This window comes from Oncorhynchus keta, chromosome 24, assembly GCF_023373465.1.
Source record: "Oncorhynchus keta strain PuntledgeMale-10-30-2019 chromosome 24, Oket_V2, whole genome shotgun sequence".
Lineage (NCBI taxonomy): Eukaryota > Metazoa > Chordata > Actinopteri > Salmoniformes > Salmonidae > Oncorhynchus > Oncorhynchus keta.
In genome coordinates, this window is record NC_068444.1 from 1,921,990 (window position 1) to 1,994,078 (window position 72,089).

At 46.5% G+C, this 72,089-nt stretch overlaps 1 protein-coding gene across 1 annotated transcript; it reads left to right on the forward strand.

The window, feature by feature from the left end:
• The first annotated feature begins 2,166 nt into the window (after positions 1-2,166).
• On the forward strand, positions 2,167-60,091 carry LOC118379281 (uncharacterized). Its single transcript, XM_052477451.1, has 21 exons — positions 2,167-2,214; positions 15,581-15,728; positions 16,490-16,539; positions 18,804-18,909; positions 42,665-42,823; positions 43,542-43,662; positions 44,258-44,304; positions 46,565-46,653; positions 46,887-47,060; positions 51,707-52,008; positions 52,077-52,212; positions 52,281-52,314; positions 52,415-53,681; positions 53,766-54,374; positions 54,950-55,117; positions 55,328-55,369; positions 55,446-55,487; positions 55,606-56,303; positions 56,602-57,191; positions 58,463-59,218; positions 59,255-60,091. Exons 3-10 carry the CDS (start codon positions 16,498-16,500, stop codon positions 51,905-51,907), a joined length of 939 nt encoding a protein of 312 aa, XP_052333411.1. The 5' UTR covers positions 2,167-2,214; positions 15,581-15,728; positions 16,490-16,497; the 3' UTR covers positions 51,908-52,008; positions 52,077-52,212; positions 52,281-52,314; positions 52,415-53,681; positions 53,766-54,374; positions 54,950-55,117; positions 55,328-55,369; positions 55,446-55,487; positions 55,606-56,303; positions 56,602-57,191; positions 58,463-59,218; positions 59,255-60,091.
• Positions 60,092-72,089: the final 11,998 nt, after the last annotated feature.

Sequence of the window (72,089 nt, forward strand, 5' to 3'; positions counted from 1 at the left end):
ATGTGGTAGGATGTTAGGGTTCATGACTGATGTTGTTGATGTGGTAGGATGTTAGGGTTCATGACTGATGTTGTCATGTTGTTGATGTGGTAGGATGTTAGGGTTCATGACTGATGTTGTTGATGTGGTAGGATGTTAGGGTTCATGGCTGATGTTGTCCTGTTGTTGATGTGGTAGGATGTTAGGGTTCATGACTGATGTTGTTGATGTGGTAGGATGTTAGGGTTCATGGATGATGTTGTCCTGTTGTTGATGTGGTAGGATGTTATGGTTCATGACTGATGTTGTTGATGTGGTAGGATGTTATGGTTCATGGTTGATGTTGTCATGTTGTTGATGTGGTAGGATGTTAGGGTTCATGGCTGATGTTGTTGATGTGGTAGGATGTTAGGGTTCATGGCTGATGTTGTTGTGGTAGGATTTTAGGGTTCATGACTGATGTTGTCATGTTGTTGATGAGGTAGGATGTTAGGGTTCATGGCTGATGTTGTCCTGTTGTTGATGTGGTAGGATGTTATGGTTCATGACTGATGTTGTCATGTTGTTGATGTGGTAGGATGTTAGGGTTCATGACTGATGTTGTTGATGTGGTAGGATGTTAGGGTTCATGACTGATGTTGTCATGTTGTTGATGTGGTAGGATGTTATGGTTCATGACTGATGTTGTCATGTTGTTGATGTGGTAGGATGTTATGGTTCATGACTGATGTTGTCATGTTGTTGATGTGGTAGGATGTTAGGGTTCATGACTGATGTTGTCATGTTGTTGATGTGGTAGGATGTTAGGGTTCATGGCTGATGTTGTCCTGTTGTTGATGTGGTTGTACGTTAGGGTTCATGAGTAGTATATCCTATAGGACACCATATTTGGTCAGAGAGTGACGCCTTTATGGTACACCGACGATGTGGGCGGTCTTCACTTGAACCAATCGGGGTCAAACAAAGCTAGCTAGATAGCCAATGAGCTGGGCTTTACGGGAGTATCTGGAAACCATGTGTCTGTCGTAAAATGTAGCTACTAACCTTGTACGACAGCATGCCTTTTCCTTTTGGACAAACATTATAAGGATATTCAGAGTTATGAAGTTATGAAAATGTTGATCTTATAATATGGCTACTACTTGGAAAGATAAATCAAAGTCCAAGTACACAGCTTTGATGATATTCTTGCAGAAAAAAATGGAATATGAATGCAAACGTGCTTCTACACCTGCATTGCTTGCTGTTTGGGGTTTTAGGCTGGGTTTCTGTACAGCACTTTGAGATATCAGCTGATGTACGAAGGGCTATATAAATACATGTGATTTGAAATGTCTCCTTCACGATTTGCCCAAATGTACTTGGGGACTTCACACTTAATGTCATGTAGTTTGCTCCTGTTTCAAGTTATCGATCTGAAACTTTGCACATACACTGCTGCCATCTTGTGGACACTCCCGGAATTACAACCAGAGTGATGCCTTTAACCGTGACCTTTCTCTTGTATTTCAAAGATGGTGGTAGAAAAAGACTGGTAGGTATTTTCTTCCACCAGATCTATTGTGTTATATTCTCCTACATTCAATTCACATTTCCACAAATTTCAAAGTGTTTTCTTTCAAATGGTATCAAGAATATGCATATCCATGCTTCAAGTCCTGAGCTACAGGCAGTTAGATTTGGGTATGTCATTTTGGTGAAAAATAAAAAATGGTGGCTATCCCTAAAAAGTTTTAATAACATGTCTCCCTGTTTCTCTCTATAGATGACTGGAGCAACGCGGACGCCAGTTGCCATGAGTTACTGAGAGCAGAACTGCGACTGCTTCCTCTCAGCACCAAGATGGAGGCCTCTATCTACCAAAGGGTAATGCCCATAGCGATAAATAAAGGACTAGATGGATATAACCCATTTTAGCATGGACATTACCATTTAGGTCTTCCACCATTTTAAAGTATACAACTGGGTGGGGATCCAGAGCATTGTCTTCTTCTTCTTCATGTTGGGTTGCCTGTGGCTGATTTAAGCTATATCACCGCCATCTAGTGGCCACAATATATAAATGAGACAAGATTTGGTTCAGTACTCCAGCACTGCAGGTGGTGTTAAATCACCAATATTTAGATTGGCGCTTGTTTCAAACACAAAAGAAGAAGAACAATAAGTTTAAAATGAAGCGAGCCTCAATGGTACTACCTGTGTTGTCACGGACACCACAAGGGTACAGAGACAAAGGTGAGTCCTATATCTATTTATATGGTCCCTACACTTCATCTGGTCTATTTTTCAAGACCACAGTCATATGGCCTGGATTTTTAACACTACCTAACCAGGCCAAGCTGTACTGGTCTAGCCTGGTTACTGATCAACTACCTAACCAGGCCAAGCTGTACTGGTCTGGCCTGGTTAATGATCAACTACTGAGCCAGGCCAAGCTATACTGGGCTGGCCTGGTTACTGATCCACTACTGAACCAAACCAAGCTGTACTGGGCTGGCCTGGTTACTGATCCACTACTGAACCAAACCAAGCTATACTGGGCTGGCCTGGCCTGGTTACTGATCCACTACTGAACCAAACCAAGCTGTACTGGGCTGGCCTGGTTACTGATCCACTACTGAACCAAACCAAGCTGTACTGGGCTGGCCTGGTTACTGATCCACTACTGAACCAAACCAAGCTATACTGGGCTGGCCTGGCTTGGTTACTGATCCACTACTGAACCAAACCAAGCTGTACTGGGCTGGCCTGGTTACTGATCCACTACTGAACCAAACCAAGCTATACTGGGCTGGCCTGGCCAGGTTACTGATCCACTATACTGGGCTGGCCTGGCTTGGTTACTGATCCACTACTGAACCAAACCAAGCTGTACTGGGCTGGCCTGGTTACTGATCCACTACTGAACCAAACCAAGCTATACTGGGCTGGCCTGGTTACTGATCAACTACTGAACCAAACCAAGCTGTACTGGGCTGGCCTGGTTACTGATCCACTACTGAACCAAACCAAGCTATACTGGGCTGGTCTGGTTACTGATCCACTACTGAACCAAACCAAGCTATACTGGGCTGGCCTGGTTACTGATCCACTACTGAACCAAACCAAGCTGTACTGGGCTGGCCTGGTTACTGATCCACTACTGAACCAAACCAAGCTATACTGGGCTGGTCTGGTTACTGATCCACTACTGAACCAAACCAAGCTATACTGGGCTGGCCTGGCCTGATTACTGATCCACTACTAAACCAAACCAAGCTGTACTGGGCTGGCCTGGTTACTGATCCACTACTGAACCAAACCAAGCTGTACTGGGCTGGCCTGGTTACTGATCCACTACTGAACCAAACCAAGCTATACTGGGCTGGTCTGGTTACTGATCCACTACTGAACCAAACCAAGCCGTACTGGGCTGGTCTGGTTACTGATCCACAACTGAACCAAACCAAGCTATACTGGGCTGGTCTGGTTACTGATCCACTACTGAACCAAACCAAGCCGTACTGGGCTGGTCTGGTTACTGATCCACTACTGAACCAAACCAAGCCGTTCTGGGCTGGTCTGGTTACTGATCCACTACTGAACCAAACCAAGCCGTACTGGGCTGGTCTGGTTACTGATCCACTACTGAACCAAACCAAGCCGTACTGGGCTGGTCTGGTTACTGATCCACTACTGAACCAAACCAAGCCGTACTGGGCTGGTGTGGTTACCGATCCACTACTGAACCAAACCAAGCCATACTGGGCTGGTCTGGTTACTGATCCACTACTGAACCAAACCAAGCTATACTGGGCTGGCCTGGTTACTGATCAACTACTGAACCAAACCAAGCCGTACTGGGCTGGTCTGGTTACTGATCCACTACTGAACCAAACCAAGCTATACTGGGCTGGTCTGGTTACTGATCCACTACTGAACCAAACCAAGCCGTACTGGGCTGGTCTGGTTACTGATCCACTACTGAACCAAACCAAGCCGTACTGGGCTTGGTCTGGTTACTGATCCACTACTGAACCAAACCAAGCCGTACTGGGCTGGCCTGGCCTGGTTACTGATCCACTGCTGAACCAAACCAAGCTATACTGGGCTGGTCTGGTTACTGATCCACTACTGAACCAAACGAAGCTATACTGGGCTGGCCTGGCCAGGTTACTGATCCACTACTGAACCAAACCAAGCTGTACTGGGCTGGCCTGGTTACTGATCCACTACTGAACCAAACCAAGCTATACTGGGCTGGTCTGGTTACTGATCCACTACTGAACCAAACCAAGCTATACTGGGCTGGCCTGGCCTGGTTACTGATCCACTACTGAACCAAACCAAGCTGTACTGGGCTGGCCTGGTTACTGATCCACTACTGAACCAAACCAAGCTATACTGGGCTGGCCTGGTTACTGATCCACTACTGAACCAAACCAAGCTATACTGGGCTGGCCTGGCCTGATTACTGATCCACTACTGAACCAAACCAAGCTGTACTGGGCTGGCCTGGTTACTGATCCACTACTGAACCAAACCAAGCTGTACTGGGCTGGCCTGGTTACTGATCCACTACTGAACCAAACCAAGCTATACTGGGCTGGTCTGGTTACTGATCCACTACTGAACCAAACCAAGCCGTACTGGGCTGGTCTGGTTACTGATCCACTACTGAACCAAACCAAGCTATACTGGGCTGGTCTGGTTACTGATCCACTACTGAACCAAACCAAGCCGTACTGGGCTGGTCTGGTTACTGATCCACTACTGAACCAAACCAAGCCGTACTGGGCTGGTCTGGTTACTGATCCACTACTGAACCAAACCAAGCCGTACTGGGCTGGTCTGGTTACTGATCCACTACTGAACCAAACCAAGCCGTACTGGGCTGGTCTGGTTACTGATCCACTACTGAACCAAACCAAGCCGTACTGGGCTGGTCTGGTTACTGATCCACTACTGAACCAAACCAAGCCGTACTGGGCTGGTCTGGTTACTGATCCACTACTGAACCAAACCAAGCTATACTGGGCTGGCCTGGTTACTGATCAACTACTGAACCAAACCAAGCCGTACTGGGCTGGTCTGGTTACTGATCCACTACTGAACCAAACCAAGCCGTACTGGGCTGGCCTGGTTACTGATCAACTACTGAACCAAACCAAGCCGTACTGGGCTGGTCTGGTTACTGATCCACTACTGAACCAAACCAAGCCGTACTGGGCTGGTCTGGTTACTGATCCACTACTGAACCAAACCAAGCTGTACTGGCCTGGCCTGGTTACTGATCCACTACTGAACCAAACCAAGCTATACTGGGCTGGCCTGGCCTGGTTACTGATCCACTACTGAACCAAACCAAGCTGTACTGGGCTGGCCTGGTTACTGATCCACTACTGAACCAAACCAAGCTATACTGGGCCTGTCTGGTTACTGATCCACTACTGAACCAAACCAAGCCGTACTGGGCTGGTCATGTTACTGATCCACTACTGAACCAAACCAAGCTATACTGGGCTGGTCTGGTTACTGATCCACTACTGAACCAAACCAAGCTATACTGGGCTGGTCTGGTTACTGATCCACTACTGAACCAAACCAAGCCGTACTGGGCTGGTCTGGTTACTGATCCACTACTGAACCAAACCAAGCCGTACTGGGCTTGGTCTGGTTACTGATCCACTACTGAACCAAACCAAGCCGTACTGGGCTGGTCTGGTTACTGATCCACTACTGAACCAAACCAAGCCGTACTGGGCTGGTCTGGTTACTGATCCACTACTGAACCAAACCAAGCCGTACTGGGCTGGTCTGGTTACTGAACCAAACCAAGCTTTACTGGGCTGGTCTGGTTACTGATCCACTACTGAACCAAACCAAGCTATACTGGGCTGGCCTGGTTACTGATCAACTACTGAACCAAACCAAGCCGTACTGGGCTGGTCTGGTTACTGAACCAAACCAAGCCGTACTGGGCTGGTCTGGTTACTGAACCAAACCAAGCTTTACTGGGCTGGTCTGGTTACTGATCCACTACTGAACCAAACCAAGCTATACTGGGCTGGCCTGGTTACTGATCAACTACTGAACCAAACCAAGCCGTACTGGCTGGCCTGGCCTGGTTACTGATCCACTACTGAACCAAACCAAGCTATACTGGGCTGGTCTGGTTACTGATCCACTACTGAACAAAACCAAGCTATACTGGGCTGGCCTGCTTACTGATCAACTACTGAACAAAACCAAGCCGTACTGGGCTGGTCTGGTTACTGATCCACTACTGAACCAAACCAAGCCGTACTGGGCTGGCCTGGTTACTGATCAACTACTGAACCAAACCAAGCCATACTGGGCTGGTCTGGTTACTGATCCACTACTGAACCAAACCAAGCCATACTGGGCTGGCCTGGTTACTGATCAACTACTGAACCAAACCAAGCTGTACTAGGCTGGTCTGGTTACTGATCCACTACTGAACCAAACCAAGCTATACTGGGCTGGTCTGGTTACTGATCCACTACTGAACCAAACCAAGCTGTACTGGGCTGGCCTGGCCTGGTTACTGATCCACTACTGAACCAAACCAAGCTATACTGGGCTGGGCTGGTTACTGATCCACTACTGAACCAAACCAAGCTATACTGGGCTGGTCTGGTTACTGATCCACTACTGAACCAAACCAAGCCGTACTGGGCTGGCCTGGTTACTGATCCACTACTGAACCAAACCAAGCTATACTGGGCTGGCCTGGTTACTGATCCACTACTGAACCAAACCAAGCTATACTGGGCTGGCCTGGTTACTGATCCACTACTGAACCAAACCAAGCCATACTGGGCTGGCCTGGTTACTGATCCACTACTGAACCAAACCAAGCCGTACTGGGCTGGTCTGGTTACTGGTCCAACATTGTTCCTGCAACTGTCCTGTGAAAACATCAGCCTGGTGTGGGTCAGCCCTGCAGCGTCTCAGCTGTTTTCTACCAATGGATGCGATCATTTGTAGAAATTCCATAGTTGCTCCCGTCCCGATCTTGAATGGTCATTTGACCTTTATGCATAATCAATCACAAGCAGAGTAAAGCAGAGCAGAGTAAAGCAGAGCAGAGTAAAGCAGAGCAGAGTACAGCAGAGCAGAGTACAGCAGAGCAGAGTACAGCAGAGCAGAGCACAGCAGAGCAGAGCACAGCAGAGCAGAGCACAGCAGAGCACAGCAGAGCAGAGTAAAGCACAGCAGAGTAAAGCACAGCAGGGTAGAGTAGATTAAAGCAGAGCAGAGTAAAGCACAGCAGGGTAGAGTAGATTAAAGCAGAGCAGAGCAGAGTAGAGCACAGTAGATTAAAGCAGAGCAGAGCAGAGCAGAGTAGAGCACAGTAGATTAAAGCAGAGCAGAGCAGAGTAGAGCACAGTAGATTAAAGCAGAGCAGAGTAAAGCAGAGTTTATTTACTTATTTTATTTATTTGACCTTTATTTAACCAGGTAGGCTAGTTGAGAACACCTTTATTTAACCAGGTAGGCAAGTTGAGAACACCTTTATTTAAACAGGTAGGCAAGTTGAGAACACCTTTAATTAACCAGGTAGGCAAGTTGAGAACACCTTTATTTAACCAGGTAGGCTAGTTGAGAACACCTTTAATTAACCAGGTAGGCTAGTTGAGAACACCTTTATTTAACCAGGTAGGCTAGTTGAGAACACCTTTAATTAACCAGGTTGTAATGAATTTCCTCTTCTTCCGAAGAGGAGAGGCGAAACGGATCAGAGGACCAATACGCGGCGTGGTAATTGTCCATGGTACTTTTTAATACATTAAGGTACACATGAACAAACTAACAAAAACAAGAAATGTGAAAACTCAAAACAGTCCTATCTGGTGCACACACAGAGACAGGAACAATCACCCACAAACACACAGTGAAACCCAGGCTACCTAAGTATGATTCTCAATCAGAGACAACTAATGACACCTGCCTCTGATTGAGAACCATACTAGGCCGAAACATAGAAATTCCCAAAACCTAGAAAAACAAACATAGACTGCCCACCCAACTCACGCCCTGACCATACTAACTAAATACAAAACACAGAAAATAAAGGTCAGAACGTGACAGTACCCCCCAAAGGTGCGGACTCCGGTCGCAAAACCTTGACCTATAGGGGAGGGTCTGGGTGGGCGTCTGTCCGCGGTGGCGGTTCTGGCGCGGGACGCGGACCCACTTCACCATTGTCTTAGTCCGCTTTATTGTCCGCCTCCGTGGCTTTCTCACCATGGCAACCCCTCTCAATGACCCCACTGGACAGAGGGGCAGCTCGGGACAGAGGGCAGAAGCTCTGGACAGAGGGGCAGGGGCTCTGGCGCCTCTGGGCTGAGGGGCTCTGGCGCCTCTGGGCTGAGGGGCTCTGGCGCCTCTGGGCTGAGGGGCTCTGGCGCCTCTGGGCTGAGGGGCTCCGGCAGCGGCGCCGGACAGGCGGGACGCTCCGGCAGCGGCGCCGGACAGGCGGGAGCACCTGCAGGGAGAGACAGAGAGACAGCCTGGTGCGTGGGGCTGCCACAGGAACCACCAGGCTGGGGAGACTTTCAGGAGGCTTGGTGTTAGGAGGAGCCTGAAAGACCGGGCTGTGGGGAGCACTGGAGCTCTGGTGCGCAACCTTGGCACCACTTCCCCAGGCTGGACAACTACTCGAGCCCGGACCCTCCAGAGTGCAGGCACAGGTTGAACCGGGCTGTGGGTAAGCACGGGAGATCTAGTGCTTACTACACGCACCTCTCCCCTAGGCTCCACTCCCACAGTTGCCCGGTACGAGCGGAGCGCAGGCAGAGGACGCACTGCACCCTCCCAGCGCCCCGGAGACACAGCACGCAGAGCCGGCGCAGGATAACCTGGACCAAGACTGCGTACCGGCGACCAGACCCGCTGAGCAGGCACCATACGCCCTGGCTCAATGCCCACACTCGCATGGCACTCTCGGGGGCTGCCCTATAGCGCACCGGGCTATGGACACGCACTGGCGACACCGTGCGCTCAACCGCATAACACGGTGCCTGACCAGTAATGCGCTGCTTATCATAAGCACGAGGAGTGAGCTCAGGTCTGCTACCTGGCTTAGTACCACACCTCGTGTGCCCCCCCCAAAAAAAAAAAAATTTGGGGCTGCCTCTCGTACCTGTCGCACTGCTGTGCTGGCTTCGCCAACCTCATTCTCCTGTAACCTTCCTTGCATTGCTCCATCGAATCCCAGGCGGGCTCCGGCACTCTCCTGGGTCGACCGCCCACCTATCTATCTCCTCCCAAGTTGTGTAGTCCAGATTCTGCTCTGATGCTGGCCGCTGTTGTTGCTGCTGCTGCTGCTGTCGTCGCTGTCCTTTACCACGCCGCTTGGTCCGATTTTGGTGGGTGATTCTGTAATGAATTTCCTCCTCTTCTTCCGAAGAGGAGAGGCGAAAACGGATCAGAGGACCAATACGCGGCGTGGTAATTGTCCATGGTACTTTTTAATACATTAAGGTACACATGAACAAACTAACAAAAACAAGAAATGTGAAAACTCAAAAACAGTCCTATCTGGTGCACACACAGAGACAGGAACAATCACCCACAAACACACAGTGAAACCCAGGCTACCTAAGTATGATTCTCAATCAGAGACAACTAATGACACCTGCCTCTGATTGAGAACCATACTAGGCCGAAACATAGAAATTCCTAAAACCTAGAAAAACAAACATAGACTGCCCACCCAACTCACGCCTGACCATACTAACTAAATACAAAACACAGAAAATAAAGGTCAGAACGTGACACAGGTAGGCTAGTTGAGAACACCTTTATTTAACCAGGTAGGCTAGTTGAGAACAAGTTCTCATTTACAATTGCGACCTGGCCAAGATAAAGCAAAGCAGTTTGACACATACAACGACACAGAGTTACACATGGAGTAAAACAAACATACAGTCAATAATACAGTATAAACAAGTCTATATACGATGTGAGCAAATGAGGTGAGATAAGGGAGGTAAAGGCAAAAAAGGCCATGGTGGCAAAGTAAATACAATATAGCAAGTAAAACACTGGAATGGTAGAATTGCAGTGGAAGAATGTGCAAAGTAGAAATAAAAATAATGGGGTGCAAAGGAGCAAAATAAATCAAATAAATACAGTAGGGAAAGAGGTAGTTGTTTGGGCTAAATTATAGGTGGGCTATGTACAGGTCAAATCAAATCAAATCAATTTTATTTGTCACATACACATGGTTAGCAGATGTTAATGCGAGTGTAGCGAAATGCTTGTGCTTCTAGTTCCGACAATGCAGTGATAACCAACAAGTAATCTAACTAACAATTCCAAAACTACTGTCTTATACACAGTGTAAGGGGATAAGGAATATGTACATAAGGATATATGAGTGAGTGATGGTACAGAGCGGCATAGGCAAGATACAGTAGATGGTATTGAGTGCAGTATATACATATGAGATGAGTATGTAAACAAAGTGGCATAGTTAAAGTGGCTAGTGATACATGTATTACATAAAGATGCAGTAGATGATATAGAGTACAGTATATACGTATGCATATGAGATGAATAATGTAGGGTATGTAACATTATATTAGGTAGCATTGTTTAAAGTGGCTAGTGATATGTTTTACATCATTTCCCATCAATTCCCATTATTAAAGTGGCTGGAGTTGAGTCAGTGTCAGTGTGTTGGCAGCAGCCACTCAATGTTAGAGGTGGCTGTTTAACAGTCTGATGGCCTTGAGATAGAAGCTGTTTTTCAGTCTCTCGGTCCCAGCTTTGATGCACCTGTACTGACCTCGCCTTCTGGATGATAGCGGGGTGAACAGGCAGTGGCTCGGGTGGTTGTTGTCCTTGATGATCTTTTTGGCCTTCCTGTGACATCGGGTGGTGTAGGTGTCCTGGAGGGCAGGTAGTTTGCCCCGGTGATGCGTTGTGCAGACCTCACTACCCTCTGGAGAGCCTTACGGATGTGGGAGGAGCAGTTGACGTACCAGGCGGTGATACAGCCCGCCAGGATGCTCTCGATTGTGCATCTGTAGAAGTTTGTGAGTGCTTTTAGTGACAAGCTGAATTTCTTCAGCCTCCTGAGTTTGAAGAGGCGTTGCTGCGCCTTCTTCACTATGCTGTCTGTGTGAGTGGACCAATTCAGTTTGTCTGTGATGTGTATGCTGAGAAACTTAAAACTTTACTACCCTCTCCACTACTGTTCCATCGATGTGGATAGGGGGTGTTCCCCTCTGCTGTTTCCTGAAGTCCACAATCATCTCCTTAGTTTTGTTGACGTTGAGTGTGAGGTTATTTTCCTGACACCACACTCCGAGGGCCCTCACCTCCTCCCCTGTAGGCCGTCTCGTCGTTGTTGGTAATCAAGCCTACCACTGTAGTGTCATCCGCAAACTTGATGATTGAGTTGGAGGCGTGTGTGGCCACGCAGTTGTGGGTGAACAGGGAGTACAGGAGAGGGCTCAGAACGCACCCTTGTGGGGCCCCAGTGTTGAGGATCAGCGGGGTGGAGATGTTGTTGCCTACCCTCACCACCTGGGGCCCCGTCAGGAAGTCCAGTACCCAGTTGCACAGGGCGGGGTCGAGACCCAGGGTCTCGACTGATGACGAGCTTGGAGGGTACTATGGTGTTGAATGCCGAGCTGTAGTCGATGAACAGCATTCTCACATAAGTAATCCTCTTGTCCAGGTGGGTTAGGGCAGTGTGCAGTGTGGTTGAGATTGCATCGTCTGTGGACCTATTTGGGCGGTAAGCAAGTTGGAGTGGGTCTAGGGTGTCAGGTAGGGTGGAGGTGATCTGGTCCTTGACTAGTCTCTCAAAGCACTTCAAATCAAATGTATTTATATAGCCCTTCGTACATCAGCTGATATCTCAAAGTGCTGTACAGAAACCCAGCCTAAAACTCCAAACAGCAAGCAATGCAGGTGTAGAAGCACGGTGGCTAGGAAAAACTCCTAGAAAGGCCAAAACCTAGGAAGAAACCTAGAGAGGAACCAGGCTATGTGGGGTGGCCAGTCCTCTTCTGGCTGTGCCGGGTGGAGATTATAACAGAACATTGTGTGTAGCAGAACAACTGATTGCCCACCTCAACAACAGCCCCTTCACATTACACTCCATGCAGTTTGGCTTCAGAGCGAAACACTCCACAGAAACGGCCAACTGCTTTCTTCTGGAAAATGTGAAGTCCAAGATGGACAAAGGGGGTGCTGTTGGGGCTGTGTTTCTGGACCTAAGGAAGGCTTTTGATACTGTTAACCATGAGATTCTCATCACAAAATTGTCCAAGTTCAACGTTTCCCTGATGCCTTGAGATGGATGAAATCATATGAAGGCAGAACTCAGTGTGTCAGAGTGAGCAATGAGCTGTCGCCCACTCGTAGCTATGATGTGGGCGTGCCCCAAGGGTCAATACTGGGGCCCCTCCTGTTCAGCCTGTACATTAATGATCTGCCTTCTGTATGTACTGGGTCTGAAGTTCAAATGTATGCAGATGATACAGTGATATATGTGCATGCAAAGAGCAAACAACAAGCTGCACAAGAACTCACTACTGTAATGGTCCAGGTTACAAAGTGGCTCTGTGACTCGTGTTTGCATCTCAATGTGAAAAAAACTGTTTGTATGTTCTTCACAAAGAGGGCAACAGATGCTACTGAGCCAGATGTCTATGTGTCAGGGGAGAAGCTCCAGGTGGTATCCGATTTTAAGTACCTTGGCATCATACTTGATTCCAACCTCTCTTTTAAAAAGCATGTGAAAAAGGTAACTAAATTCAATCTAGCTAATTTCCGATTTATACGAAATTGTTTGACTACAGAGGTAGCAAAACTGTACTTCAAATCTATGATACTCCCCCACTTAACATACTGCTTGACTAGTTGGGCCCAAGCTTGCTGTACAACATTAAAACCTATTCAGTCTGTCTACAAACAGGCTCTCAAAGTGCTTGATAGGAAGCCCAATAGCCATCATCATTGTCACATCCTTAGAAAACATGAGCTCGAGTTGGGAAAATCTTGTGCAATACACCGACGCATGTCTTGTATTCAAGATCCTTAATGGCCTGGCTCCCCCTCCACTCAATATTTTTGTTAAACAGAAAACTCAGACATATGGCAGCAGATCCACAAGGTCTGCCATGAGAGGTGACTGTATAGTTCCCCTAAGGAAAAGCACCTTTAGTAAATCTGCATTCTCTGTGAGAGCTTCCCATGTCTGGAATACACTGCCATCAGACACACATAACTGCACCACATATCACACTTTCACAAAATGCTTGAAGACATGGCTAAAGGTCAATCAGATTTGTGAACATGGTCCCTAGCTGTGTGTTGCCGCTTTCCATGTTGTCTGTAGCTTGTGAGGTATGGAAACACTTTGTTGCTTTTATGAATTTTGTCTTGCTGCTTTTTGTTCTATGTTGCTCTGTCTGTATGCTACGTCTTGCTTGTCCTATGTTGCTATGTTGCTATGTCTATGGTGCTATTGTCTATATTGTAATTGTTTTTAATAACCTGCCCAGGGACTACGGTTGAAAATTAGCCGGCTGGCTAAAACCGGCACTTTTACTGAAACGTTGATTAATGTGCACTGTCCCTGTAAAAATAAAATAAACTAAACTAAACTAAAAGCTTTGGAACATTTCCTGTAAACAATCACTGCCTTAATTTTACGGCTTGGGGTTCCGCGAACGTTTCGACAACAGCCGGTGAAATGACAGAGCGCGAAATTAAATTATTTTTTAAATAAATGTTTTACTTTCATACATTCACAAGTGCAATACATAAAAATGAAGCTTAACTTCTTGTTAATCTAGCCATCATGTCAGATTTCAAAAAGGGCTTTACGGCGAAAGCACACCATGCGATTATGTTAGGTCAGTGCCAAGTCACAAAAAACATACAGCCATTTTCCAGCCAAAGAGAGGAGTCACAAAATCAGAAATAGAGAGAAAATAAATCACTAACCTTTGATCTTCATCAGATGGCACTCATAGGATTTCATGTTACACAATACATGTATGTTTTGTTCAATAAAGTTCATATTTATCTCCAGAAATCTCTGTTTACATTTTCGCGTTATGTTCAGTAATGTTTTGCCTCCAAAACATCCGGTGAAATTGCAGAGAGCCACATCAATTTACAGAAATACTCATCATAAACGTTGATGAAAGATACAAGTGTTATACATAGGATTAAAGATAAACTTCTCCTTAACGCAACCGCTGTGTCAGATTTTCAAAAAAACTTTATGGTGAAAGCACACCATGCGATCATCTGAGTACAGGGCTCAGACACCAAAACAAGCCATACAGATACCCGCCAAGTTGTGGAGTCAACAAAAGTCAGAAATAGCGTTATAAATATTCACTTACCTTTGATGATCTTCATCGGGAATGCACTCCCAGGAATCCCAGTTCCACAATAAATGTTTGATAAAGTTACTCATTTATGTCCAAGTTCCTCCTTGTTGTTTAGTACTAATTCAAATGCACAAAGTATGGGCACTATTAATTAAAGTTCATAGAAAACGATGTATATAATCAATCTTTAGGATGTTTTTGGATAAATCTTCAATAATATTCCGTTGTCATTAGAAAGGAAAGGGAACGGAGCTCACTCTCGCGCTCACGGCCATCCGCGATAAACAACTCATGGCTTTCAGCTGAGCCACTTACTATGAGTGGTCTTATTCTCTCCCCTTTCACAGCAGAAGCCTGAAACAACTTTCTAAAGACTGTTGACATCTAGTGGAAGCCTTAGGAAGTGCAATCTGACCCCATTTACACTGGATATTGGATAGGCAATGACTTGAAAAACTACAAACCTCAGATTTCCCACTTCCTTTCCCACTACTCACAGACATCATTCAAACAGTTTTAGAAACTTCAGAGGGTTTTCTATCCAATAATAATAATAATAATAATATGCATATATTTTCTATCCAAATCTACTAAACATGCACATCTTAGTTTCTGGACCTGAGAAGCAGGTAGTTTACTCTGGGCACGCTTTTCATCCGGATGTGAAAATACTGCCCCCTGGCCCAAATGAGTTTTAATAAGCTAACCTTTCTTAGTAGTTCAGTATGTCTTCAGAGCAACATTTCTCCTTGATCCAATTTAGGTAGGTTATTTAGCTAGGTTATTTAGCTAGGTTATTTAGTTAGGTTATTTAACTAGGTTAGTTTAGCTAAATTATGAATGAAGAATGTAAGAGATGAAAATTGATTTGATTCCTTTCGTTTTTGAGATGATGATGAATATAGAGGTTTCTCTTTGTTGAGTTAGTTAATTCACCAAAAATAATGTGCTTGTTTTATGCTCCTGTGTGTCTCAGTTGGTACGAGGGTACGAGGTTGTCTAAGACCATGGGTTCGAAGTTTGCAGGGACAACATAGTGTCCTGATTACCCATTAACCTTCTTTCCAAGTGCACTTGGATTTATCAATGGTGGAATCTGCCTCCAGCTACTTTTTAAACCAATCCAATGCTTTAAAATCCAAGACAGGGAATGTGCAAGTGTCCTCTTTGTGTTTCCTGTTTGGACAGAGTGGTGTATGTATGTCATATGTCTGGTCGTCCATTTACTGTAGAAACCTGGAGCAGCTTGTTCCTGCAGTCTGGGCGGGGCCACCACTGTGACCGTTCCTAGAAGCCACACCTTCCACTCCTTATCCAATCAGAGCCCTGACCACACCCAGGAGGAGGAAGGGTCACCGCGGCAACGGCGCATCACAGTTGGTGAGGTCTCCAATCGTAAAACTGGTTTATTGTCGTGTTATTGACACTGTCAATACAACTAGTACTATTACTCCGATTTAATACCGATACTACTACTACTACTACTACTACAGATAATGTTGACCTCTTCATATCCTCTTATAACACGTTTGATGTTCTTTATGCACACTACATTATGTGTTATTGCGACTGATATCATCGATACATTTCCCTGTCTATCAATCAGAAGGTTTAGCACAATAAATATAAGACCTTCCTTTGATTCATCTTCCTTGGAAGTACAGAACATGAGCATTTCTGTCCTGTTACATGAGTTGAAAAATTAACAGAGCTCACTTCTCCTTTCCTCCCCTCTCTTTCCCACTCTCTCTTTCCTCTCCTCTTTCCCACTCTCTCTTTCCTCTCTTCTTTATCACTCTCTCTTTCCTCTCCTCTTTCCCACTCTCTCTTTCCTCTCCTCTTTCCCACTCTCTCTTTCCTCTCCTCTTTCCCACTCTCTCTTTCTCACTCTCTCTTTCCTCTCCTCTTTCTCACTCTCTTTCCTCTCCTCTTTCCCACTCTCTCTTTCCTCTCCTCTTTCCCACTCTCTCTTTCCTCTCCTCTTTCCCACTCTCTCTTTCCTCTCCTCTTTCCCACTCTCTCTTTCCTCTCCTCTTTCTCCCTCTCTTTCCCCCTCTCTCTTTCCCCCTCTCATTCCCCCTCTCATTCCCCCTCCATCTTTTCTCCTCTCTCTTTCCCACTCTCTCTCTCCCTTCTCACAGCATCATTCATGCCACAGTCTAATGACCAGAATGGAAGCTTCCCAGCGAAGGTACAGTAACACAGTCAATCCCCATAAAAATACCTTCAGGGTGGCAACGGCACGGAAACAGAAAAGCTGCCCCAAATAGAACTATAAAACACAATGTGTCTTAACTTCAGACATACAACCCAAACTACTCAAAGCAATGACTCAGCAAATATTCTCAGGATCGTCGTCACATTGCCCAGGTTTTGCCAAAATGGGATTGCATAGAACAGTCCTGTTGACCAGAGCCGGTACACTCTGTAGGGAATAGAGTGCAATTTGGGATGTATCCCTGGTGACCATAGAGAAACATCTGGTACATAGTGTGTAGAAGTAAGAAGTGAAAAGTATATTTCCTGTGTTAGCAACAAAGGAATAGAAATGGATAAATTACAGTTATGCTCGAGCCTTGCATTCACAATGATCTATACATCCCTGACTACCGTAGTGTCTGTAATACATCCTCACATTAACAACTGCCCCATTCACAATGATCTATACATCCCTGACTAGCGTAGTGTCTGTAATACATCCTCACATTAACAACTGCCCCATTCACAATGATCTATACATCCCTGACTAGCGTAGTGTCTGTAATACATCCTCACATTAACAACTGCCCCATTCACAATGATCTATACATCCCTGACTAGCGTAGTGTCTGTAATACATCCTCACATTAACAACTGCCCCATTCACAATGATCTATACATCCCTGACTACCGTAGTGTCTGTAATACATCCTCACATTAACAACTGCCCCATTCACAATGATCTATACATCCCTGACTAGCGTAGTGTCTGTAATACATCCTCACATTAACAACTGCCCCATTCACAATGATCTATACATCCCTGACTACCATAGTGTCTGTAATACATCCTCACATTAACAACTGCCCCATTCACCACGATCTATACATCCCTGACTACCATAGTGTCTGTAATACATCCTCACATTAACAACTGCCCCATTCACCACGATCTATACATCCCTGACTACCGTAGTGTCTGTAATACATCCTCACATTAACAACTGCCCCATTCACAATGATCTATACATCCCTGACTACCATAGTGTCTGTAATACATCCTCACATTAACAACTGCCCCATTCACAATGATCTATACATCCCTGACTACCATAGTGTCTGTAATACATCCTCACATTAACAACTGCCCCATTCACCACGATCTATACATCCCTGACTACCATAGTGTCTGTAATACATCCTCACAGGACAGACTCACAGCGGCCACACACTGCTGTACAGGACAGACTCACAGCACACACACACACACGCACACACACAGACATACTCCAACACACACACAATCTAACACACTCTAACACACACATAAAGCACTGAAATCTAACAGTACAACTCCCACAGTCTTCTTATTGTCAATCATCAGTTATTTATTTTTCAGTTATTTTTCTCAGTACAGTACATGTTGACTCGATAGTTATTCTGAGAGGTCAAATACAATTCTTTCCCAAAAGTTTGCAGTGGACTGATTTGGTCAGCTGTTAGAACAAACATAGTAGACACTTTACCATTCTTGGGTAAAGACTTCCAGCTTCCCTCCAGGTTCTGAGGGGGGCAGATTACAGATATGAGAAACAGGAGCGGAAACATTTTCTCCATCTACGTTGTTAATACCCAGCAATAATCTTTTCCACATCGCTTCTCTTTCATAATTCTGTATTTTATCAATCATTAATATTATGGCTCACAGTTTCCTGAGTCATGTCATTCCTGAGACCCCCCAGCCTCATTGCAAAATGTGTAGAATAGCAGACAATTAGCTTTTGAAATGCAAAATTCTCTCAGCCTCATTGTAAAATGTGTAGAATAACATGATATTAGCTATAAAACTGCACACTTCTCTCTCTGCTCCGTGGAACTATGTTTAGATTTGCAGGGAATTATCTTTAAAAAAGCTCAATTCTCTCAGCCTCATGGTCAAATATGTAGAATAGCATGAGCTCTAAAATTGTGATTTGTTTTCTCTTTGCCCCATCTGTCCACTAGTTCAGTCTTTCTTTTTCCTTCTGTCTGTCTTTCTGCCTAAATATCCTTGTCACTGTTTAGAATGTTCGGTGTGACGTTGTAAATTGCCAATTAACAATGTAAGAAGTCTGCGAAGTTTGAAGAAAACCTCAGGAATGCTACCCCTGTCCCGCTCCATTTGTTTTTATTGAACTGGAATTGACATTTTAACAATCTGTGTGTGTGTGTGTGTGTGTGTGTGTGTGTGTGTGTGTGTGTGTGTGTGTGGTATAGGATTTTGACAGACAAGGGGGAAAACCTCTAGGAGAATTGAACACAGAAGAAGTCTGCCAGTGGTTCAGCAGTATTGGCCTTCAGAAAAGCCTCCAGTTCATCAGAGGTAACATCGTTTCATCATGTCCCTCCCTCTTCAGAACTCATTTATGTCTCTTCCCATGCTGACGTTGCCAATTGACTCACCTTTAAACACCTTTATTTGAACTGCTGATCAAATGATTCCAGTATTTACATCTCAGTAGGAAATCGATGCTAAATTAATGAGTACATATGTCTGATATTTTTTAAATCTCATAAAATGACAAACCCAAAACTAACTGCCTGTAGCTCAGGACCTGAAGCAAGGATATGCATTTTCTTGGTACCATTTGAAAGGAAACACTTTGAAGTTTGTGTAAATCTGAAAGGAGTGTAGGAGAATCAGGAAATTCAAATGTGCCTCGTGATTTATACTGAACAAAAATATAAACGCAACATGTAAAGTCTTGGTCTCGTGTTTCATGAGCTGAAATATCAAATCAAATGTATTTATAAAGCCCTTCTTACATCAGCTGATATATCAAAGTGCTGTACAGAAACCCAGCCTCAACCCCCAAACAGCAAGCAATGCAGGTGTAGAAGCACGTACAGGTGCACCTTGTGCTGGGGACAATAAAAGGCCACTCTAAAATGTGCAGTTTTGTTAAACAATGCAATGTCACAGTCTCAAGTTTTGAGGGCTCGTGCAATTGGCATACTGACTGCAGGAATGTACACCAGAGCTTGGAATGTTTCATTTCTCTACTATAAGCTGCCTCCAACGTTGTTGTAGAGAATTTGGCAGTACGTTCAACCAGCCTCACAACCGCAGACCTCGTGTAACCACGACAACCCAGGACCTCCACATCTGGCTACTTCACCTGAAGGATTGTCTGAGACTAGCCACCCAGACAGCTGATGAAACTGAGGAGTATTTCTGTCTGTAATAAATCCCTTTTGTGGGGAAAAAAATCATTCCGATTGGCTGTGCCTGGCTCCCCAGAGGTTGGGCCTGGCTCCCCAGAGGTTGGGCCTGGCTCCCCAGAGGTTGGGCCTGGCTCCCAAGTAAGGGGGCCGATGCCCTCCCAGGCCCAGCCATAGCTGCGCCCCTGCCCAGTCATTTGAAATCCATATATTATGGCCTAATGAATTGACTTAAATTGACTGATTTCCTTATATGAACTTTAACTCAGTAAAATCGTTGAAATTGTTGCATGTTGATTCTGTATATATATTTTTTAGTATAGATACATTGACTGAAAACCGGTCTCTTCTCTCCATGCAGCGTTAGGATATCCAGTCGAGTCATTAGGATCTCCCTCTCTCACTCAAACTCAAACACACCAGACAGAATATTACTACTCTATACAGTGGGGAGAACAAGTGTTTGATACACTGCCGATGTTGCAGGTTTTCCTACTTACAAAGCATGTAGAGGTCTGTAATTTTTTTTTAAATCATAGGTACACTTCAACTGTGAGGGACGGAATCTAAAACAAAAATCCAGAAAATCACATTGTATGATTTTTAAGTAATTAATTTGCATTTTATTGCATGACATAAGTATTTGATACATCAGAAAAGCAGAACTTAATATTTGGTGTATCCATAAGTCTCTACTGTATCCATAAGTCTCTCCTGTATCCATAAGTCTCTCCTGTATCCATGAGTCTCTACTGTATCCATGAGTCTCTACTGTATCCATGAGTCTCTACTGTATCCATGAGTCTCTCCTGTATCCATAAGTCTCTCCTGTATCCATAAGTCTCTCCTGTATCCATGAGTCTCTCCTGTATCCATGAGTCTCTACTGTATCCATGAGTCTCTACTGTATCCATAAGTCTCTACTGTAACAGGGGAATAGAACTTAACAACCCGGTCGCATTCCGCTTCGCTCCACAGGTAGTATCACATTTTCATTTAATTTCATTACAGTACAACGGTTTGATCGTAGCTAGCTACATAGCTAGCTACATAGCTAGCTACATAGCCGTCTTTGTATCAAAGATAATTGTGTAGTCTAGAGCGATTTTCTAGGTTAGCTAGCCAGCTATTGTCGTTCTTTTAACGCAAAGTAACGTAATCAACACTGCTAGCTAGCCAGCTAGCCCCCGAATAGCAGCACTGTAGAAACTATTACACTCAACGGAACGACTTGATTAGTGTAGTGTCAACAACGCAGCCACTGCCAGCTAGCCTACAAAGTCAACAACGCAGCCACTGCCAGCTAGCCTACTTCAGCAGTACTGTATCATTTTAATCATTTTAGTCAATAAGATTCTTGCTACGTAAGCTTAACTTTCTGAACATTCGAGACGTGTAGTCCACTTGTCATTCCAATCTCCTTTGCAATAGCGTAGCCTCTTCTGTAGCCTGTCAACTATGTGTCTGTCTATCCCTGTTCTCTCCTCTGCACAGACCATACAAACGCTCCACACCGCGTGGCCGCGGCCACCCTAATCTGGTGGTCCCAGCGCGCACGACCCACGTGGAGTTCCAGGTCTCCGGTAGCCTCTGGAACTGCCGATCTGCGGCCAACAAGGCAGAGTTCATCTCAGCCTATGCCTCCCTCCAGTCCCTCTACTTCTTGGCACTGACGGAAACATGGATCACCACAGATAACACTGCCACTCCTACTGCTCTCTCTTCGTCCGCCCACGTGTTCTCGCACACCCCGAGAGCTTCTGGTCAGCGGGGTGGTGGCACCGGGATCCTCATCTCTCCCAAGTGGTCATTCTCTCTTTCTCCCCTTACCCATCTGTCTATCGCCTCCTTTGAATTCCATGCTGTCACAGTTACCAGCCCTTTCAAGCTTAACATCCTTATCATTTATCGCCCTCCAGGTTCCCTCGGAGAGTTCATCAATGAGCTTGATGCCTTGATAAGCTCCTTTCCTGAGGACGGCTCACCTCTCACAGTTCTGGGCGACTTTAACCTCCCCACGTCTACCTTTGACTCATTCCTCTCTGCCTCCTTCTTTCCACTCCTCTCCTCTTTTGACCTCACCCTCTCATCTTCCCCCAATACTCACAAGGCAGGCAATACGCTCGACCTCATCTTTACTAGATGCTGTTCTTCCACTAACCTCATTGCAACTCCCCTCCAAGTCTCCGACCACTACCTTGTATCCTTTTCCCTCTCGCTCTCATCCAACACTTCCCACACTGCCCCTACTCGGATGGTATCGCGCCGTCCCAACCTTCGCTCTCTCTCCCCCGCTACTCTCTACTCCTCCATCCTATCATCTCTTCCCTCTGCTCAAACCTTCTCTAACCTATCTCCTGATTCTGCCTCCTCTCCTCCCTTTCTGCATCCTTTGACTCTCTATGCCCCCTATCCTCCAGGGCGGCTCGGTCCTCCCCTCCCGCTCCGTGGCTCGACGACTCATTGCGAGCTCACAGAACAGGGCTCCGGGCAGCCGAGCGGAAATGTAGAAAAACTCGCCTCCCTGCGGACCTGGCATCCTTTCGCTCCCTCCTCTCTACATTTTCCTCTTCTGTCTCTGCTGCTAAAGCCACTTTCTACCACTCTAAATTCCAAGCTTCTGCCTCTAACCCTAGGAAGCTCTTTGCCACCTTCTCCTCCCTCCTGAATCCCCCCTCCTCCCTCTCTGCAGATGACTTCGTCAACCATTTTGAAAAGAAGGTCGACGACATCCGATCCTCGTTTGCTAAGTCAAACGACACCGCTGGTTCTGCTCACACTGCCCTGCCCTGTGCTCTGACCTCTTTCTCCCCTCTCTCTCCAGATGAAATCTCGCGTCTTGTGACGGCCGGCCGCCCAACAACCTGCCCGCTTGACCCTATCCCCTCCTCTCTTCTCCAGACCATTTCCGGAGACCTTCTCCCTTACCTCACCTCGCTCATCAACTCATCCCTGACCGCTGGCTACGTCCCTTCCGTCTTCAAGAGAGCGAGAGTTGCACCCCTTCTGAAAACCTACACTCGATCCCTCCGATGTCAACAACTACAGACCAGTATCCCTTCTTTCTTTTCTCTCCAAAACTCTTGAACGTGCCGTCCTTGGCCAGCTCTCCCGCTATCGCTCTCAGAATGACCTTCTTGATCCAAATCAGTCAGGTTTCAAGACTAGTCACTCAACTGAGACTGCTCTTCTCTGTATCACGGAGGCGCTCCGCACCGCTAAAGCTAACTCTCTCTCCTCTGCTCTCATCCTTCTAGACCTATCGGCTGCCTTCGATACTGTGAACCATCAGATCCTCCTCTCCACCCTCTCCGAGTTGGGCATCTCCGGCGTGGCCCACGCTTGGATTGCGTCCTACCTGACAGGTCGCTCCTACCAGGTGGCGTGGCGAGAATCTGTCTCCTCACCACGCGCTCTCACCACTGGTGTCCCCCAGGGCTCTGTTCTAGGCCCTCTCCTATTCTCGCTATACACCAAGTCACTTGGCTCTGTCATAACCTCACATGGTCTCTCCTATCATTGCTATGCAGACGACACACAATTAATCTTCTCCTTTCCCCCTTCTGATGACCAGGTGGCGAATCGCATCTCTTCATGTCTGGCAGACATATCAGTGTGGATGACGGATCACCACCTCAAGCTGAACCTCGGCAAGACGGAGCTGCTCTTCCTCCCGGGGAAGGACTGCCCGTTCATGATCTCGCCATCACGGTTGACAACTCCATTGTGTCCTCCTCCCAGAACGCTAAGAACCTTGGCGTGATCCTGGACAACACCCTGTCGTTCTCAACTAACATCAAGGCGGTGGCCCGTTCCAGTAGGTTCATGCTCTACAACATCCGCAGAGTACGACCCTGCCTCACACAGGAAGCGGCGCAGGTCCTAATCCAGGCACTTGTCATCTCCCGTCTGGATTACTGCAACTCGCTGTTGGCTGGCCTCCCTGCCTGTGCCATTAAACCCCTACAACTCATACAGAACGCCGCAGCCCGTCTGGTGTTCAACCTTCCCAAGTTCTCTCACGTCACCCCGCTCCTCCGCTCTCTCCACTGGCTTCCAGTTGAAGCTCGCATCCGCTACAAGACCATGGTGCTTGCCTACGGAGCTGTGAGGGGAACGGCACCTCAGTACCTCCAGGCTCTGATCAGGCCCTACACCCAAACAAGGGCACTGCGTTCATCCACATTTACATTACATTTAAGTCATTTAGCAGACGCTCTTATCCAGAGCGACTTACAAATTGGTGCATACACCTTATGACAACCAGTGGAACAGCCACTTGCATCTAAATCTTGTTGGGGGAGAAGGATTACCTACCCTTACTTACCCTATCCTAGGTATTCCTTGAAGAGGTGGGGTTTCAGGTGTCTCCGGAAGGTGGTGATTGACTCCGCTGTCCTGGCGTCGTGAGGGAGTTTGTTCCACCATTGGGGGCCAGAGCAGCGAACAGTTTTGACTGGGCTGAGCGGGAACTGTACTTCCTCAGTGGTAGGGAGGCGAGCAGGCCAGAGGTGGATGAACGGAGTGCCCTTGTTTGGGTGTAGGGCCTGATCAGAGCCTGGAGGTACTGAGGTGCCGTTCCCCTCACAGCTCCGTAGGCGAGCACCATGGTCTTGTAGCGGATGCGAGCTTCAACTGGAAGCCAGTGGAGAGAGCGGAGGAGCGGGGTGACGTGAGAGAACTTGGGAAGGTTGAACACCAGACGGGCTGCGGCGTTCTGGATGAGTTGTAGGGGTTTAATGGCACAGGCAGGGAGCCCAGCCAACAGCGAGTTGCAGTAATCAAGACGGGAGATGACAAGTGCCTGGATTAGGACCTGCGCCGCTTCCTGTGTGAGGCAGGGTCGTACTCTGCGGATGTTGTAGAGCATGAACCTACAGGAACGGGACACCGCCTTGATGTTAGTTGAGAACGTCAGGGTGTTGTCCAGGATCACGCCAAGGTTCTTAGCGCTCTGGGAGGAGGACACAATGGAGTTGTCAACCGTGATGGCGAGATCATGGAACGGGCAGTCCTTCCCCGGGAGGAAGAGGAGCTCCGTCTTGCTGAGGTTCAGCTTGAGGTGGTGATCCGTCATCCACACTGATATGTCTGCCAGACATGCAGAGATGCGATTCGCCACCTGGTCATCAGAAGGGGGAAAGGAGAAGATTAATTGTGTGTCGTCTGCATAGCAATGATAGGAGAGACCATGTGAGGTTATGACAGAGCCAAGTGACTTGGTGTATAGCGAGAATAAGAGAGGGCCTAGAACAGAGCCCTGGGGGACACCAGTGGTGAGAGCGCGTGGTGAGGAGACAGATTCTCGCCACGCCACCTGGTAGGAGCGACCTGTCAGGTAGGACGCAATCCAAGCGTGGGCCGCGCCGGGAGATGCCCAACTCGGAGAGGGTGGAGAGGAGGATCTGATGGTTCACAGTATCGAAGGCAGCCGATAGGTCTAGAAGGATGAGAGCAGAGGAGAGAGAGTTAGCTTTAGCAGTGCGGAGCGCCTCCGTGATACAGAGAAGAGCAGTCTCAGTTGAATGACTAGTCTTGAAACCTGACTGATTTGGATCAAGAAGGTCATTCTGAGAGAGATAGCGGTAGAGCTGGCCAAGGACGGCACGCTCAAGAGTTTTGGAGAGAAAAGAGAGAAGGGATACTGGTCTGTAGTTGTTGACATCGGAGGGATCGAGTGTAGGTTTTTTCAGAAGGGGGTGCAACTCTCGCTCTCTTGAAGACGGGAGGGACGTAGCCAGCGGTCAGGGATGAGTTGATGAGCGAGGTGAGGTAAGGGAGAAGGTCTCCGGAAATGGTCTGGAGAAGAGAGGAGGGGATAGGGTCAAGCGGGCAGGTTGTTGGGCGGCCGGCCGTCACAAGACGCGAGATTTCATCTGGAGAGAGAGGGGAGAAAGAGGTCAGAGCATAGGGTAGGGCAGTGTGAGCAGAACCAGCGGTGTCGTTTGACTTAGCAAACGAGGATCGGATGTCATCGACCTTCTTTTCAAAATGGTTGACGAAGTCATCTGCAGAGAGGGAGGAGGGAGGGGGGAAGGATTCAGGAGGGAGGAGAAGGTGGCAAAGAGCTTCCTAGGGTTAGAGGCAGATGCTTGGAACTTAGAATGGTAGAAAGTGGCTTTAGCAGCAGAGACAGAGGAGGAAAATGTAGAGAGGAGGGAGTGAAAGGATGCCAGGTCCGCAGGGAGGCGAGTTTTCCTCCATTTCCGCTCGGCTGCCCGGAGCCCTGTTCTGTGAGCTCGCAATGAGTCGTCGAGCCACGGAGCGGGAGGGGAGGACCGAGCCGGCCTGGAGGATAGGGGACATAGGGAGTCAAAGGATGCAGTAAGGGAGGAGAGGAGGGTTGAGGAGGCAGAATCAGGAGATAGGTTGGAGAAAGTTTGAGCAGAGGGAAGAGAAGATAGGATGGAAGAGGAGAGAGTAGCGGGGAGAGAGAGCGAAGGTTGGGACGGCGCGATACCATCCGAGTAGGGGCAGTGTGGGAAGTGTTGGATGAGAGCGAGAGGGAAAAGGATACAAGGTAGTGGTCGGAGACTTGGAGGGGAGTTGCAATGAGGTTAGTGGAAGAACAGCATCTAGTAAAGATGAGGTCAAGCGTATTGCCTGCCTTGTGAGTAGGGGGAAGGTGAGAGGGTGAGGTCAAAAGAGGAGAGGAGTGGAAAGAAGGAGGCAGAGAGGAATGAGTCAAAGGTAGACGTGGGGAGGTTAAAGTCGCCCAGAACTGTGAGAGGTGAGCCGTCCTCAGGAAAGGAGCTTATCAAGGCATCAAGCTCATTGATGAACTCTCCAAGGGAACCTGGAGGGCGATAAATGATAAGGATGTTAAGCTTGAAAGGGCTGGTAACTGTGACAGCATGGAATTCAAAGGAGGCAATAGACAGATGGGTAAGGGGAGAAAGAGAGAAAGACCACTTGGGAGAGATGAGGATCCCGGTGCCACCACCCCGCTGACCAGAAGCTCTCGGGTGTGCGAGAACACGTGGGCGGACGAGGAGAGAGCAGTAGGAGTAGCAGTGTTATCTGTGGTGATCCATGTTTCCGTCAGTGCCAAGAAGTCAAGGGACTGGAGGGAGGCATAGGCTGAGATGAACTCTGCCTTGTTGGCCGCAGATTGGCAGTTCCAGAGGCTACCGGAGACCTGGAACTCCACGTGGGTCGTACGCGCTGGGACCACCAGGTTAGGGTGGTCGCGGCCACGCGGTGTGGAGCGTTTGTATGGTCTGTGCAGAGAGGAGAGAACAGGGATAGACAGACACATAGTTGACAGGCTACAGAAAAGGCTACGCTAATGCAAGGAAATTGAATGACAAGCGGACTACACGTCTCGAATGTTCATTAAGTTAGGCTTACGTAGCAAGAATCTTATTGACTAAAATGATTAAAATGATACAGTACTGCTAAAGTAGGCTAGCTGGCAGTAGCTGCGTTGTTGACACTACACTAATCAAGTCGTTCCGTTGAGTGTAATAATTTCTACAGTGCTGCTATTCGGGGGCTAGCTGGCTAGCTAGCAGTGTTGTTTACGTTACGTTGAGTTAAAAGAACGACAATAGCTGGCTAGCGAACCTCAGTGAATTAAGATAATCACTCCAAGGCTACACACACTAAACTACACAATTATCTTGGAAACAAAGACAGCTATGTAGCTAGCTAACACTGAACTAATCAAGTCGTACAGTTGAGTGAATAGCACTACAGTGATGCTAATCTGTGTGCGTTAGCTAGCGTTGCTAGCTCCTGGGCGAATAGCAGTGAAGGCTACGTTAGGGCGACGAAATACGAAATACGATAATTATGCAATTATCTCTGATACAAGGACGGCTATGTAGCTAGCTAAGAAGAATGGCTAAGATTATGTAGCTAGCTAACAGTAAACTAATCAAGTCGTACAGTTGAGTGAATAGCACTACAGTGATGCTAATCTGTGTGCGTTAGCTAATCTGTGTGCGTTAGCTAGCGTTAGCTAGCTCCTGGGCGAATAGCAGTGAAGGCTACGTTAGGGCAACGAAATACGATAATTATGCAATTATCTCTGATACAAGGACGGCTATGTAGCTAGCTAAGAAGAATTGCTAAGATTAGACAAATCAACCGTTGTACTATAATGAAATGTAATCCACCTCTGGCCTGCTCGCCTCCCTACCACTGAGGAAGTACAGTTCCCGCTCAGCCCAGTCAAAACTGTTCGCTGCTCTGGCCCCCTAATGGTGGAACAAACTCCCTCACGACGCCAGGACAGCGGAGTCAATCACCACCTTCCGGAGACACCTGAAACCCCACCTCTTTAAGGAATACCTAGGATAGGATAAGTAATCCTTCTCACCCCCCCTCCCTTTTAAGATTTAGATGTACTATTGTAAAGTGACTGTTCCACTGGATGTCATAAGGTGAATCCACCAATTTGTAAGTCGCTCTGGATAAGAGTGTCTGCTAAATGACTTAAATGTAAATGTAAAATGTATCCATAAGTCTCTCTGTATCCATAAGTCTCTACTGTATCCATAAGTCTCTACTGTATCCATAAGTCTCTTCTGTATCCATAAGTCTCTACTGTATCCATAAGTCTCTACTGCATCCATAAGTCTCTCTGTATCCATAAGTCTCTCTGCATCCATAAGTCTCTCTGTATCCATAAGTCTCTCTGTATCCATAAGTCTCTACTGTATCCATAAGGTTTTTTTAAACGGGTATTTTTCAATCCAGATGCCCGGATATTTGTAGGCGGGAACGTGATCGTTGGGAGAACCAACCAAATATATAGTCAATTGCAGCTCTTGAGGTCAATGTACCCAGAGGAGGACAGAAGCCAGCTGTCCTCCGGCTACACCATGGTGCTACCCTACAGAGTGCTGCTGAGGCTACTGTAGACCATGGTGCTACCCTACAGAGTGCTGCTGAGGCTACTGTAGACCATGGTGCTACCCTACAGAGTGCTGCTGAGGCTACTGTAGACCATGGTGCTACCCTACAGAGTGCTGCTGAGGCTACTGTAGACCATGGTGCTACCCTACAGAGTGCTGCTGAGGCTACTGTAGACCATGGTGCTACCCTACAGAGTGCTGCTGAGGCTACTGTAGACCATGGTGCTACCCTACAGAGTGCTGCTGAGGCTACTGTAGACCATGGTGCTACCCTACAGAGTGCTGCTGAGGCTACTGTAGACCATGGTGCTACCCTACAGAGTGCTGTTGAGGCTACTGTAGACCATGGTGCTACCCTACAGAGTGCTGTTGAGGCTACTGTAGACCATGGTGCTACCCTACAGAGTGCTGCTGAGGTTACTGTAGACCATGGTGCTACACTACAGAGTGCTGCTGAGGCTACTGTAGACCATGGTGCTACCCTACAGAGTGCTGCTGAGGCTACTGTAGACCATGGTGCTACCCTACAGAGTGCTGCTGAGGCTACTGTAGACCATGGTGCTACCCTACAGAGTGCTGCTGAGGCTACTGTAGACCATGGTGCTACCCTACAGAGTGCTGCTGAGGCTACTGTAGACCATGGTGCTACCCTACAGAGTGCTGCTGAGGCTACTGTAGACCATGGTGCTACCCTACAGAGTGCTGCTGAGGCTACTGTAGACCATGGTGCTACCCTACAGAGTGCTGCTGAGGCTACTGTAGACCATGGTGCTACCCTACAGAGTGCTGCTGAGGCTACTGTAGACCATGGTGCTACCCTACAGAGTGCTGCTGAGGCTACTGTAGACCATGGTGCTACCCTACAGAGTGCTGCTGAGGCTACTGTAGACCATGGTGCTACCCTACAGAGTGCTGCTGAGGCTACTGTAGACCATGGTGCTACCCTACAGAGTGCTGCTGAGGCTACTGTAGACCATGGTGCTACCCTACAGAGTGCTGCTGAGGCTACTGTAGACCATGGTGCTACCCTACAGAGTGCTGCTGAGGCTACTGTAGACCATGGTGCTACCCTACAGAGTGCTGCTGAGGCTACTGTAGACCATGGTGCTACCCTACAGAGTGCTGCTGAGGCTACTGTAGACCATGGTGCTACCCTACAGAGTGCTGCTGAGGTTACTGTAGACCATGGTGCTACCCTACAGAGTGCTGCTGAGGCTACTGTAGACCATGGTGCTACCCTACAGAGTGCTGCTGAGGCTACTGTAGACCCATGGTGCTACCCTACAGAGTGCTGCTGAGGCTACTGTAGACCATGGTGCTACCCTACAGAGTGCTGCTGAGGCTACTGTAGACCATGGTGCTACCCTACAGAGTGCTGCTGAGGCTACTGTAGACCATGGTGCTACCCTACAGAGTGCTGCTGAGGCTACTGTAGACCCATGGTGCTACCCTACAGAGTGCTGCTGAGGCTACTGTTGACCTTCACTGCAAAACAGTGTGTTTTAATCAATTATTTGGTGACGTGAATATATTTAGTTAGGATAACTTTTTTACGTTTCACTATTTTAAAAAAAAGAAATAAATAATTTCACTAAGTAGGATGGTCCTCCCTTTTCCTTCTCTAAGGAGCCTCCATTGGTGTCCTAAAGCATTCCAATTAAATGTTCTATCGAAAAAGGACAGCAGCTGAGAAATGACCGAGAGTTCAGAACATTTTTTTGCTAAACATTAACGTTTTAATTATTAACGATCGCAGAGATCGCCACCTTTTGTGGAGCGGGAGAACAAGGGCCGCCTTTCTACACCTTGGGAATAATACCCAAGAAAATGGATCAATTTAAAATATGAGTCAAGCGCTCCACAATCAGAGGTGCAGCAAACCATAGAAGAAACGGGTCAAGCATATCTGGACGTTAAAACATCAATGATAATCAGAGCATCCAGAAGTTCCCTAGTAGTGACTTGACGAAGACAGAACAGTGGGACACCATTTACAGAAGCTGGCAAGTCTGTGATTGAACAGGGGTGAGCAGTCTGTGATTGAACAGGGGTGAACAGTCTGTGATTGAACAGGGGTGAGCAGTCTGTGATTGAACAGGGGTGAGCAGTCTGTGATTGAACAGGGGTGAGCAGTCTGTGATTGAGCAGGGGTGAGCAGTCTGTGATTGAACAGGGGTGAGCAGTCTGTGATTGAACAGGGGTGAGCAGTCTGTGATTGAACAGAGGTGAGCAGTCTGTGATTGAACAGGGGTGAGCAGTCTGTGATTGAACAGGGGTGAGCAGTCTGTGATTGAACAGGGGTGAGCAGTCTGTGATTGAGCAGGGGTGAGCAGTCTGTGATTGAGCAGGGGTGAGCAGTCTGTGATTGAGCAGGGGTGAGCAGTCTGTGATTGAGCAGGGGTGAGCAGTCTGTGATTGAGCAGGGGTGAGCAGTCTGTGATTGAGCAGGGGTGAGCAGTCTGTTATTGAGCAGGGGTGAGCAGTCTGTGATTGAACAGGGGTGAGCAGTCTGTGATTGAACAGGGGTGAGCAGTCTGTGATTGAACAGGGGTGAGCAGTCTGTGATTGAACAGGGGTGAGCAGTCTGTGATTGAGCAGGGGTGAGCAGTCTGTGATTGAGCAGGGGTGAGCAGTCTGTGATTGAACAGGGGTGAGCAGTCTGTGATTGAACAGGGGTGAGCAGTCTGTTATTGAACAGGGGTGAGCAGTCTGTTATTGAACAGGGGTGAGCAGTCTGTTATTGAACAGGGGTGAGCAGTCTGATTGAGCAGGGGTGAGCAGTCTGCGATTGAGCAGGGGTGAGCAGTCTGCGATTGAGCAGGGGTGAGCAGTCTGCGATTGAGCAGGGGTGAGCAGTCTGCGATTGAGCAGGGGTGAGCAGTCTGTTATTGAACAGGGGTGAGCAGTCTGTTATTGAACAGGGGTGAGCAGTCTGATTGAACAGGGGTGAGCAGTCTGATTGAACAGGGGTGAGCAGTCTGTGATTGAACAGGGGTGAGCAGTCTGTGATTGAACAGGGGTGAGCAGTCTGTGATTGAACAGGGGTGAGCAGTCTGATTGAGCAGGGGTGAGCAGTCTGCGATTGAGCAGGGGTGAGCAGTCTGCGATTGAGCAGGGGTGAGCAGTCTGCGATTGAGCAGGGGTGAGCAGTCTGCGATTGAGCAGGGGTGAGCAGTCTGCGATTGAGCAGGGGTGAGCAGTCTGCGATTGAGCAGGGGTGAGCAGTCTGCTATTGAACAGGGGTGAGCAGTCTGTGATTGAACAGGGGTGAGCAGTCTGTGATTGAGCAGGGGTGAGCAGTCTGTGATTGAGCAGGGGTGAGCAGTCTGTGATTGAGCAGGGGTGAGCAGTCTGTGATTGAGCAGGGGTGAGCAGTCTGTGATTGAGCAGGGGTGAGCAGTCTGTGATTGAGCAGGGGTGAGCAGTCTGTGATTGAGCAGGGGTGAGCAGTCTGTGATTGAGCAGGGGTGAGCAGTCTGTTATTGAGCAGGGGTGAGCAGTCTGTGATTGAACAGGGGTGAGCAGTCTGTGATTGAACAGGGGTGAGCAGTCTGTGATTGAACAGGGGTGAGCAGTCTGTGATTGAGCAGGGGTGAGCAGTCTGTGATTGAGCAGGGGTGAGCAGTCTGCGATTGAACAGGGGTGAGCAGTCTGCGATTGAACAGGGGTGAGCAGTCTGCGATTGAGCAGGGGTGAGCAGTCTGCGATTGAGCAGGGGTGAGCAGTCTGCGATTGAGCAGGGGTGAGCAGTCTGCGATTGAGCAGGGGTGAGCAGTCTGCGATTGAGCAGGGGTGAGCAGTCTGCTATTGAACAGGGGTGAGCAGTCTGTTATTGAACAGGGGTGAGAAGTCTGTGATTGAACAGGGGTGAGCAGTCTGTGATTGAACAGGGGTGAGCAGTCTGTGATTGAACAGGGGTGAGCAGTCTGTGATTGAACAGGGGTGAGCAGTCTGTGATTGAACAGGGGTGAGCAGTCTGTGATTGAACAGGGGTGAGCAGTCTGTGATTGAACAGGGGTGAGCAGTCTGTGATTGAACAGGGGTGAGCAGTCTGTGATTGAACAGGGGTGAGCAGTCTGTTATTGAACAGGGGTGAGCAGTCTGTGATTGAACAGGGGTGAGCAGTCTGTTATTGAACAGGGGTGAGCAGTCTGTTGATTGAACAGGGGTGAGCAGTCTGTGATTGAACAGGGTTGAGCAGTCTGTTATTGAACAGGGGTGAGCAGTCTGTTATTGAACAGGGGTGAGCAGTCTGTGATTGAACAGGGGTGAGCAGTCTGTGATTGAGCAGGGGTGAGCAGTCTGTTATTGAACAGGGGTGAGCAGTCTGTTATTGAACAGGGGTGAGCAGTCTGTTATTGAACAGGGGTGAGCAGTCTGTTAACAGGGGTGAACAGGGGAACAGGGGTGAGCAGTCTGTTATTGAACAGGGGTGAGCAGTCTGTTATTGAGCAGGGGTGAGCAGTCTGCGATTGAGCAGGGGTGAGCAGTCTGCGATTGAGCAGGGGTGAGCAGTCTGCGATTGAGCAGGGGTGAGCAGTCTGTTATTGAACAGGGGTGAGCAGTCTGTTATTGAACAGAGGTGAGCAGTCTGTGATTGAACAGGGGTGAGCAGTCTGTGATTGAACAGGGGTGAGCAGTCTGATTGAACAGGGGTGAGCAGTCTGATTGAACAGGGGTGAGCAGTCTGTTATTGAACAGGGGTGAGCAGTCTGTTATTGAACAGGGGTGAGCAGTCTGTGATTGAGCAGGGGTGAGCAGTCTGTGATTGAACAGGGGTGAGCAGTCTGCGATTGAGCAGGGGTGAGCAGTCTGCGATTGAGCAGGGGTGAGCAGTCTGCGATTGAGCAGGGGTGAGCAGTCTGCTATTGAACAGGGGTGAGCAGTCTGTGATTGAACAGGGGTGAGCAGTCTGATTGAACAGGGGTGAGCAGTCTGTGATTGAACAGGGGTGAGCAGTCTGTGATTGAACAGGGGTGAGCAGTCTGTGATTGAACAGGGGTGAGCAGTCTGTGATTGAACAGGGGTGAGCAGTCTGTGATTGAACAGGGGTGAGCAGTCTGTGATTGAACAGGGGTGAGCAGTCTGTTATTGAACAGGGGTGAGCAGTCTGTTATTGAACAGGGGTGAGCAGTCTGCGATTGAGCAGGGGTGAGCAGTCTGCGATTGAGCAGGGGTGAGCAGTCTGCGATTGAGCAGGGGTGAGCAGTCTGCGATTGAGCAGGGGTGAGCAGTCTGCGATTGAGGGGTGAGCAGTCTGGATTGTGAGCAGTCTGCGATTGAGCAGGGGTGAGCAGTCTGCTATTGAACAGGGGTGAGCAGTCTGTGATTGAACAGGGGTGAGCAGTCTGTGATTGAGCAGGGGTGAGCAGTCTGTGATTGAGCAGGGGTGAGCAGTCTGTGATTGAGCAGGGGTGAGCAGTCTGTGATTGAGCAGGGGTGAGCAGTCTGTGATTGAGCAGGGGTGAGCAGTCTGTGATTGAGCAGGGGTGAGCAGTCTGTGATTGAGCAGGGGTGAGCAGTCTGTGATTGAGCAGGGGTGAGCAGTCTGTGATTGAGCAGGGGTGAGCAGTCTGTGATTGAGCAGGGGTGAGCAGTCTGTGATTGAGCAGGGGTGAGCAGTCTGTGATTGAGCAGGGGTGAGCAGTCTGTTATTGAGCAGGGGTGAGCAGTCTGTGATTGAACAGGGGTGAGCAGTCTGTGATTGAACAGGGGTGAGCAGTCTGTGATTGAACAGGGGTGAGCAGTCTGTGATTGAGCAGGGGTGAGCAGTCTGTGATTGAGCAGGGGTGAGCAGTCTGTGATTGAACAGGGGTGAGCAGTCTGTGATTGAACAGGGGTGAGCAGTCTGATTGAACAGGGGTGAGCAGTCTGCGATTGAGCAGGGGTGAGCAGTCTGCGATTGAGCAGGGGTGAGCAGTCTGCGATTGAGCAGGGGTGAGCAGTCTGCGATTGAGCAGGGGTGAGCAGTCTGCGATTGAGCAGGGGTGAGCAGTCTGCTATTGAACAGGGGTGAGCAGTCTGTTATTGAACAGAGGTGAGCAGTCTGTGATTGAACAGGGGTGAGCAGTCTGTGATTGAACAGGGGTGAGCAGTCTGATTGAACAGGGGTGAGCAGTCTGTGATTGAACAGGGGTGAGCAGTCTGTGATTGAACAGGGGTGAGCAGTCTGTGATTGAACAGGGGTGAGCAGTCTGTTATTGAACAGGGGTGAGCAGTCTGTGATTGAACAGGGGTGAGCAGTCTGTGATTGAACAGGGGTGAGCAGTCTGTGATTGAACAGGGGTGAGCAGTCTGTGATTGAACAGGGGTGAGCAGTCTGTGATTGAACAGGGGTGAGCAGTCTGTTATTGAACAGGGGTGAGCAGTCTGTGATTGAACAGGGGTGAGCAGTCTGTGATTGAACAGGGGTGAGCAGTCTGTGATTGAACAGGGGTGAGCAGTCTGTGATTGAACAGGGGTGAGCAGTCTGTTATTGAACAGGGGTGAGCAGTCTGTTATTGAACAGGGGTGAGCAGTCTGCGATTGAGCAGGGGTGAGCAGTCTGCGATTGAGCAGGGGTGAGCAGTCTGCGATTGAGCAGGGGTGAGCAGTCTGTTATTGAACAGGGGTGAGCAGTCTGTTATTGAACAGGGGTGAGCAGTCTGTGATTGAACAGGGGTGAGCAGTCTGATTGAACAGGGGTGAGCAGTCTGTGATTGAACAGGGGTGAGCAGTCTGTTATTGAACAGGGGTGAGCAGTCTGCTATTGAACAGGGGTGAGCAGTCTGCGATTGAGCAGGGGTGAGCAGTCTGCGATTGAGCAGGGGTGAGCAGTCTGCGATTGAGCAGGGGTGAGCAGTCTGCGATTGAGCAGGGGTGAGCAGTCTGTGATTGAACAGGGGTGAGCAGTCTGTGATTGAACAGGGGTGAGCAGTCTGTGATTGAACAGGGGTGAGCAGTCTGTGATTGAGCAGGGGTGAGCAGTCTGTGATTGAGCAGGGGTGAGCAGTCTGTGATTGAGCAGGGGTGAGCAGTCTGTGATTGAGCAGGGGTGAGCAGTCTGTGATTGAGCAGGGGTGAGCAGTCTGTGATTGAGCAGGGGTGAGCAGTCTGTGATTGAGCAGGGGTGAGCAGTCTGTGATTGAGCAGGGGTGAGCAGTCTGTTATTGAGCAGGGGTGAGCAGTCTGTTATTGAGCAGGGGTGAGCAGTCTGTTATTGAACAGGGGTGAGCAGTCTGTGATTGAACAGGGGTGAGCAGTCTGTGATTGAACAGGGGTGAGCAGTCTGTGATTGAGCAGGGGTGAGCAGTCTGTGATTGAGCAGGGGTGAGCAGTCTGTGATTGAACAGGGGTGAGCAGTCTGTGATTGAACAGGGGTGAGCAGTCTGTTATTGAACAGGGGTGAGCAGTCTGTTATTGAACAGGGGTGAGCAGTCTGTTATTGAACAGGGGTGAGCAGTCTGCGATTGAGCAGGGGTGAGCAGTCTGCGATTGAGCAGGGGTGAGCAGTCTGCGATTGAGCAGGGGTGAGCAGTCTGTTATTGAACAGGGGTGAGCAGTCTGTTATTGAACAGGGGTGAGCAGTCTGTGATTGAACAGGGGTGAGCAGTCTGATTGAACAGGGGTGAGCAGTCTGTGATTGAACAGGGGTGAGCAGTCTGTGATTGAACAGGGGTGAGCAGTCTGTTATTGAACAGGGGTGAGCAGTCTGTTATTGAACAGGGGTGAGCAGTCTGATTGAGCAGGGGTGAGCAGTCTGCGATTGAGCAGGGGTGAGCAGTCTGCGATTGAGCAGGGGTGAGCAGTCTGCGATTGAGCAGGGGTGAGCAGTCTGCGATTGAGCAGGGGTGAGCAGTCTGCTATTGAACAGGGGTGAGCAGTCTGCGATTGAACAGGGGTGAGCAGTCTGCGATTGAGCAGGGGTGAGCAGTCTGCGATTGAGCAGGGGTGAGCAGTCTGTGATTGAGCAGGGGTGAGCAGTCTGTGATTGAGCAGGGGTGAGCAGTCTGTGATTGAGCAGGGGTGAGCAGTCTGTGATTGAGCAGGGGTGAGCAGTCTGATTGAGCAGTCTGTGATTGAGCAGGGGTGAGCAGTCTGTGATTGAGCAGGGGTGAGCAGTCTGTTATTGAGCAGGGGTGAGCAGTCTGTGATTGAACAGGGGTGAGCAGTCTGTGATTGAACAGGGGTGAGCAGTCTGTGATTGAACAGGGGTGAGCAGTCTGTGATTGAACAGGGGTGAGCAGTCTGTTATTGAACAGGGGTGAGCAGTCTGTTATTGAACAGGGGTGAGCAGTCTGTGATTGAACAGGGGTGAGCAGTCTGATTGAACAGAGGTGAGCAGTCTGCGATTGAGCAGGGGTGAGCAGTCTGCGATTGAGCAGGGGTGAGCAGTCTGCGATTGAGCAGGGGTGAGCAGTCTGCTATTGAACAGGGGTGAGCAGTCTGTTATTGAACAGAGGTGAGCAGTCTGTGATTGAACAGGGGTGAGCAGTCTGTGATTGAACAGGGGTGAGCAGTCTGATTGAACAGGGGTGAGCAGTCTGTGATTGAACAGGGGTGAGCAGTCTGTGATTGAACAGGGGTGAGCAGTCTGTGATTGAACAGGGGTGAGCAGTCTGTTATTGAACAGGGGTGAGCAGTCTGTGATTGAACAGGGGTGAGCAGTCTGTGATTGAACAGGGGTGAGCAGTCTGTGATTGAACAGGGTTGAGCAGTCTGTTATTGAACAGGGGTGAGCAGTCTGTTATTGAACAGGGGTGAGCAGTCTGTGATTGAACAGGGGTGAGCAGTCTGTGATTGAACAGGGGTGAGCAGTCTGTGATTGAACAGGGGTGAGCAGTCTGTGATTGAACAGGGGTGAGCAGTCTGTGATTGAACAGGGTTGAGCAGTCTGTTATTGAACAGGGGTGAGCAGTCTGTTATTGAACAGGGGTGAGCAGTCTGTGATTGAGCAGGGGTGAGCAGTCTGTGATTGAACAGGGGTGAGCAGTCTGTGATTGAACAGGGGTGAGCAGTCTGTTATTGAACAGGGGTGAGCAGTCTGTTATTGAACAGGGGTGAGCAGTCTGTTATTGAACAGGGGTGAGCAGTCTGATTGAGCAGGGGTGAGCAGTCTGCGATTGAGCAGGGGTGAGCAGTCTGCGATTGAGCAGGGGTGAGCAGTCTGCGATTGAGCAGGGGTGAGCAGTCTGCGATTGAGCAGGGGTGAGCAGTCTGTTATTGAACAGGGGTGAGCAGTCTGTTATTGAACAGGGGTGAGCAGTCTGTTATTGAACAGGGGTGAGCAGTCTGTGATTGAACAGGGGTGAGCAGTCTGTGATTGAACAGGGGTGAGCAGTCTGATTGAACAGGGGTGAGCAGTCTGTGATTGAACAGGGGTGAGCAGTCTGTTATTGAACAGGGGTGAGCAGTCTGCGATTGAGCAGGGGTGAGCAGTCTGCGATTGAGCAGGGGTGAGCAGTCTGCGATTGAGCAGGGGTGAGCAGTCTGCGATTGAGCAGGGGTGAGCAGTCTGCGATTGAGCAGGGGTGAGCAGTCTGCGATTGAACAGGGGTGAGCAGTCTGCGATTGAACAGGGGTGAGCAGTCTGTGATTGAGCAGGGGTGAGCAGTCTGTGATTGAGCAGGGGTGAGCAGTCTGTGATTGAGCAGGGGTGAGCAGTCTGTGATTGAGCAGGGGTGAGCAGTCTGTGATTGAGCAGGGGTGAGCAGTCTGTGATTGAGCAGGGGTGAGCAGTCTGTGATTGAGCAGGGGTGAGCAGTCTGTGATTGAGCAGGGGTGAGCAGTCTGTGATTGAGCAGGGGTGAGCAGTCTGTTATTGAACAGGGGTGAGCAGTCTGTGATTGAACAGGGGTGAGCAGTCTGTGATTGAACAGGGGTGAGCAGTCTGTGATTGAGCAGGGGTGAGCAGTCTGTGATTGAACAGGGGTGAGCAGTCTGTGATTGAACAGGGGTGAGCAGTCTGTGATTGAACAGGGGTGAGCAGTCTGTTATTGAACAGGGGTGAGCAGTCTGATTGAACAGGGGTGAGCAGTCTGATTGAACAGAGGTGAGCAGTCTGCGATTGAGCAGGGGTGAGCAGTCTGCGATTGAGCAGGGGTGAGCAGTCTGCGATTGAGCAGGGGTGAGCAGTCTGCGATTGAGCAGGGGTGAGCAGTCTGCTATTGAACAGGGGTGAGCAGTCTGTTATTGAACAGAGGTGAGCAGTCTGTGATTGAACAGGGGTGAGCAGTCTGTGATTGAACAGGGGTGAGCAGTCTGTGATTGAACAGGGGTGAGCAGTCTGATCGAACAGGGGTGAGCAGTCTGTGATTGAACAGGGGTGAGCAGTCTGTGATTGAACAGGGGTGAGCAGTCTGTGATTGAACAGGGGTGAGCAGTCTGTTATTGAACAGGGGTGAGCAGTCTGTGATTGAACAGGGGTGAGCAGTCTGTGATTGAACAGGGGTGAGCAGTCTGTGATTGAACAGGGTTGAGCAGTCTGTTATTGAACAGGGGTGAGCAGTCTGTGATTGAACAGGGGTGAGCAGTCTGTGATTGAACAGGGGTGAGCAGTCTGTGATTGAACAGGGTTGAGCAGTCTGTGATTGAACAGGGGTGAGCAGTCTGTGATTGAACAGGGGTGAGCAGTCTGTGATTGAACAGGGGTGAGCAGTCTGTGATTGAGCAGGGGTGAGCAGTCTGTGATTGAACAGGGGTGAGCAGTCTGTTATTGAACAGGGGTGAGCAGTCTGTGATTGAGCAGGGGTGAGCAGTCTGTGATTGAGCAGCACTCTTTTCAGAGTTGTCCTTATTGTTGCAATTTCTCCTGTAAGATAAATGGCCAACAGCCATAACATTTCAGTCTGATATACAGTTGTGGCCAAAGGTTTTGAGAATGAAACGAATATTAATTTTGACAAAGTTTACTGCTTCAGTGTCTTTGAATATTTTTGTCGGATGTTACTATGGAATACTGAAGTATAATTACAAGCATTTCATAAGTGTCAAAGGCTTTTATTGACAATTACATGACGTTGATGCAAAGAGTCAATATTTGCAATTTTTGCATCTCCAATTCGCCCTGGCATGCTGTCAATTAACTTCTGGGCCACATCCTGACTGGTGGCAGCCCATTCTTGCACAATCAATGCAATCAATGCTTGGAGTTTGTCAGAACTTGTGGGTTTTTGATTGTCCACCCGCCTCTTGAGGATTGACCACAAGTTCTCAATGGGATTAAGGTCTGAGGAGTTTCCTGGCCATGGACCCAAATATCAACGTTTTGTTCCCCGAGCCACTTAGTTAACACTTTTGCCTTACGGCAAGGTGCTCCACCATGCTGAAAAGGGCATTGTTCATCACCAAACTGTTCCTGGATGGTTGGGAGAAGTTGCTATCGGAGGATGTTGGTACCATTCTTTATTCATGGCTGTGTTCTTAGGCAAAATTGTGAGTGAGCCCACTCCCTTGGCTGAGAAGCAACCCCACACATGAATGGTCTCAGGATGCTTTACTGTTGGCATGACACAGGACTGATGGTAGCGCTCACCTTGTCTTCTCCAGACAAGCTTTTTTCCGGATGCCCCAAACAATCGGAAAGGGGATTCACCAGAGAAAATTACTTCACCCCAGTCCTCAGCCGTCCAATCACTGTACGTTTTGCAGAATATCAGTCTGTCCCTGATGTTTTTCCTGGAGAGAAGTGTCTTCTTTGCTGCCCTTCTTGACACCAGGCCATCCTCCAAAAGTTTTCGCCTCACTGTGCGTACAGATGCACTCACACCTGCCTGCTGCCATTCCTGAGCAAGCTCTGTACTGGTGGTGCCCCAATCCCACAGCTGAATCAACTTTAGGAGACGGTCCTGGCGCTTGCTGGACTTTCTTGGGCGCCCTGAAGCCGCCTTCACAACAATTTAACCGCTCTCCTTGAAGTTCTTGATGATCCGATAAATGGTTGATTTAGGTGCAATCTTACTGGCAGCAATCTTACTGGCAGCAATATCCTTGCTTGTGAAGCCTTTTTTGAACAAAGCAATGATGACGGCATGTGTTTCCTTGCAGGTAACCATGTTTGACACAGGAAGAACAATGATTCCAAGCACCACCCTCCTTTGAAGCTTACAGTCTGTTATTCGAATTCAACAAGCATGATAGAGTGATCTCCAGCCTTGTCCTCATCAACACTGATACCTGTGTTAATAACGTGAGAATTACTGACATGATGTCAGCTGGCCCTTTTGTGGCAGGGCTGAAATGCAGTGGAAATATTTTGGGGGGATTCAGTTCATTTGCATGGCAAAGAGGGGCTTTGCAATTAATCTGATCACTCTTCATAACATTCTGGAGTATATGCAAATTGCCGTCATACAAACTGAGGCAGCAGACTTTGTGAAAATTAATATTTGTGTCATTCTCCAAACGTTTGGCCACGACTGTAGTATTGTAGTTCAGTAGAACCTCTTTGGGCAGAGAGATGTCTGCTTCTTTTCAGTGATTTATAATCCCTCCATAACGTTAAATAAATACAAATCCTCATCAATCTACACACAATATCCCATAATGATTAAGCAAAATGTAGTGTCTTAACACTTAGTACTTATTTATGTAATAAGAAAGACTCTGAATACAAGCAATTGAACTGGAGCTTCACATTTACTCAAACTAGTTAGTACCAGAATAACATAGAACAATACTGCGCATGACCAAGGGCGCTCCATCCTTAAAGGGGACATCAGTAATTAACAGAACATAACACAACATTTTTTTTTTTTGCAAATGTATTATCAATAAAAAACTGACCTACCTCATGTATATAAGTATCCTTTAGATGTTTCATGTACATAGGTATTCAGACCCTTTGATATGAGACTCGAATTTGAGCTCAGGTACATCCTGTTTCCATTGATCATCCTTCAGATGTTTCTACAACTTGGAGTCCACCTGTGGTAAATTCAATTGATTGGACATGATTTGGAAAGGCACACACCTGTCTATATAAGGTCCCACAGTTGACAGCCGATGTCAGAACAAAAAACCAAGCCATGAGGTTGAAGGAATTGTCCATAGAGCTACGAGACTGGATTGTGTCGAGGCACAGATCTGGGGAAGGTTTGTGTCGGGGCACAGATCTGGGGAAGGATTGTGTCGGGGCACAGATCTGGGGAAGGATTGTGTCGGGGCACAGATCTGGGGAAGGTTTGTGTCGAGGCACAGATCTGGGGAAGGTTTGTGTCGGGGCACAGATCTGGGGAAGGATTGTGTCGGGGCACAGATCTGGGGAAGGTTTGTGTCGGGGCACAGATCTGGGGAAGGTTTGTGTCGGGGCACAGATCTGGGGAAGGATTGTGTCGGGGCACAGATCTGGGGAAGGTTTGTGTCGGGGCACAGATCTGGGGAAGGTTTGTGTCGGGGCACAGATCTGGGGAAGGATTGTGTCGGGGCACAGATCTGGGGAAGGATTGTGTCGGGGCACAGATCTGGGGAAGGATTGTGTCGGGGCACAGATCTGGGGAAGGTTTGTGTCGGGGCACAGATCTGGGGAAGGATTGTGTCGGGGCACAGATCTGGGGAAGGATTGTGTCGGGGCACAGATCTGGGGAAGGATTGTGTCGGGGCACAGATCTGGGGAAGGTTTGTGTCGAGGCACAGATCTGGGGAAGGATTGTGTCGGGGCACAGATCTGGGGAAGGATTGTGTCGAGGCACAGATCTGGGGAAGGTTTGTGTCGAGGCACGGATCTGGGGAAGGATACCAAAACATGTCTGCAGCGTTGAAGAAGTTTGGAAACACCAAGACTTTTCCTAGTGCTGGCCACCCGGCAAAACTAAGCTATCGGGGGAGGGCCTACTTTGACATATGAAGTCATCCTTGTTGTGGATTGAAAGCCTGTATTGTGTGGCTTTTAATATTTAATGAAATCATTAGACTATTTGTTTTACTTCTTGAAAACATTGAAATAAATGAACTTGTGTGCCTAATGTAGGCTATAAGCTTGTTATATTAAATTGACAAAGTAAGATCCAATGATGGAACTCCAAGAGCAAACTTGCAATGTATTCCAGGCTTAAGTCCACTGACCTTTGACCCTGACAGAGGCAGAGCTGTGTGGGGCTGATATAGCCTCCATAGACCTCACCACCCTCGATGTCCTTCACATCTCCAGCCTGCAGGAGAGAGAGCAGCTTTTGTCAGCCGTCTACAGAGAACTGCACCCACCATCCATGACCTCACAGAGACTGGACTTACTACTGGGTATGATGCATTAATCAGCTGATTAGTCGGTCAATCAATCTGTCGATCAATTGGTTAATCGATTATACGATCTATCTATCAATCGAACAATGATTGATTTTTATTGTTGACTGTGTTGTCTCAAATAGTATGTCAGTCATCAGTAATACAAATAATGATTGATTTTTATTGTTGACTGTGTTGTCTCAATAGTATGTCAGTCATCAGTAATACAAATAATGATTGATTTGGAGGGAGAGAGAGAGCAGAGAGCAGAGGGAGAGCAGATAGAGAGAGATCAGTGAGAGAGAGAGAGAGAGAGAGAGAGAGAGAGAGAGGGAAAGGGAGAGAGAAAGAGGGCAGAGAGAGAGAGAGCATAGAGAGAGAGCATAGAGAGAGAGAGGGAAAGGTAGAGGGAGAGAGAGAGAGAGAGCAGAGAGAGCAGAGAGAGAGCATAGAGAGAGAGAGGGAAAGGTAGAGGGAGAGAGAGAGAGAGAGCAGAGAGAGAGAGAGAGAGAGACAGAGAGAGAGCAGAGAGAGAGAGAGCAGAGAGAGAGCAGAGAGAGAGAGAGAGAGAGAGCAGAGAGAGAGAGAGAGCAGAGAGAGAGAGAGCATATCTATTCCGTTTTTTCAGATTATCAAAGCGTTTTTAATGTTACTCTGCAAAATCCTCCGTCGAGTACTTCACACTGGATAACAAGCATTTCCCTCATTAGCAGTGTATTTTTCTTCCCTGTAGAAACCTCGGATCCTAACGACGTAGAGAAATTCACAGCAGCGTTAGTGAATATGAGCAAATCAAAGTCCTCTCTGCAAAAAAGCTGCCTCAACATGAATCCGATGAATTCCTTCAAGTTCAGGTATGTATGTGTCACGCCCTGGTCTAAGTATCTTGTGTTTTTCTTAATGTATTGGGTCAGGCCAGGGTGTGGCATGGAGTTTTTGTACTGTGGTGTGTTTTGTCTTTGGGTTTTGGTGTGTATGTATTTGGGATTGTAGCTAATATAATAATAATAATAATAATAATATATAGCTAGTGGGGTTATATAGCAAAGTCTATGGATGTCTGGAGTGGTTCTCAATCAGAGGCAGGTGCTTATCGTTGTCTCTGATTGGGAACCATATTTAGGCAGCCATATTCTTTGGTTGTATTGTGGGTGATTGTCCTGAGTGTCTTGATGTCCTTAGTATGTGTTAGTTTGCACCAGTTAAGGCTGTTTCGGTTTTTCACTACGTTTATTGTTTTGTAGAGTTTGTGTTTTGGATTCGTGTTACGTTGTGTGATTAAACATGGATCGCAATATACACGCTGCAGTTTGGTCCAACTCTCCTTCACCATTAGAAAACCGTGACAGAATGTCTACCCATTATCAGGACTAACCCATAATTCTCTTCTATATTGTAAATATATATTTCCTTTTTTCTTTTGGTTGCTTCCTGTAATGGTTGCCAAAGCCCGATGGTCCAGAGGAACTCTCAGCTGATGGAGTTCACCATAAATGGTACTAGCTGCGTTTGTTGGTTTGTCAATCATCATTTAACATCATACTGTACACTAGAGCAGATCACAGAGAGAGAATGATTTGTGATGTCCTCGCTACTGTATCAATCTACTGTATGTTGATGTCCTCGCTACTGTATCAATCTACTGTATGTTGATGTCCTCGCTACTGTATCAATCTACTGTATGTTGATGTCCTCGCTACTGTATCAATCTACTGTATGTTGATGTCCTCGCTACTGTATCAATCTACTGTATGTTGATGTCCTCGCTACTGTATCAATCTACTGTATGTTGATGTCCTCGCTACTGTATCAATCTACTGTATGTTGATGTCCTCGCTACTGTATCAATCTACTGTATGTTGATGTCCTCGCTACTGTATCAATCTACTGTAAGTTGATGTCCTCTCTACTGTATCAATCTACTGTATATCGATGTCCTCTCTCCTGTATCAATCTACTGTATATTGATGTCTTCTCTATTGTATATTGATGTCCTCTCTGCTGTATCAATCTACTGTATGTTGATGTCCTCTCTACTGTATCAATCTACTGTATGTTGATGTCCTCGCTACTGTATCAATCTACTGTATGTTGATGTCCTCGCTACTGTATCAATCTACTGTATGTTGATGTCCTCTACTGTATATTGATGTCCTCTCTACTGTATCAATCTACTGTATGTCGATGTCCTCTCTCCTGTATCAATCTACTGTATATTGATGTCCTCGCTACTGTATCAATCTACTGTAAGTTGATGTCCTCTCTACTGTATATTGATGTCCTCTCTACTGTATCAATCTACTGTATATTGATGTCCTCTCTACTGTATGTTGATGTCCTCTCTTCTGTATCAATCTACTGTATATTGATGTCCTCTACTGTATATTGATGTCCTCTCTACTGTATCAATCTACTGTATATCGATGTCCTCTCTACTGTATCAATCTACTGTATATCGATGTCCTCTCTCCTGTATCAATCTACTGTATATTGATGTCCTCTCTACTGTATATTGATGTCCTCTCTTCTGTATCAATCTACTGTATATTGATGTCCTCTCTACTGTATATTGATGTCCTCTACTGTATATTGATGTCCTCTCTACTGTATCAATCTACTGTATATTGATGTCCTCTACTGTATATTGATGTCCTCTCTACTGTATCAATCTACTGTATATTGATGTCCTCTCTACTGTATCAATCTACTGTATATTGATGTCCTCTCTACTGTATATTGATGTCCTCTCTACTGTATCAATCTACTGTATGTTGATGTCCTCTCTACTGTATCAATCTACTGTATATTGATGTCCTCTACTGTATATTGATGTCCTCTACTGTATCAATCTACTGTATATTGATGTCCTCTCTTCTGTATCAATCTACTGTATATTGATGTCCTCTACTGTATATTGATGTCCTCTACTGTATCAATCTACTGTATATTGATGTCCTCTCTACCACCTTACCTCACTCTACTTTACTTTACTTAACTCTACTCTACTTTATTCTACTCTACTTTACTGTACTCTACTTTACCACACTACTTTACTCTACTCGACTTTATGCAACTCTACTTTACTGTAATCTACTTTACCACACGCTACTTTACTCTACTCTACTTTATTCTACTCTACTTTACTGTACTCTACTTTACCACACTCTACTTTACTCTACTCTACTTTATTCTACTCTACTTTACTGCACTCTACTTTGTTCTACTCTATTTTACTGAATTCTGCTTTATTCTACTCTACTGTACTTTATTATACTTTACTGCATTCGACTTTACTGTCCTCTACTTTACCACACTCTACTTTACTCTACTTTATTCTACTTTACTGCACTCTACTTTGTTCTACTCTACACTATTTTACTGAATTCTGCTTTATTCTACTCTACTGTACTTTATTATACTTTACTGTACTCTACTGTAATCTACTTTACTTTATTCTACTCTACTTTACCGTACTCCACTTTATTGCACTCTACTTTGTTCTACTCTACTGTACTCTATTTTATCTTATTCAATTTTACTCTACTCTAATTTACTCAACTTGACTTGACCTGGTCCCAGATCTGTTTGTACTGTATTCTCAACTTCTTTTCATTGTTACACGCCAAACATAGACAATGACTATAGGAGTTGGCAAGACCGCACAGATCTTGGACCAGGTTAGGGCTATGCCCATACTTTATCATTGAATGTATAATTGATATGTGACAATAAATCATGTTTGTCTGTGCTTTGAAGGTTCTTCAGAGGAGCTGATACCAGACCAACATGGATCTGATCTGGTGATCTCCGAGAACCATCAACTAGAGCTGCAGCTGTGCAAAAAAGTAAACACTGAACCCAGTAACATTGTTGCATAGAATGTACAATCTGGCTTTCACGCACAATAGCTTGTTCTTGTGCCAGACATCACTGCAATACTCACAATCATGTCCACTTACAAGTTACAGTATTGGTTCTGTAGTCTACTCCCAGCTCCAATACATCAAAGAGAAGATGCGACTATACAAGTGACAAGTTAATAAGTTGCTCTTAAACTCTGTCCCTCCAACTGGCGAAGTCTAAAAGTGTAAGCAAGGCCCCAACCCCTGGTGTTAATGGTTACCATGACAACGGACATGTCAGTCAGAACCGCCAGATACAGCCGATACAGGTGGTCAGCCTGCCAGGTAAAGAGGAAAAGATCCGGGAGCTCAACCAACAGGTGGACTCTCTACAAAACGTTATCCTACAGGTGAGATGGTGACGACCCACCACTAACTCTTGATCTTCTTCTTCTCATGTTGCCTGGTAGCCTTCTGATAGCATAACTAATCATAGCATAGCATAGCTAAGCATAGCATAGCATAGCATAGCATAGCATAACTAAGCATAGTGGTCCTTCTGTAGCTCAGTTGGTAGAGCATGGCGCTTGTAACGCCAGGGAAGTGGGTTCAATCCCCGGGACCACCCATACGTAGAATGTATGCACACATGACTGTAAGTCGCTTTGGATAAAAGCGTCTGCTAAATGGCATATATTATATTATATTAAGCATAGCATAACTAAGCATAGCATAGCATAGCATAGCATAACGAATCAAAAATCAAATCAAATCAAATGTTATTTGTCACATACACATGGTTAGCAGATGTTAATGCGAGTGTAGCGAAATGCTTGTGCTTCTAGTTCCGACAATGCATCCGCATTTCGCTCCGCAGGTAGTATAACTTTTTCATTACATTTCATTACATTTCATTATAGTACAACGGTTTGATTTGTCTAATCTTAGCAATTTCTTCTTAGCTAGCTACATAGCCGTCTTTGTATCAAAGATAATTGCGTAATTATCGTATTTCGTCGTCCTAACGTAGTCTTCACTGCTCTGCCCAGCAGCTAGCCAGCTAGCAAACGTCCACCGATTAGCAGCACTGTAGAAACTATTACACTCAACTGAACGACTTGATTAGTGTAGTGTTAGCTAGCTACATAGCTGTCTTTGCTGTCTTCGTATCCAAGATAATTGTGTAGTCTAGAGCGATTTTTCTAGGTTAGCTAGCCAGCTATTGTCATTCTTTTAACGCAACGTAACGTAATCAACACTGCTAGCTAGCCAGCTAGCCCCCGAATAGCAGCACTGTAGAAACTATTACACTCAATGGAACAACTTGATTAGTGTAGTGTCAACAACGCAGCCACTGCCAGCTAGCCTACAAAGTCAACAACGCAGCCACTGCCAGCTAGCCTACTTCAGCAGTACTGTATCATTTTAATCATTTTAGTCAATAAGATTCTTGCTACGTAAGCTTAACTTTCTGAACATTCGAGACGTGTAGTCCACTTGTCATTCCAATCTCCTTTGCATTAGCGTAGCCTCTTCTGTAGCCTGTCAACTATGTAACACTGCTATGCTTTATCTTGGCCAGGTCGCAGTTGCAAATGAGAACTTGTTCTCAACTAGCCTACCTGGTTAAATAAAGGTGAAATAAAAAAAAATTTAAAAAAGTGTCTGTCTATCCCTGTTCTCTCCTCTCTGCACAGACCATACAAACGCTCCACACCGCGTGGCCGCGGCCACCCTAATCTGGTGGTCCCAGCGCGCACGACCCACGTGGAGTTCCAGGTCTCCGGTAGCCTCTGGAACTGCCGATCTGCGGCCAACAAGGCAGAGTTCATCTCAGCTTATGCCTCCCTCCAGTCCCTCGACTTCTTGGCACTGACGGAAACATGGATCACCACAGACAACACTGCTACTCCTACTGCTCTCTCTTCGTCCGCCCACGTGTTCTCGCACACCCCGAGAGCTTCTGGTCAGCGGGGTGGTGGCACCGGGATCCTCATCTCTCCCAAGTGGTCATTCTCTCTTTCTCCCCTTACCCATCTGTCTATCGCCTCCTTTGAATTCCATGCTGTCACAGTTACCAGCCCTTTCAAGCTTAACATCCTTATCATTTATCGCCCTCCAGGTTCCCTCGGAGAGTTCATCAATGAGCTTGATGCCTTGATAAGCTCCTTTCCTGAGGACGGCTCACCTCTCACAGTTCTGGGCGACTTTAACCTCCCCACGTCTACCTTTGACTCATTCCTCTCTGCCTCCTTCTTTCCACTACTCTCCTCTTTTGACCTCACCCTCTCACCTTCCCCCCCTACTCACAAGGCAGGCAATACGCTCGCCCTCATCTTTACTAGATGCTGTTCTTCCACTAACCTCATTGCAACTCCCCTCCAAGTCTCCGACCACTACCTTGTATCCTTTTCCCTCTCGCTCTCATCCAACACTTCCCACACTGCCCCTACTCGGATGGTATCGCGCCGTCCCAACCTTCGCTCTCTCTCCCCGCTACTCTCTCCTCTTCCATCCTATCATCTCTTCCCTCTGCTCAAACCTTCTCCAACCTATCTCCTGATTCTGCCTCCTCAACCCTCCTCTCCTCCCTTTCTGCATCCTTTGACTCTCTATGCCCCCTATCCTCCAGGCCGGCTCGGTCCTCCCTCCCGCTCCGTGGCTCGACGACTCATTGCGAGCTCACAGAACAGGGCTCCGGGCAGCCGAGCGGAAATGGAGGAAAACTCGCCTCCCTGCGGACCTGGCATCCTTTCACTCCCTCCTCTCTACATTTTCCTCCTCTGTCTCTGCTGCTAAAGCCACTTTCTACCACTCTAAATTCCAAGCATCTGCCTCTAACCCTAGGAAGCTCTTTGCCACCTTCTCCTCCCTCCTGAATCCTCCTCCCCCCTCCTCCCTCTCTGCAGATGACTTCGTCAACCATTTTGAAAAGAAGGTCGACGACATCCGATCCTCGTTTGCTAAGTCAAACGACACCGCTGGTTCTGCTCACACTGCCCTACCCTGTGCTCTGACCTCTTTCTCCCCTCTCTCTCCAGATGAATTCTCGCGTCTTGTGACGGCCGGCCGCCCAACATCCTGCCCGCTTGACCCTATCCCCTCCTCTCTTCTCCAGACCATTTCCGGAGACCTTCTCCCTTACCTCACCCCGCTCATCAACTCATCCCTGACCGCTGGCTACGTCCCTTCCGTCTTCAAGAGAGCGAGAGTTGCACCCCTTCTGAAAAAACCTACACTCGATCCCTCCGATGTCAACAACTACAGACCAGTATCCCTTCTTTCTTTTCTCTCAAACTCTTGAACGTGCCGTCCTTGGCCAGCTCTCCCGCTATCTCTCTCAGAATGACCTTCTTGATCCAAATCAGTCAGGTTTCAAGACTAGTCATTCAACTGAGACTGCTCTTCTCTGTATCACGGAGGCGCTCCGCACTGCTAAAGCTAACTCTCTCTCCTCTGCTCTCATCCTTCTAGACCTATCGGCTGCCTTCGATACTGTGAACCATCAGATCCTCCTCTCCACCCTCTCCGAGTTGGGCATCTCCGGCGCGGCCCACGCTTGGATTGCGTCCTACCTGACAGGTCGCTCCTACCAGGTGGCGTGGCGAGAATCTGTCTCCTCACCACGCGCTCTCACCACTGGTGTCCCCAGGGCTCTGTTCTAGGCCCTCTCCTATTCTCGCTATACACCAAGTCACTTGGCTCTGTCATAACCTCACATGGTCTCTCCTATCATTGCTATGCAGACGACACACAATTCATCTTCTCCTTTCCCCCTTCTGATGACCAGGTGGCGAATCGCATCTCTGCATGTCTGGCAGACATATCAGTGTGGATGACGGATCACCACCTCAAGCTGAACCTCGGCAAGACGGAGCTGCTCTTCCTCCCGGGGAAGGACTGCCCGTTCCATGATCTCGCCATCACGGTTGACAACTCCATTGTGTCCTCCTCCCAGAGCGCTAAGAACCTTGGCGTGATCCTGGACAACACCCTGTCGTTCTCAACTAACATCAAGGCGGTGGCCTGTTCCTGTAGGTTCATGCTCTACAACATCCGCAGAGTACGACCCTGCCTCACACAGGAAGCGGCGCAGGTCCTAATCCAGGCACTTGTCATCTCCCGTCTGGATTACTGCAACTCGCTGTTGGCTGGGCTCCCTGCCTGTGCCATTAAACCTCTACAACTCATCCAGAACGCCGCAGCCCGTCTGGTGTTCAACCTTCCCAAGTTCTCTCACGTCACCCCGCTCCTCCGCTCTCTCCACTGGCTTCCAGTTGAAGCTCGCATCCGCTACAAGACCATGGTGCTTGCCTACGGAGCTGTGAGGGGAACGGCACCTCAGTACCTCCAGGCTCTGATCAGGCCCTACACCCAAACAAGGGCACTGCGTTCATCCACCTCTGGCCTGCTCGCCTCCCTACCACTGAGGAAGTACAGTTCCCGCTCAGCCCAGTCAAAACTGTTCGCTGCTCTGGCCCCCAATGGTGGAACAAACTCCCTCACGACGCCAGGACAGCGGAGTCAATCACCACCTTCCGGAGACACCTGAAACCCCACCTCTTTAAGGAATACCTAGGATAGGATAAGTAATCCTTCTCACCCCCCCCCCCTTTGAAGATTTAGATGCACTATTGTAAAGTGACTGTTCCACTGGATGTCATAAGGTGAATGCACCAATTTGTAAGTCGCTCTGGATAAGAGCGTCTGCTAAATGACTTAAATGTAATGTAAATGTAATAACCAACCTTAGCTAGATGCTAACAAATCCAAAACTACTACCTTATACACAAGTGTAAAGGGGTAAAGATTATGTACATAAAGATCATAGCATAGCATATCTAAGCATAGCATAACTAAGCATAGCATAGCATAACTAAGCATAGCATAACATAGCTTAACTAAGCATAGCTTAACTAAGCATAGCATATCTAAGCATAGCATAACTAAGCATAGCATAGCATAACTAAGCATAGCATAACATAGCTTAACTAAGCATAGCATAGCATCTAGGGGTATTTTCATTCATTGTTGACTCCTCTTTCTGACACCTCAGGTGCAGGAGATCCACCACGGCCTGGTAGCGTTCTGTTCGGAGCTGAAGAGCATGGGTGTAGAGGTGGACACGTCGGCCCTGAGCTTCCCTGAGCTGGAGCAGCGCCTGGGGCTGGCTATGAGACTGCTCAGGGACAAGAGACACAGTCTAGAGAGCCTCAGAGAGACCATAGGAGATGCAGGCGCTCAAAGGAACAAGTAGGTGGCTGCTATGTGTAGACGACAAAGCCTACTGTTCCCATAATGCAATGCAGTACAGACAATGCATTGTTGTTGTTAGAACGTCTTTAAGATATACAGTAGGTGGTGTAATATCAGTCTTTAAGATATACAGTAGGTGGTGTAATATCAGTCTTTCAGATATACAGTAGGTGGTGTAATATCAGTCTTTCAGATATACAGTAGGTGGTGTAATATCAGTCTTTAAGATATACAGTAGGTGGTGTAATTTCAGTCTTTCAGATATACAGTAGGTGGTGTAATTTCAGTCTTTCAGATATACAGTAGGTGGTGTAATATCAGTCTTTAAGATATACAGTAGGTGGTGTAATATCAGTCTTTAAGATATACAGTAGGTGGTGTAATATCAGTCTTTCAGATATACAGTAGGTGGTGTAATATCAGTCTTTAAGATATACAGTAGGTGGTGTAATATCAGTCTTTAAGATATACAGTAGGTGGTGTAATATCAGTCTTTAAGATACAGTAGGTGGTGTAATTTCAGTCTTTCAGATATACAGTAGGTGGTGTAATATCAGTCTTTCAGATATACAGTAGGTGGTGTAATATCAGTCTTTCAGATATACAGTAGGTGGTGTAATATCAGTCTTTAAGATATACAGTAGGTGGTGTAATTTCAGTCTTTCAGATATACAGTTTCAACTGTCAGGACGACCTGACATGATGACTCCTTGCTGTCCCCAGTCCACCTGACTGTGCTGCTGCTCCAGTTTAAACTGTTCTGCCTTGTTATTATTCGACCATGCTGGTCATTTATGAACATTTGAACATCTTGGCCATGTTCTGTTATAATCTCTACCCGGCACAGCCAGAAGAGGACTGGCCACCCCACATAGCCTGGTTCCTCTCTAGGTTTCTTCCTAGGTTTTGGCCTTTCTAGGGAGTTTTTCCTAGCCACCGTGCTTCTACACCTGCATTGCTTGCTGTTTGGGGTTTTAGGCTGGGTTTCTGTACAGCACTTTGAGATATCAGCTGATGTACGAAGGGCTATATAAATAAAATTTGATTGATTGATTGATTGATTCTGGTGGTCAACCAAAGGAAAGCAGTTAAAAGAAGAAGCTCCTCACAACTTTCTCATAGTTCAAATCGACTCTCACTCAGTTACTGATTCAGTCTCTCGCTCGCACACTGACTCACTAGTAACATAATAATATGTAAATTAATATATGCTATTTATTTATGCAATTCATCCTTTACAGTTGGACTCGTGCTTTTGTTTAGGAATACAGCAAATCATTTCACCAACCTGGCTGGTTAGTTTTAGTTTCTACTTTGCCAAAAGAAGCTATGAATGGACGTTATGCATCACTAGAACTCTATTACGATGCCTTTGTAATGTTTTTATTTTAAGGAAAACAAAAAGGCAATATGTCAATGTTTTTATTTTAAGGACTTTGTAGAATTATACTTTGTTATTTTAAATATATATATATATATTTCTTCATGCAATTTATATTTTAAAATAGTTTATGCAGTATTGGCGCTCATGTTTGCTGCATCTGATGCATATGCTAAAGAAGACACCCTGCAACTCTGGTGGGTACTGATAGGCTGAAAGGTCAGGTGGTTGATATGTTAATGAGTACTGATAGGCTAGGTGGTTGTTATGTTAATGAGTACTGATAGGCTAGGTGGTTGTTATGTTAATGAGTACTGATAGGCTAGGTGGTTGTTATGTTAATGAGTACTGATAGGCTAGGTGGTTGTTATGTTAATGAGTACTGATAGGCTAGGTGGTTGTTGTGTTAATGAGTACTGATAGGCTGAAAGGTCAGGTGGTTGTTGTGTTAATGAGTACTGATAGGCTGAAAGGTCAGGTGGTTGTTATGTTAATGAGTACTGATAGGCTAGGTGGTTGTTATGTTAATGAGTACTGATAGGCTGAAAGGTCAGGTGGTTGTTGTGTTAATGAGTACTGATAGGCTGAAAGGTCAGGTGGTTGTTATGTTAATGAGTACTGATAGGCTGAAAGGTCAGGTGGTTGTTATGTTAATGAGTACTGATAGGCTGAAAGGTCAGGTGGTTGTTATGTTAATGAGTACTGATAGGCTGAAAGGTCAGGTGGTTGATATGTTAATGAGTACTGATAGGCTGAAAGGTCAGGTGGTTGATATGTTAATGAGTACTGATAGGCTGAAAGGTCAGGTGGTTGATATGTTAATGAGTACTGATAGGCTAGGTGGTTGTTATGTTAATGAGTACTGATAGGCTGAAAGGTCAGGTGGTTGATATGTTAATGAGTACTGATAGGCTGAAAGGTCAGGTGGTTGTTATGTTAATGAGTACTGATAGGCTGAAAGGTCAGGTGGTTGATATGTTAATGAGTACTGATAGGCTGAAAGGTCAGGTGGTTGTTATGTTAATGAGTACTGATAGGCTGAAAGGTCAGGTGGTTGTTGTGTTAATGAGTACTGATAGGCTGAAAGGTCAGGTGGTTGATATGTTAATGAGTACTGATAGGCTAGGTGGTTGTTATGTTAATGAGTACTGATAGGCTAGGTGGTTGTTATGTTAATGAGTACTGTTAGGCTGAAAGGTCAGGTGGTTGTTGTGTTAGGCTGAAAGGTCAGGTGGTTGTTATGTTAATGAGTACTGATAGGCTGAAAGGTCAGGTGGTTGTTGTGTTAATGAGTACTGATAGGCTGAAAGGTCAGGTGGTTGTTGTGTTAGGTTGAAAGGTCAGGTGGTTGTTGTGTTAATGAGTACTGATGGGCTGAAAGGTCAGGTGGTTGTTATGTTAATGAGTACTGATAGGCTGAAAGGTCAGGTGGTTGATATGTTAATGAGAACTGATAGGCTGAAAGGTCAGGTGGTTGTTATGTTAATGAGTACTGATAGGCTGAAAGGTCAGGTGGTTGTTGTGTTAGGCTGAAAGGTCAGGTGGTTGTTGTGTTAATGAGTACTGATGGGCTGAAAGGTCAGGTGGTTGATATGTTAATGAGTACTGATAGGCTGAAAGGTCAGGTGGTTGATATGTTAATGAGTACTGATAGGCTGAAAGGTCAGGTGGTTGATATGTTAATGAGTACTGATAGGCTGAAAGGTCAGGTGGTTGTTGTGTTAATGAGTACTGATAGGCTGAAAGGTCAGGTGGTTGTTGTGTTAATGAGTACTGATAGGCTGAAAGGTCAGGTGGTTGTTGTGTTAATGAGTACTGATAGGCTGAAAGGTCAGGTGGTTGTTGTGTTAATGAGTACTGATGGGCTGAAAGGTCAGGTGGTTGATATGTTAATGAGTACTGATAGGCTGAAAGGTCAGGTGGTTGATATGTTAATGAGAACTGATAGGCTGAAAGGTCAGGTGGTTGATATGTTAATGAGTACTGATAGGCTGAAAGGTCAGGTGGTTGATATGTTAATGAGAACTGATAGACTGAAAGGTCAGGTGGTTGATATGTTAATGAGTACTGATAGGCTGAAAGGTCAGGTGGTTGTTGTGTTAATGAGTACTGATAGGTCAGGTGGTTGATATGTTAATGAGAACTGATAGGCTGAAAGGTCAGGTGGTTGATATGTTAATGAGAACTGATAGGCTGAAAGGTCAGGTGGTTGTTGTGTTAATGAGTACTGATAGGTCAGGTGGTTGATATGTTAATGAGTACTGATAGGCTGAAAGGTCAGGTGGTTGATATGTTAATGAGAACTGATAGACTGAAAGGTCAGGTGGTTGTTGTGTTAGTGAGTACTGATAGTCTCATCGTTACAACAACTCCCGTACGGGCTCGGGAGAGACGAAGGTTGAAAGTCATGCTTCCTCCGATACACAACCCAAACAAGCCGCACTGCTTCTTAACACAGACACATCCAGCCGCACCAACGTGTCGGCGGAAACACCGTGCACCTGACAACCTTGGTTAGGGTACCCGGCCCGCCACAGGAGTCGCTACCGGCCAAACCCTCCCTAACCCAGGCGACGCTATGCCAATTGTGCATCACCCCACAGACCTCCCGATCGCGGCCAGGTTACGACAAGGCCTGGGCGCGAACCCAGGGTCTCTGGTGGCACAGCTGGCGCTGCAGTACAGCGCCCTTAACCACTGCACCACCCGGGAGGCCCAGGTGGTTGTAGTGTCAATTAGCTCAGGAACCACACCTGTGTGGAAGCTCATGCTTTCAATATACTTTGTATCCTTCATTTATTTGTGTTTCCATTATTACGGCAGCTCCCTGTATGTTTCATTGTAAGGTCTATAACATATCTTTATCTGTGTCATGTGACCTTACAGGCCATCAGAGGTTTGTCTTCTGGATAAGATGAAGTTGAACTGTCAGGTGTTCAAAGAAGAGATCTCCCTGGTTTACCTCAACAGACAGGTGTCACGTCTACAAACAGCACTACAAGACAGTCTAGAAAAGGTAAACTTAACCCCCGACCCTAACTCTGGTGCAGCTCAACAGACAAGTGGCTCACCTACAAACTGCACTGCAGGACAGGGTACCCTAACCCCTAACCCTAACCTACAGACTGCACTGCAGGACAGGCAAGACAGAGTACCCTAACCCCTAACCCACAGACTGCACTGTTGGCAGGACGAGGTACCCTAACCCCTAACATTTAATCATGTGTTTTATTTAGTAATGTTAAGCTTCTGTGTTAACCCTGAAACCCTACATCAACTACTCACCTTAACCCTGTCTTGTTTTTCTCCTGTAGGCTTGTGGAGGTGAATGGGGTACCGGTGAACGATGATGGGGTACAGTGAAGAGGAGCTGAGCCCCCTCCTCCGCCAGGGACCAACTGCTCAGATAATCATCCTGAGGAGACCTCCTCCCAGACCTCCTCCCAGACCTCCCCCTCCTTTGAAGCAACATCCTCCATTAGGATCCACCTAGTACCACCAGGCAATCCCATCAAGCATGACATTGACACCCAATAGACCACCAGGCTGATCCCATCTACCATGAGATTGACACCCCATAGACACCAGGCTGATCCCATCTACCATGAGATTGACACCCCATAGACACCAGGCTGATCCCATCTATCTTTAAGCATGACAGTGTAGTCCAGAACAGCACTGCCGCTCCCCGGCTCCATGAGGTCTAAGTGCGTCAACCAACAAGCTGAGACCCACAACCTGGTAAACCCTGAGCCCCTCTCTAATCTACCACCACAATGAGCATCAGGAACCTGAGGTCTCCACTGAGCCCCTCTCTACTCTACCACCACAATGAGCATCAGGAACCTGAGGTCTCCACTGAGTCTCTCTACTCTACCACCACAATGAGCATCAGGAACCTGGGGTCTCCACTGAGTCTCTCTACTCTACCACCACAATGAGCATCAGGAACCTGAGGTCTCTACTGAGTCTCTCTAATCTACCACCACAATGAGCATCAGGAACCTGAGGTCTCCACTGAGCCCCTCTCTACTCTACCACCACAATGAGCATCAGGAACCTGGGCTCTCCACTGAGTCTCTCTACTCTACCACCACAATGAGCATCAGGAACCTGGGGTCTCCACTGAGTCTCTCTACTCTACCACCACAATGAGCATCAGGAACCTGGGGTCTCCACTGAGCCTCTCTACTCTACCACCACAATGAGCATCAGGAACCTGGGGTCTCCACTGAGCCCCTCTACTCTACCACCACAATGAGCATCAGGAACCTGGGGTCTCCACTGAGTCTCTCTCTACTCTACCACCACAACGAGCATCAGGAACCTGGGGTCTCCACTGAGCCTCTCTACTCTACCACCACAACGAGCATCAGGAACCTGGGGTCTCCACTGAGCCTCTCTACTCTACCACCACAACGAGCATCAGGAACCTGGGGTCTCCACTGAGCCCCTCTCTACTCTACCACCACAATGAGCATCAGGAACCTGAGGTCTCTACTGAGCCCCTCTCTACTCTGCAGACTGAGGTCTCTACTGAGCCTCTACTCTACCACCACAATGAGCATCAGGAACCTGGGGTCTCCACTGAGTCTCTCTCTACTCTACCACCACAACGAGCATCAGGAACCTGGGGTCTCCACTGAGCCTCTCTACTCTACCACCACAACGAGCATCAGGAACCTGGGGTCTCCACTGAGCCCCTCTCTACTCTACCACCACAATGAGCATCAGGAACCTGGGGTCTCCACTGAGCCCCTCTCTACTCTACCACCACAATGAGCATCAGGAACCTGAGGTCTCTACTGAGCCCCTCTCTACTCTGCAGACTGAGGTCTCTACTGAGCCTCTACTCTACCACCACAATGAGCATCAGGAACCTGGGGTCTCCACTGAGCCCCTCTCTACTCTACCACCACAATGAGCATCAGGAACCTGGGGTCTCCACTGAGCCCCTCTCTACTCTACCACCACAATGAGCATCAGGAACCTGAGGTCTCTACTGAGCCCCTCTCTACTCTGCAGACTGAGGTCTCTACTGAGCCCCTCTCTACTCTGCAGACTGAGGTCTCTACTGAGCCCCTCTCTACTCTGCAGACTGAGGTCTCTACTGAGCCCCTCTCTACTCTGCAGACTGAGGTCTCTACTGAGCCCCTCTCTACTCTGCAGACTGAGGTCTCTACTGAGCCCCTCTCTACTCTGCAGACTGAGGTCTCTACTGAGCCCCTCTCTACTCTGGAGACTGAGGTCTCTACTGAGCCCCTCTCTACTCTGGAGACTGAGGTCTCTACTGAGCCCCTCTCTACTCTGGAGACTGAGGTCTCTACTGAGCCCCTCTCTACTCTGGAGACTGAGGTCTCTACTGAGCCCCTCTCTACTCTGGAGACTGAGGTCTCTACTGAGCCCCTCTCTACTCTGGAGACTGAGGTCTCTACTGAGCCCCTCTCTACTCTGGAGACTGAGGTCTCTACTGAGCCCCTCTCTACTCTGGAGACTGAGGTCTCTACTGAGCCCCTCTCTACTCTGGAGACTGAGGTCTCTACTGAGCCCCTCTCTACTCTGGAGACTGAGGTCTCTACTGAGCCCCTCTCTACTCTGGAGACTGAGGTCTCTACTGAGCCCCTCTCTACTCTGGAGACTGAGGTCTCTACTGAGCCCCTCTCTACTCTGGAGACTGAGGTCTCTACTGAGCCCCTCTCTACTCTGGAGACTGAGGTCTCTACTGAGCCCCTCTCTACTCTGGAGACTGAGGTCTCTACTGAGCCCCTCTCTACTCTGGAGACTGAGGTCTCTACTGAGCCCCTCTCTACTCTGGAGACTGAGGTCTCTACTGAGCCCCTCTCTACTCTGGAGACTGAGGTCTCTACTGAGCCCCTCTCTACTCTGGAGACTGAGGTCTCTACTGAGCCCCTCTCTACTCTGGAGACTGAGGTCTCTACTGAGCCCCTCTCTACTCTGGGGACTGAGGTCTCTACTGAGCCCCTCTCTACTCTGGAGACTGAGGTCTCTACTGAGCCCCTCTCTACTCTGGAGACTGAGGTCTTTCCTGAGCCCCTCTCTACTCTGGAGACTGAGGTCTTTCCTGAGCCCCTCTCTACTCTGGAGACTGAGGTCTTTCCTGAGCCCCTCTCTACTCTGGAGACTGAGGTCTTTCCTGAGCCCCTCTCTACTCTGGAGACTGAGGTCTTTCCTGAGCCCCTCTCTACTCTGGAGACTGAGGTCTCTGGTCCATAGTAAAGTACGCCTGTTCCATTTGTTAGTCCCTGTATGGTCCATAGTAAAAAAAAATACACCTGTAGATCTGCTCGTAACAAGGACTCTGAATCCACTAGAGAACATAGTGTTAATGTTTGTGAACTGTTTGCCCTGCTGAACGTACCGCAGATATGTTGTAAAGTAGAGAGATGTTTTAGTTCAGATGTTTCTGTTTCATGTCAGTGTTATACCTCTCTGATTCTGATCAGAAGTACATCTTGTGTTTTATTCATCCTTCATTTAACCAGGCGGTCAGAAGATCTCTTCTCGGGGACCCAAGGGAGAACTTCCTGTCAACTGTCAACTTCATTATGGGTTTGTCTAAATGATATGTTCCCATTGAAACCCACATGGACTCAACATTTGGTTTAACACACAAACACACACACACACACACACACAATCCTAATGTCTTATCCATATCGTCCATTGGGATGGGTGGATCACAAATGTATACAAATCATATTCCATGTGGGGGAAAGAGAGAGTTTATGTCCACTCAACCATGTCGGTGAGTTAAACATGAATAAATCAACGTTTAAACTATAAGCCTTTTGTCCTGGTTTCACATGATGTCAGCATCCCAAATGGCACCCTATTCCCTATATATAGTGCACTACTTTAGACCAGAGCCCTATGGCACCCTATTCCCTATATATTGTGCACTACTATAGACCAAAGCCTGTTGTGACACAGTAAGTTGAGATCATTAGGGGGGGTTACTTAGAGGGTAGAGTTGAGATCAATATGAGGGGTATTTAGAGGGCAGAGTTGAGATCATTAGGAGGGTAGAGTTGAGATCATTAGGAGGGTAGAATTGAGATCATTAGGAGGGTAGAGTTGAGATCATTAGGAGGGTAGAGTTGAGATCATTAGGAGGGTAGAGTTGAGATCATTAGGAGGGTAGAGTTGAGATCATTAGGAGGGTAGAGTTGAGATCATTAGGAGGGTAGAGTTGAGATCAATATGAGGGGTATTTAGAGGGTAGAGTTGAGATCATTAGGAGGGGTATTTAGAAGGCGGAGTTGAGATCATTAGGAGGGTAGAGTTGAGATCATTAGGAGGGGTATTTAGAAGGCGGAGTTGAGATCATTAGGAGGGTAGAGTTGAGATCATTAGGAGGGGTATTTAGAGGGTAGAGTTGAGATCATTAGGAGGGGTATTTAGAGGGTAGAGTTGAGATCATTATGAGGGTAGAGTTGAGATCATTATGAGGGTAGAGTTGAGATCATTAGGAGGGGTATTTAGAGGGTAGAGTTGAGATCATTAGGAGGGTAGAGTTGAGATCAATATGAGGGTTATTTAGAGGGTAGAGTTGAGCTCATTAGGAGGGTAGAATTGAGATCATTAGGAGGGTAGAGTTGAGAACATTAGGAGGGGTATTTAGAGGGTAGAGTTGAGATCATTAGGAGGGTAGAGTTGAGATCAATATGAGGGGTATTTAGAGGGTAGAGTTGAGATCATTAGGGGGGTATTTAGAGGGTAGATTTGAGAACATTAGGAGGGTAAAGGTGAGATCATTAGGAGGGTAGAGTTGAGATCATTAGGGGGGTAGAGTTGAGATCATTAGGGGGTAGAGTTGAGATCATTAGGAGAGTTGAGATCATTAGAGGGTTGAGATCATTAGGAGGGTAGAGTTGAGATCATTAGGAGGGTAGAGTTGAGATCATTAGGAGGGTAGAGTTGAGATCATTAGGAGGGTAGAGTTGAGATCATTAGGAGGGTAGAGTTGAGATCATTAGGAGGGTAGAGTTGAGATCATTAGGAGGGTAGAGTTGAGATCATTAGGGGGTAGATTTGAGAACATTAGGAGGGGTATTTAGAGGGTAGAGTTGAGATCATTAGGAGGGGTATTTAGAGGGTGGAGTTGAGATCATTCTGAGGGGTATTTAGAGGGTAGAGTTGAGATCATTAGGAGGGGTATTTAGAGGGTAGGGTTGAGATCATTAGGGGGGTATTTAGATGGTAGAGTTGGGATCATTATGGGGGTTATTTCGATGGTAGAGTTGGGATCATTAGGGGGTTATTTCGATGGTAGAGTTGGGATCATTAGGGGTTATTTAGATGGTAGTTGGGATCATTAGGGGGTTATTTAGATGGTAGCTGGGATCATTATGGGGGTTATTTCGATGGTAGAGTTGGGATCATTAGGGGGTTATTTCGATGGTAGAGTTGGGATCATTAGGGGTTATTTAGATGGTAGTTGGGATCATTAGGGGTTATTTAGATGGTAGCTGGGATCATTAGGGGGTTATTTAGATGGTAGCTGGGATCATTAGGGGGTTATTTAGATGGTAGCTGGGATCATTAGGGGGGTTATTTAGATGGTAGTTGGGATCATTAGGGGGTTATTTAGATGGTAGTTGGGATCATTAGGGGGTTATTTAGATGGTAGAGTTGAGATCATTAGGGGTTATTTAGATGGTAGAGTTGAGATCATTAGGGGGTTATTTAGATGGTAGTTGAGATCATTAGGGGGTTATTTAGATGGTAGAGTTGGGATCATTATGGGGGTTATTTAGATGGTAGAGTTGGGATCATTAGGGGGTTATTTAGATGGTAGAGTTGGGATCATTAGGGGTTATTTAGATGGTAGTTGGGATCATTAGGGGGTTATTTAGATGGTAGAGTTGGGATCATTAGGGGGTTATTTAGATGGTAGAGTTGGGATCATTAGGGGGTTATTTAGATGGTAGAGTTGGGATCATTAGGGGGGTTATTTAGATGGTAGTTGGGATCATTAGGGGGTTATTTAGATGGTAGTTGGGATCATTAGGGGGTTATTTAGATGGTAGTTGGGATCATTAGGGGGTTATTTAGATGGTAGTTGGGATCATTAGGGGGTTATTTAGATGGTAGAGTTGAGATCATTAGGGGTTATTTAGATGGTAGAGTTGAGATCATTAGGGGTTATTTAGATGGTAGTTGAGATCATTAGGGTGTTATTTAGATGGTAGTTGGAATCATTAGGGTGTTATTTAGATGGTAGTTGGGATCATTAGGGTGTTATTTAGATGGTAGTTGGGATCATTAGGGTGTTATTTAGATGGTAGTTGGGATCATTAGGGGGGTTATTTAGATGGTAGTTGGGATCATTAGGGGGGTTATTTAGATGGTAGTTGGGATCATTAGGGGTTATTTAGATGGTAGTTGGGATCATTAGGGGGTTATTTAGATGGTAGAGTTAGGATCATTAGGGGGTTATTTAGATGGTAGTTGAGATCATTAGGGGGGTTATTTGGATGGTAGTTGGGATCATTAGGGGGTTATTTAGATGGTAGTTGGGTTCATTAGGGGGGTTATTTAGATGGTAGTTGGGATCATTAGGGGGGTTATTTAGATGGTAGAGTTGAGATCATTAGGGGGTTATTTAGATGGTAGAGTTGAGATCATTAGGGGTTATTTAGATGGTAGTTGGGATCATTAGGGGGTTATTTAGATGGTAGTTGAGATCATTAGGGGGGTTATTTAGATGGTAGTTGGGATCATTAGGGGGTTATTTAGATGGTAGTTGGGATCATTAGGGGTTATTTAGATGGTAGAGTTGGGATCATTAGGGGTTGATTTAGATGGTAGTTGGGATCATTAGGGGGTTATTTAGATGGTAGTTGGGATCATTAGGGGTTATTTAGATGGTATTTGGGATCATTAGGGGGTATTTAGATGGTAGAGTTGGGATCATTAGGGGTTATTTAGATGGTAGAGTTGGGATCATTAGGGGGTTATTTAGATGGTAGTTGGGATCATTAGGGGGTTATTGAGATGGTAGTTGGGATCATTAGGAGGGTTATTGAGATGGTAGTTGGGATCATTAGGGGGTTATTTAGATGGTAGAGTTGGGATCATTAGGGGTTATTTAGAAGGCAGAGTTGAGATCATTAGGAGGGGTATTTAGAAGGCAGAGTTGAGATCATTAGGAGGGTAGAGTTGAGATCATTAGGAGGGGTATTTAGAGGGTAGAGTTGAGATCATTAGGAGGGGTATTTAGAGGGTAGAGTTGAGATCATTATGAGGGTAGAGTTGAGATCATTATGAGGGTAGAGATCATTAGAGATTTAGAGGGTAGAGTTGAGATCATTAGGAGGGGTATTTAGAGGGTAGAGTTGAGATCATTAGGAGGGTAGAGTTGAGATCAATATGAGGGTTATTTAGAGGGTAGAGTTGAGCTCATTAGGAGGGTAGAATTGAGATCATTAGGAGGGTAGAGTTGAGAACATTAGGAGGGGTATTTAGAGGGAGATCAGAGTTGAGATCAATATGAGGGGTATTTAGAGGGTAGAGTTGAGATCATTAGGAGGGTAGAGTTGAGATCATTAGGGGGTATTTAGAGGGTAGATTTGAGAACATTAGGAGGGTAAAGGTGAGATCATTAGGAGGGTAGAGTTGAGATCATTAGGGGGGTAGAGTTGAGATCATTAGGGGGGTAGAGTTGAGATCATTAGGGGGGTAGAGTTGAGATCATTAGGAGGGTAGAGTTGAGATCATTAGGAGGGTAGAGTTGAGATCATTAGGAGGGTAGAGTTGAGATCATTAGGAGGGTAGAGTTGAGATCATTAGGAGGGTAGAGTTGAGATCATTAGGAGGGTAGAGTTGAGATCATTAGGAGGGTAGAGTTGAGATCATTAGGGGGGTAGATTTGAGAACATTAGGAGGGGTATTTAGAGGGTAGAGTTGAGATCATTAGGAGGGGTATTTAGAGGGTGGAGTTGAGATCATTCTGAGGGGTATTTAGAGGGTAGAGTTGAGATCATTAGGAGGGGTATTTAGAGGGTAGGGTTGAGATCATTAGGGGGGGTATTTAGATGGTAGAGTTGGGATCATTATGGGGGTATTTAGAGGGTGGAGTTGGGATCATTAGGGGGTTATTTAGATGGTAGAGTTGGGATCATTATGGGGGTTATTTAGATGGTAGAGTTGGGATCATTAGGGGGTTATTTAGATGGTAGAGTTGGGATCATTATGGGGGTTATTTCGATGGTAGAGTTGGGATCATTAGGGGGGTTATTTAGATGGTAGAGTTGGGATCATTAGGGGTTATTTAGATGGTAGTTGGGATCATTAGGGGGTTATTTAGATGGTAGTTGGGATCATTAGGGGGTTATTTAGATGGTAGTTGGGATCATTAGGGGGTTATTTAGATGGTAGTTGGGATCATTAGGGGGGTTATTTAGATGGTAGTTGGGATCATTAGGGGGTTATTTAGATGGTAGTTGGGATCATTAGGGGGTTATTTAGATGGTAGTTGGGATCATTAGGGGGTTATTTAGATGGTAGAGTTGGGATCATTAGGGGGTTATTTAGATGGTAGTTGGGATCATTAGGGGGTTATTTAGATGGTAGAGTTGGGATCATTAGGGGGGTTATTTAGATGGTAGAGTTGGGATCATTAGGGGGTTATTTAGATGGTAGAGTTGGGATCATTAGGGGGTTATTTAGATGGTAGTTGGGATCATTAGGGGGGTTATTTAGATGGTAGTTGGGATCATTAGGGGGGTTATTTAGATGGTAGTTGGGATCATTAGGGGGGTTATTTAGATGGTAGTTGAGATCATTAGGGGGGTTATTTAGATGGTAGTTGGGATCATTAGGGGGTTATTTAGATGGTAGAGTTGGGATCATTAGGGGTTATTTAGATGGTAGAGTTGAGATCATTAGGGGTTATTTAGATGGTAGTTGAGATCATTAGGGGTTATTTAGATGGTAGTTGGAATCATTAGGGTGTTATTTAGATGGTAGTTGGGATCATTAGGGTGTTATTTAGATGGTAGTTGGGATCATTAGGTGTTATTTAGATGGTAGTTGGGATCATTAGGGTGGTTATTTAGATGGTAGTTGGGATCATTAGGGGGTTATTTAGATGGTAGTTGGGATCATTAGGGGGTTATTTAGATGGTAGTTGGGATCATTAGGGGGTTATTTAGATGGTAGAGTTAGGATCATTAGGGGGTTATTTAGATGGTAGTTGAGATCATTAGGGGTTATTTGGATGGTAGTTGGGATCATTAGGGGTTATTTAGATGGTAGTTGGGTTCATTAGGGGGTTATTTAGATGGTAGTTGGGATCATTAGGGGTTATTTAGATGGTAGAGTTGAGATCATTAGGGGTTATTTAGATGGTAGAGTTGAGATCATTAGGGGTTATTTAGATGGTAGTTGAGATCATTAGGGGTTATTTAGATGGTAGTTGGGATCATTAGGGGGTTATTTAGATGGTAGTTGGGATCATTAGGGGTTATTTAGATGGTAGTTGGGATCATTAGGGGTTATTTAGATGGTAGTTGGGATCATTAGGGGTTATTTAGATGGTAGTTGGGATCATTAGGGGTTATTTAGATGGTAGTTGGGATCATTAGGGGTTATTTAGATGGTATTTGGGATCATTAGGGGGTATTTAGATGGTAGAGTTGGGATCATTAGGGGTTATTTAGATGGTAGAGTTGGGATCATTAGGGGGTTATTTAGATGGTAGTTGGGATCATTAGGGGGTTATTGAGATGGTAGTTGGGATCATTAGGAGGGTTATTGAGATGGTAGTTGGGATCATTAGGGGTTATTTAGATGGTAGAGTTGAGATCATTAGGGGTTATTTAGATGGTAGAGTTGAGATCATTAGGGGGTTATTTAGATGGTAGAGTTGAGATCATTAGGGGTTATTTAGATGGTAGAGTTGAGATCATTAGGGTGTTATTTAGATGGTAGTTGAGATCATTAGGGTGTTATTTAGATGGTAGAGTTGGGATCATTAGGGTGTTATTTAGATGGTAGTTGGGATCATTAGGGTGTTATTTAGATGGTAGTTGGGATCATTAGGGGTTATTTAGATGGTAGTTGGGATCATTAGGGGTTATTTAGATGGTAGTTGGGATCATTAGGGTGTTATTTAGATGGTAGTTGGGATCATTAGGGTGTTATTTAGATGGTAGTTGGGATCATTAGGGTGTTATTTAGATGGTAGTTGGGATCATTAGGGGTTATTTAGATGGTAGATTTAGGATCATTAGGGGTTATTTAGATGGTAGAGTTAGGATCATTAGGGGTTATTTAGATGGTATTTGGGATCATTAGGGGGTATTTAGATGGTAGAGTTGGGATCATTAGGGGTTATTTAGATGGTAGAGTTGGGATCATTAGGGGTTATTGAGATGGTAGTTGGGATCATTAGGGGGTTATTGAGATGGTAGTTGGGATCATTAGGGGTTATTGAGATGGTAGTTGGGATCATTAGGGGTTATTGAGATGGTAGTTGGGATCATTAGGGGTTATTTAGATGGTAGTTGGGATCATTAGGGGGGTTATTTAGATGGTAGTTGGGATCATTAGGGGGTTATTTAGATGGTAGTTGGGATCATTAGGGGGTTATTTAGATGGTAGTTGGGATCATTAGGGGGTTATTTAGATGGTAGTTGGGATCATTAGGGGGTTATTTAGATGGTAGTTGGGATCATTAGGGGGGTTATTTAGATGGTAGTTGGGATCATTAGGGGGGTTATTTAGATGGTAGTTGGGATCATTAGGGGGTTATTTAGATGGTAGTTGGGATCATTAGGGGGTTATTTAGATGGTAGTTGGGATCATTAGGGGGGTTATTTAGATGGTAGAGTTGAGATCATTAGGGGGTTATTTAGATGGTAGAGTTGAGATCATTAGGGGGTTATTTAGATGGTAGAGTTGAGATCATTAGGGGTTATACAGATGGTAGTTGAGATCATTAGGGGGGTTATTTAGATGGTAGTTGAGATCATTAGGGGGTTATTTAGATGGTAGTTGAGATCATTAGGGGTTATTTAGATGGTAGTTGGGATCATTAGGGGTTATTTAGATGGTAGTTGGGATCATTAGGGGTTATTTAGATGGCAGTTGGGATAATTAGGGGGTATTTAGATGGTAGTTGGGATCATTAGGGGTTATTTAGATGGTAGTTGGGATCATTAGGGGTTATTTAGACGGTAGTTGGGATCATTAGGGGGTTATTTAGACGGTAGTTGGGATCATTAGGGGGTTATTTAGATGGTAGAGTTGAGAATATTAGGGGTTATTTAGATGGTAGTTGAGATCATTAGGGGTTATTTAGATGGTAGAGTTGGGATCATTAGGGGTTATTTAGATGGTAGTTGGGATCATTAGGGGTTATTTAGATGGTAGAGTTGGGATCATTAGGGGGTTATTTAGATGGTAGAGTTGGGATCATTAGGGGTTATTTAGATGGTAGAGTTGGGATCATTAGGGGTTATTTAGATGGTAGAGTTGGGATCATTAGGGGTTATTTAGATGGTAGAGTTGGGATCATTAGGGGTTATTTAGATGGTAGTTGGGATCATTAGGGGTATTTAGATGGTAGTTGGGATCATTAGGGGGGTTATTTAGATGGTAGAGTTGGGATCATTAGGGGGTTATTTAGATGGTAGTTGGGATCATTAGGAGGGTTATTTAGATGGTAGTTGGGATCATTAGGAGGGTTATTTAGATGGTAGTTGGCATCATTAGGGGGGTATTTAGATGGTAGTTGGGATCATTAGGGGGGTATTTAGATGGTAGTTGGGATCATTAGGGGGGTATTTAGATGGTAGTTGGGATCATTAGGGGTTATTTAGATGGTAGTTGGGATCATTAGGGGGGTTATTTAGATGGCAGTTGGGATCATTAGGGGTTATTTAGATGGTAGTTGGGATCATTAGGGGTTATTTAGATGGTAGTTGGGATCATTAGGGGTTATTTAGATGGTAGAGTTGGGATCATTAGGGGTTATTTAGATGGTAGTTGGGATCATTAGGGGTATTTAGATGGTAGTTGGGATCATTAGGGGTTATTTAGATGGTAGAGTTGGGATCATTAGGGGTATTTAGATGGTAGAGTTGGGATCATTAGGGGTTATTTAGATGGTAGAGTTGGGATCATTAGGGGTTATTTAGATGGTAGAGTTGGGATCATTAGGGGGTTATTTAGGTGGTAGAGTTGGGATCATTAGGGGGTAGAGCTATTTAGATGGTAGTTGGGATCATTAGGGGGTATTTAGATGGTAGTTGGGATCATTAGGGGGTATTTAGATGGTAGTTGGGATCATTAGGGGTTATTTAGATGGTAGTTGGGATCATTAGGGGGTATTTAGATGGTAGTTGGGATCATTAGGGGTTATTTAGATGGTAGTTGGTATCATTAGGGGTTATTTAGATGGTAGTTGGGATCATTAGGGGTTATTTAGATGGTAGAGTTGGGATCATTAGGGGTTATTTAGATGGTAGTTGGGATCATTAGGGGTTATTTAGATGGTAGTTGGGATCATTAGGAGGGTTATTTAGATGGTAGTTGGGATCATTAGGGGTATTTAGATGGTAGTTGGGATCATTAGGGGGTATTTAGATGGTAGTTGGGATCATTAGGGGTTATTTAGATGGTAGTTGGGATCATTAGGGGGTATTTAGATGGTAGTTGGGATCATTAGGGGTTATTTAGATGGTAGTTGGGATCATTAGGGGTTATTTAGATGGTAGTTGGGATCATTAGGGGTTATTTAGATGGTAGTTGGGATCATTAGGGGTTATTTAGATTGTAGTTGGGATCATTAGGGGGTTATTTAGATGGTAGTTGGGATCATTAGGGGTTATTTAGATGGTAGTTGGGATCATTAGGGGTTATTTAGATGGTAGTTGGGATCATTAGGGGGTTATTTAGATGGTAGTTGGGATCATTAGGGGGTTATTTAGATGGTAGTTGGGATCATTAGGGGGTTATTTAGATGGTAGTTGGGATCATTAGGGGGTTATTTAGATGGTAGTTGGGATCATTAGGGGGTTATTTAGATGGTAGTTGGGATCATTAGGGGGTTATTTAGATGGTAGAGTTGGGATCATTAGGGGGGTTATTTAGATGGTAGGTGGGATCATTAGGGGGTTATTTAGATGGTAGTTGGGATCATTAGGGGGTTATTTAGATGGTAGTTGGGATCATTAGGAGGGTTATTTAGATGGTAGTTGGGATCATTAGGGGGTTATTTAGATGGTAGTTGGGATCATTAGGAGGGGTATTTAGATGGTAGTTGGGATCATTAGGGGGTTATTTAGATGGTAGTTGGGATCATTAGGAGGGGTATTTAGATGGTAGTTGGGATCATTAGGGGTTATTTAGATGGTAGTTGGGATCATTAGGGGGTTATTTAGATGGTAGTTGGGATCATTAGGGGGTTATTTAGATGGTAGTTGGGATCATTAGGGGGTTATTTAGATGGTAGTTGGGATCATTAGGAGGGGTATTTAGACGGTAGTTGGGATCATTAGGGGTTATTTAGATGGTAGTTGGGATCATTAGGGGTTATTTAGATGGTAGTTGGGATCATTAGGGGTTATTTAGATGGTAGTTGGGATCATTAGGGGTTATTTAGATGGTAGTTGGGATCATTAGGGGGTTATTTAGATGGTAGTTGGGATCATTAGGGGTTATTTAGATGGTAGTTGGGATCATTAGGGGTTATTTAGATGGTAGAGTTGGGATCATTAGGGGTTATTTAGATGGTAGGTGGGATCATTAGGGGGTTATTTAGATGGTAGTTGGGATCATTAGGGGTTATTTAGATGGTAGTTGGGATCATTAGGGAGTTATTTAGATGGTAGTTGGGATCATTAGGGGTTATTTAGATGGTAGAGTTGGGATCATTAGGAGGGGTATTTAGATGGTAGTTGGGATCATTAGGGGGTTATTTAGATGGTAGTTGGGATCATTAGGGGGGTTATTTAGATGGTAGTTGGGATCATTAGGGGGTTATTTAGATGGTAGTTGGGATCATTAGGAGGGGTATTTAGACGGTAGTTGGGATCCTAAAACCTACTCTTCTCTTCCTCTTTTTTCCAGTCTAAATAAATGGGGCTCCTGTCATCTAGTGGTGATACTGCTCAGGTACCAGGCTGAAGATATGGGACTACTGTCACCGGGCTGAAGATATGGGGCTACTGTCACCAGGCTGAAGATATGGGACTACTGTCACCAGGCTGAAGATATGGGACTACTGTCACCAGGCTGAAGATATGGGACTACTGTCACCAGGCTGAAGATATGGGGCTACTGTCATCTAGTGGTGATACTGCTCAGGTACCAGGCTGAAGATGTGGGGCTACTGTCATCTAGTGGTGATACTGCTCAGGTACCAGGCTGAAGATGTGGGGCTACTGTCACCAGGCTGAAGATATGGGACTACTGTCATCTAGTGGTGATACTGCTCAGGTACCAGGCTGAAGATGTGGGGCTACTGTCATCTAGTGGTGATACTGCTCAGGTACCAGGCTGAAGATATGGGACTACTGTCACCAGGCTGAAGATATGGGACTACTGTCACCAGGCTGAAGATATGGGACTACTGTCACCAGGCTGAAGATATGGGACTACTTTCATCTAGTGGTGATACTGCTCAGGTACCAGGCTGAAGATATGGGACTACTGTCACCAGGCTGAAGATATGGGACTACTGTCACCAGGCTGAAGATATGGGACTACTGTCACCGGGCTGAAGATATGGGACCACTTTCACCAGGCTGAAGATATGGGGCTACTGTCACCGGGCTGAAGATATGGGGCTCCTGTCACCAGGCTGAAGATATGGGACTACTGTCACCAGGCTGAAGATATGGGACTACTGTCACCAGGCTGAAGATATGGGACTACTGTCACCAGGCTGAAGATATGGGACTACTTTCACCAGGCTGAAGATATGGGACTACTTTCACCAGGCTGAAGATATGGGACTACTTTCACCAGGCTGAAGATATGGGGCTACTGCCATCTAGTGGTGATACTGCTCAGGTACCAGGCTGAAGATATGGGACTACTGTCACCAGGCTGAAGATATGGGACTACTGTCACCGGGCTGAAGATATGGGACTACTGTCACCAGGCTGAAGATATGGGACTACTTTCACCAGGCTGAAGATATGGGACTACTTTCACCAGGCTGAAGATATGGGACTACTGTCACCAGGCTGAAGATATGGGACTACTGTCACCGGGCTGAAGATATGGGACTACTGTCACCAGGCTGAAGATATGGGACTACTGTCACCAGGCTGAAGATATGGGACTACTGTCACCGGGCTGAAGATATGGGACTACTGTCACCGGGCTGAAGATATGGGACTACTGTCACCAGGCTGAAGATATGGGACTACTGTCACCAGGCTGAAGATATGGGACTACTGTTACCGGGCTGAAGTTACGGGGCTACTGTCACCAGGCTGAAGATATGGGACTACTGTCACCAGGCTGAAGATATGGGACTACTGCCACCTAGTGGTGATACTGCTTAGCTCACCCAGAAAACTCCTGTACTTGTTCAAAAACAAATGCTTGGTTCTGTTTTCCATTGCATAATGTTTTGGCTACATTTTACTGGAATTAATATGATCCTGTTGATAATATGAAATGTCGCGTTTGTATCATATGGTCACACCAAAACATATCATCCACACACATCCATCAAGGTCTGAGTTCAGATTCATGAATCCATACATTGTTGTTGTTAGGTAGGTCTGAATCCATACATTGTTGTCGTTAGGTAGAAGGTCTG

What these genes read in the sequence shown, in the direction of transcription:
- LOC118379281 (XM_052477451.1), top strand. Translation starts at nt 16,498, where the DNA reads ATGCCACAGTCTAATGACCAGAATGGAAGCTTCCCAGCGAAG. An exon ending in GAGACTGGACTTACTACTGG is followed by an intron (nt 42,824 to 43,541) that starts GTATGATGCATT and finishes TCTTCCCTGTAG; the next exon opens with AAACCTCGGATCCTAACGAC. An exon ending in TACAAAACGTTATCCTACAG is followed by an intron (nt 47,061 to 51,706) that starts GTGAGATGGTGA and finishes CTGACACCTCAG; the next exon opens with GTGCAGGAGATCCACCACGG.